Genomic DNA, 68,090 nt, shown 5'->3' with positions numbered 1-68,090 from the left:
ATAGTTTTATTGTTCCAAAATTCATCTCTAAGTATAAAAAATGATAAATAATATTATTTTATGTATATACACTTTTATATACATAAATAAATACACATATAATACATCATTATATAATTAAATTATATTTTATCATCAATTTAAAATTATTTAATTACATTATGATATTATATATATATATATATTTCAAAATAAATACATATAATTTTATTAAAAAAAAGTAATTACAATATTACTAATCAAATGCTTAATTACAAGAGTAAATAAAAAAAAATTAAGGCAAACGACTATTTATTTTCCACCTTAGCTCACATGAAATATGTCTAAACAACAAATGCTCACCTTTAAAATTAAAAAATAATATTTTTTTATCTTATATAAAAAAGTTAAATGTAAAAGATATTTTCACCGTACTATAAAATATTTAAAAATTATTAAAATAATATAACTTACATCATTATTTAAAAAAAAAATATTTTCCCTCATTAATAGAAAAATTTATTATTGATCATACTTCAATTGCATGCCGTTTAAAATGAAATAGTAGATGACCAACTTAAATTAGAGTATCAACCCCTTTTTTAATAAGTTTAAATAATAAATTTATCAATAATATTATATATATAAAATTTTGTATCTGAATATAATTAAATATTATTTTATTTTTAAATTTTAATTACTTAATTATATAATTACATATTATTTATATGTTCTAATCCTATACACTTGAGTAAAATTTGGATTTAAATTTAAGCGCGCTTGACCGTAGGTTTTGTAGATGGAGCCAGATCCGTCATCGGTCTTCAATTGGCCCACAACTGCCACGTGGCACTCCTATATAAAGTCCGGTTTACTCTTTTCCCTGAAAACAGAACAGTTGATTTCAGTTTGTGTCTTCCACGCTTGCTTGCTTGGAACTTCAATTCGACATCTCAGTGTTTCGAAACCCTAAATTAAATTATGAAAAGTACAGAGCTCGTAAACTGCAGAGTAATAATCCATGGGTGGTAACGAGTTCCGGTTCTTCTTGTCGTGTGACATCAATCTCCCTGTGACATTTCGAGTCGAGAGATTAGAAGGAAATCTCCCTTCTTTCAATTCTTCCAATTCGGGTATCTTTCCACATCCTTAACTAAATTTAAATTATGATTTAATTTGACGAGGTATTCTTTTCCGACATTCGTTTGCGAAATTTCCCAATTGATTGTTAGTATTTTTTTTTTATTTTGAGCAATTATTCAGGAATTGATTCCACTGCTGAAGAGAGAAGACCAGAGTTGTATGTAGAGTGTGCGTTGTACATTGATGGTGCTTCCTTTGGCCTTCCAACAAGAACAAGGTTTCACCACTTCATTCAATTCAAGTTTTTGAAGAATTTGCTGATGCCAAATCAAAACCCAAGTTGGATTTAATCTGCCGTGCCATATTTACATACTCATTTGCTTTTCTATTCCTTATCATGTTTTTGGTTTCCTATACCAGGGATACTTCAGTGATTCTTTTTTATGACAGGTTGGAATCTATGGAACCTTTCTATTGCTGGAATGAACTTATTACCTTGAGTACTAAATATCGGGACTTAACTGAACACTCCCAACTTGCTTTAACAGTGAGTTAGAAATTTATGCCCATCTCTTTTCAATTGATTTTATTTGTAAGAGTTAAATTATGGGTTTTGGAGAGGAGCGCATTGTGTTAGGCTGTGGTCTGGTTGGATTTAGTGGGAATTTTTTGACATTTGTAGGAGCTGATATTACATTCATTGTTGATCTCCTTGGAAATTCAGGTTTGGGATGTTTCATGTGAGAAAGAAGAGGGATTGGTTGGTGGGGCTACCATACTTCTCTTTAACAACAAAAAGCAACTTAAAACGGGGAAGCAAAAGCTTAGGCTTTGGCAAGGAAAAGAGGCAGATGGATCATTGCCAACAGCTACACCTGGAAAGGTTCCTGATCATCAATTAATAAAAATTATGGAACTAATAGTTTAAACTTTCATTATTACTTTATATGACATAGCTAATCTTGATACTAAACTGCATTTTATCCTTCCATAGGTCCCCAGGAATGAGCGTGGAGAGTTGGAGCGCTTGGAAAAGCTTGTAAATAAGTATGAACATGGGCAAATTCAACATGTTGATTGGCTGGACCGTCTCACATTCAGAGCTATGGAGAGAATCAAGGAGCGTGAAAGCTGTAGAAATGGAAATTCTTACTTATATTTGGTTGTTGATTTCTGTGGTTTCGAACACCGAGTTGTTTTCCAGGTAGTTCGATTGATTTTATTTTCTCTTTGTCACTCTCTTTTTCTTCTTCTTCTATTTTTAGTTCCTTTTCATTCCCTTAATCATGTATATCCTTTTATCTTATCAACCATTATTTTTTCATATGCACATGTTAAGAGTATTAAAAATTGATTGACATATATATTGAAGTGGCGGTACTTCTTATTGTTTGAATGTAGGAATCAGGAGCAAATTTCTTACTGCCACCTTCCATAACTTCAACGAATGAACTTGTTACAGTTTGGGACCCAGAAGTCGGAAAGATGAATCCCTCTGAGCACAAACAACTAAAGCTGGCTCGGAGTTTAACACGTGGTATCATTGATAGGGACCTTAAACCAAGTTCTACTGAACGGAAGTAAGCCTAAAATCCTATTATTGGATATAAAATTCTCATTTCTTAGCTTTAGTGAGAGAAGTTAGTTTATATTATGTTTTCCTTCCACAATTTCCTCCTTCATCAAGCTGATGCATTTCACTTGCATATAAAATTAGAATTTGGTTGCCATGGCTCATAAATTTTTGAGCTTCTATGCTGAAGTTGAATTTGCATTAAACTTACTTGCTTTATACCAGAACGTTCTCATTTTTATTATTAAGTTTAAGAAAATGCCAATTAATGGGGTTTACCCTTCTGCATTGGAAATATATGAGATCCACCAAGAAGTCTCATGTCTTCTTCCAAGTGGATTTAGCTTTCTTTATAGTGACATAACTTTTTGTTCTTTTGGTCTTGACTGCTTATTAGTTCTATGGTTTGATTTGTGTACTTGTGTTCAATATTTTAGCAATGCTTCCCTCCTATGCCTTTATTGCTCAGTTGTTTTGGATCAGGAAGCATATCATTTTTCCTATTTATCTATTGCAGGTCAATACAACGAATTCTAAAATACCCACCTACAAGGACTTTGAGTGGAGATGAAAAACAGCTTCTTTGGAAATTCCGTTTTTCATTAATGTCTGAGAAGAGGGCCCTCACAAAGTTTCTCCGAAGTGTTGAATGGAGTGATGTTCAGGTCAGCATTTTCTGGTTATTGTAACTATTAATGCATCAGCCTCTTAAGTGGAACATTGCTCCTATCTTGCTTTTCTTATTTCGCTTCCCAAATTTCATTGTGTTATGTTAATTCATGAATATTTCAGTATTCTAAACTTAACAAGAATTTCAGTAATTTATATTTTTTTATTTCTATTTTTGGTGAGTTTGGATATTTTAACTTAAATTGTTGACATAAATTTTCAACTGTTGATCCATGCTAAACCAACAGTTTAAAAGCTGATGAGGTGACAATGAAAATAACCACCTCCATCTTCCATCTAATAGCCATTAGATTGCAATAAACCAATGGTTATGAATTTGTATTTCAATCTAAGTCATAAATTTAAATTAATAGATCCCATGCCATTTTTGATATACTGTAATTTTAGGATGCATTAGCTCACCTTTCTCTATTTTTGCTGATGCAACCCACAGGAAGCGAAGCAGGCATTGGAACTGATGAGTAAGTGGGAAATGATTGATGTCTGTGATGCACTGGAGCTTCTGTCACCTGTTTTTGAAAGTGAAGAGGTAAGTGAATTTCTATTAAAAGTCTTTCATTTTTTTTCAAAAAAAATATAAATATTTCTACCTAACTGTGGGTACTTGTGTGGGGATTGCTACCACAAAACTATATTTCTGTGTTTTGACCTTGAAGCTTCATGGTCTCAATGGATTTTTGCTTTTGTGATAGATAATTGTTATCTTTAAATTCATCTCATATTTTTTTAATCTTTCATTATAACTCAATTAGAAGAAAAGAAAGATAGTAGTCTAACCTTTTAACCAAAAATTTATAGAGAACCACATGAAGAATAAGATAGATAAAAGAGAAATAGGGAGAAAATAGAAGAATAGATTTGGGAGCACAGCCAAGCAAGTGTGGAAATTCGGAAGAATTAGAGACTTAAAATGAAACCAATTATCCATGGGGTAGAAACTATTGTCCATATATCATAATCAATCAACCACGTCCACGGTAACATTGGAAGCCTTTATTTGTAGGCTTAAGAAATAGAGTCCTAGGCCTAATCAAAGCACAAAACAAAACCTAAAAGAACTCATTGATGAAATAGAACTCTAAAAAAACTTTGACAATTAAATCCTTAATATTATTAAATAAAGATAAACATAACCGTAGTCTAATCCTACTCGTACATCAAAAAGTCTTGCTATCTAAGTGCAGGCTGCCCTCTGGTTTAACCAGGGCTGCAGTTGGAGGTGCCTAGACCAGGTAGACCTGTTATATGGAAGTGTGGAAACCAGCAAATCCAGATGCTGAGAGCAATTCTAATCCCAACTTTTTAACAATTTATAATCAGGGAATAAAATCTGTACTCTGTTCATTTGTGTTGAAGCGTTTGCTTTGCAGAAACATGCAAGTTTAGGTTATTTTGTGGATGTTGTTCACTTTGAGTGAGTCATCTGTAAGATTTCATCCAAAATTTTAATTTTGTACAGCACTATTGTGCCTGGCTATGCATCTTGCCAGTAAACCTCACTGGGTAGTTTTTACCCATGGTTGGGCATGTGGAGATGAAACTTCAAAACTTGTAATTTGAACTCACATATTTATTTTGGCAGAATATACTAGAAAACCTTCAAAGTTCAGATTGCTTTGGCTCCCTATAAACCTGCTGCTATATATTATTGAGTTTAGACTAATAAATGCTATGCAGTGGGAATTTAGATGTATTATTCATCAAAATAGACAAATTGCACATCCTATAACAGACTGAATAATGAAGGATTGGAATCCCTTTTTAACAGGTCCGTGCTTATGCTGTCAGTATTCTTGAAAGAGCTGACGATGAAGAGCTCCAGTGTTACTTACTGCAACTAGTTCAAGCTCTTCGATTTGAACGTTCGGATAAATCTCGCCTTTCTCAATTTCTTGTACAACGCTGTAGGCACTTTTCAAGTTCAAATTATATTGTGTGTGTATGTGTGCATGTGTGCATGTGCACATATAAGTGCATATGCAGTATTGCTTGTTTAAGGGCTACGTTTTATTTTATGGTTAAGTTGATTTGGTGGCTTCTGATAATATTCCTGAACTTTACAGCATCAAGCAACATTGAGTTGGCTAGCTTTCTTCGCTGGTATGTTTTTGTTGAATTTCATGACCCCGTCCATGCCAAACGTTTTTATTCCACACATGAGATCCTGGCAGAAAGTATGACTAAGGTATAAGTTATCATTCTTGTTTGTCTTATATATAATATGCATTTATTTTGTGAATTTAAATGAGAAAATTCAAATTTTCAGAAAACTTTTGGCTGTTTTGAGTGTCCCAATCCCCTCCCTTACCAACCAAGAATAAAATTATGATAATTTTTCTAAAAGTACAGTGTTCTCCTGGGGTACCCATTTGCATTGAATTTCACCAAGTATGGTTCTGAAGTATAGCAAGAGTGGATAGACAATTGTACAACTTCAGTGTATTACTTTGAGTGCATGAAGCATGCATCCCTTTTATTTAAGAGAATTGCTTTCTCGAAATACAGTGCAATCTAAATGATTCCTCCACAATTTGGATAAAGCATCATACAAATTGCTTCTAAATGATAAGTTGTTTGATACTGAACTTCCTGCTGTTCAATAATTAAATCCACTGTCCAGCAATTGGCGCCTGGTTTGAATGGAGAAGACGGATCTAAATTGTGGCACAGTTTGGTCCGCCAGACAGAATTGACGGCTCAATTGGGTTCTATATCAAGAGATGTTGGAAATGTACGAGGCAAATACCAGAAGAAAATTGAAAAGCTTAGACAGCTTCTTTCTGGTCTTCTTAGTGAACTTACTTATTTTGAAGAGGTAGTTCTTTAATATGAATTTTCTTGTCAATTGAGCTCTTTATGATCTTCTATGGGTTATTTGATGTTTCACATCTATTCAGTTCTTTGGTCAACTTTCACCAATTGTTTTCTATTGTTCTGTTGGTCTGTTATATTTCCAGCCAATTCGATCTCCACTGGCTCCACATGTCCTTATTACTGGAATTGTGCAATCGGAGTCATCGATATTTAAAAGTGCATTGCATCCTTTGCGTTTGACTTTCAGAACAGAAAATGGTGGAGTTTGCAAGATTATTTTTAAGAAGGGTGATGATATTCGGCAGGATCAATTAGTAAATTTCTAAACTGCTGCAATTCCTTAGAACAAAATCTTAGTTTTTTCTTTCCATCTAATTTTTCTCTCCCAATTTTCCTTATTCTATTCCTAACTGGTAATCTGGGTGAGGAAGAAGGTGGATGGAAATCCTATGAAGTTGTTCAAATTTTGATGTTTGGTTATTCTAGGTTGTCCAAATGGTGTCACTCATGGATCGATTGCTTAAGTTGGAAAATCTTGATCTGCACTTAACTCCATATAAGGTGCTTGCAACCGGACAAGATGAGGGCATGCTGGAATTCATACCATCTCGCTCTTTAGCTTTGGTATTATATCTTTTTCTTTGACTGGTCACTTGAAAAGTGAAGTTCATGCATTCAGTTTTTAATCATCATGTTGTTTACCGAGATGTTTGAGTTAAAAATCATTTAGTTAAAGGTGCTTATAAACTTACCCATATTCAATATTCCACCTTTTTTGCTCTCCTACAAGAAACCATAAGTTGCCGTATTAGTTTTCTTTGGAATCTTTTGATTCATTTGTTTTTCTGGTGTGATTTAATTTTCACAATGGCTTCACAAATGTACTTGATAATCTATCTTTTTTTTTTTTTCCTAACATATAATTATGCAGTGAGTAAGCATTTTGTTTCCATATTCAGATTCTCTCAGAGCATCGAAGCATTATAAGCTATCTACAAAAGTTTCATCCTAATGAACATGGACCATTTGGAATTACAGCCTTCTGTCTCGAAACATTTATAAAAAGCTGTGCTGGCTATTCTGTTATCACATACATACTGGGTATTGGAGACAGGTAATTCTTTTTCTTGTGTTGCGAACTTATGGCCTTTGGTTAGTAATTGAAATTTTATTGTTTACTGTATATACAAATTGTGCTTCTGAATGAATTAACATGTTTTTGTCTGCAGGCATCTAGATAATCTTCTACTTAGGGATGATGGACGTCTTTTCCATGTTGATTTTGGTTATATTCTTGGTCGAGATCCCAAGCCATTCCCGCCGCCTATGAAGCTCTGTAAAGAAATGGTTGAGGCTATGGGTGGAGCAGAAAGGTTATTTTCAAACTTTGTTTCACTTTTCATGTTTCTCCTGATTTGCTGGACTATATCAGCACTTGGGAGTTGGGGGAGATATCTTAACTTAGATTCCATAAATGATTACTTTGTCCTTGCAGCCAATATTACACAAGGTTCAAATCCTATTGTTGCGAAGCATACAACATCCTGCGGAAATCTAGTAATCTTATCTTAAATCTGTTTCATCTGTTGGCGGGTTCTAACATTCCTGACATAGCTTCTGATCCTGAGAAAGGCATTCTTAAGGTACCAACCATAATGTTTATAATCTGTAGACATGTTTGTGTTTCTTTATATGACTGACGTTGTGTTGTTTTTGTAGCTTCAAGAGAAGTTTCGGTTGGACTTGGATGATGAGGCCTGTGTGCATTTCTTCCAGGATCTCATAAATGAGAGTGTCAGTGCTCTGTTCCCTCAAATGGTTGAAACTATTCATCGGTGGGCTCAATACTGGCGCTGATTAAAGAAATACATTAAGTATATCGTATCGTAACATATGCCATTTTACAGGACCTGGTAAATATTTCTACTATTCTGATTCTGTCGAGGCTCTTGTTTAAATTTGTATTCTGAAATTTAAAATGAGATACAAACCAGGATCATCATTTCTGAAAACTTTCTTGGAAATTTAATTTCCTTGTTATTTTCACTTCTTGTTTCAGTGTGACACTTTCTGAAGAAGTGCGGTGGGCTGAGGGGAAGAAGTATGAAATTTGTAAATTCTGTATATAGTTAATTATTTTTAAGCTGTTTGGTGCTTCATTGTGGATTTGGATTAAACATTATGTCAGATTAAGTGTAAATATATGTAAATTTTAGTTTCAGCTTCAATGTATGCCTCTGAAGTTAAACAAATTGTTTCCCTAGGAGTTGGACTGGATTGAACCAGATTGGATTGGGCAATTCAGGTTGTTGGACCGGATAAAATCCGGGTTTATTCATTAGTGATGTCATTATAATGACATCTGAAGAAAAAATCAGTGTAAAAAAAATATTATAGACATTTGACATTAATTAATTTTACACGTGTGTTTTATCTAACTAAATTTATATTTATATTAAAATAATTTATATTATATATTTTAATAATTACTTATAGCAAGTGTATCTGTCATCATTAGGGATGATAATTTAAACTCGGCTTTATGTATCTCGACCCTTTCTGACCCTAACGGAAAGGGAATTTCTCGATAAAAATGAAGAAAGGGACGGGGATGAGGATGAAAAAAATCTTCGTAATCGGGGACGGGTCGGGGACGGGGATACATGTGTCCCCATTTTGCCCTGCCCCGCCCCTCCCCTCCCCATCCCACCTCACCCCCTAAACCTAATATATTAATATAATAATTTTTAAACTATTAAGTTTTAGAAATTTTTACATTATGATTTATTAAAACTATAACTTTAATTTTACTAATTTTTCAATTATTAATTATTAGTTTTTATTAATTTCTAAACTATTAATCTAATATATTAAAAAAACCCTAGAATCTCATTATCATAAAATACAAATGTACTAAATTAATTTTATTTCAACTTCAAAACTTAGTTAATCAATCCACCAGGTTTTACACAAAAAAAAATAATAAATTATAAACTTGATAAAATCAATTGAAGTGAATGAAAAATGTTAAATTTAATGTTATTATAAAATTACCCTAAATCATATACATGAAGAGCTACTAATAAAGAGATTAATTATTGCATATTGTTAGATTTTATGAAAACTTTATATTTGAACTAAAATAAGAAAAAATATTTTATAGTGCTTGTAGCAAGTGATATTTTGAGAAAATATGATTTATTTTATTTATCGAAATATATAAAAGAATTAAAATTTATATTTATAGGTATGGAGAGGGGATTTTTTCCCGCGGGAACAGGAAGGAAATGGGAAGGAGATTTTCCTTCACGGGGAGGGGATGGGGATTATTTTTTATCCCCGCAACGGGGACGGGACGGGAACGAGGATTGATATCCCCTACGAGAACGGGTATTGATATCCCCTCCCCACCCCTCTCCATTGTCATCCCTAATCAAGATTACTCATTTTCCATAATAATACAATTCTACATTAATATAGACCCTAAAAAAATAATAATAATAAAACAAATAGATATTAATCTTCCATGTATGATATTAATGATTTTTCTGGTTGGATACTGTGTTTTTCAATATGAATTATACAAATAAAAATGCAAGATAATAAAAAAAAAAGTTACAATTAACTCGAGATGAAGAATCTTGGAGTTAGAAAAAAAAAAAAAAAGCATAAATTTATATTTATTGGAATTATTTACTGCCGTGATGTCCTCAACTATAATTACTTTAATTAATTAGTCTATTTCGTAACCTCTCACATCACAATAACATTATTGAATGGCTCACACACCACCTCGTGTTTTTTAATTTAAGAGGCCAAAGGACTATTTCCCCGATAAAATATGCTGATTTTTAAAAAAATTTTCATTTAATTTTAAAAATTTTATTTATTTACTTATGATCAATTAAAATTAATAAAACCTTAATATCTGAAAAGTTAATCTTATTTTCCTTTTAAAAGTTTAAAACTAATAGTTTCTCTCCCAAATTAAATTTTAAAAAATCACTTTCCCCTTTAGGATTTAGTTTCAAAACCCTATCACTTTTTTCGACGTCATCGTCGGTCATCTCTCATTTCTGACGGTTTCCCTTCTTCTGACAGTCTACTTCAACTCTATCTCAAGCCCTTCAGTGTCAAGAGAAATCGTCTTTCTATACAAAAATGAGATAACTCGTATTTCTCTAGGAAAACGACTTGTCTTCATTTGGAAAGACGATTTTTTTTCTCAGATAACTTCTCTCGACACCAAAAGGCTTCAAGTGGAGTTGAGGTAAGTATCAGAGGAAAGGAAACTGTTGAAAGGGAGAGATAACCGATGATGACACTGGAGAAAGTGACAAGATTTTGAAACTAAACCTTAGAGAGGCAATGTAATTTTTTCAAACTTAGTTTAAGAGAGAAAAATTAATTTTTTAAATTTAGAAGGAAAAATAAAATTATATTTAAGTTTATTTTAAATATTAAATATAAAATAATAATTTTATCTTTAAAATTAACAGATTTAAATGGTTATGGATTGGTAAATAAAATTTTTAAAATTAACCCAAAAAACCTTAAAAAAATAAGCATTTTTTGGGTGGAAAATAACCCTTTCGCCTTTTTAAAATTTCAATTACTCTTTCTCATTAAAATTTACCGCTGACTTTGAATTTGAACCATCAACGACTCCTTTCGTCACATGCTTGCAAGTTTCACCACGTGGTAATAATCTATTGGTTGAACAGAACAAGTCCAGTACCTCATATGTCAATATTGAATAAGCACCAGCAGTCACTGGTAGCGTAGATCACAATCTAACATTTACACTGAGGCCAGGGGTATTTTCGTTATTCTATACAATTCTCGTTATTCTATACGATTCCACTGCCCCTCCTCTACCCCTTTAAAAATCTCCCTGCTTCACGTTTCTCATCCCAATCCCATTTGTCTCGTTGTTGTTAAGCTTCATTCTCCTCTCTCTTCCTCTCTAGGTAAATTCAAATCTGCGATTTCAAATTCTTAAATCCTAATCTATATTCTATTCTTCAATATTGAAACTATACGATTCAATCTAAAAATTCATTTGTTTTGCTGAATTAGTTTATTTTATTTTATTTTGATTTTGGACTGAAGATTTTGGTTTGCATGCTGTTTATTCTTTCTTTTTGACGGTGTAAGGTGATTCGATAATTTTACACAAAATTTCTGTGAATTTTAAAGTTTATTTTGATTTAATTTTGTTATTTTCCATTTGTTTAATGGATCAATTTCAGAAGTACTGTTAGGTTTCCTTCTTGATCTGATGATCGTGCGATTTGACTTTTAGATCTGTTGTATTTCTCTTTGTGTTATAGCTTGGCGATTTGAATTTCTTGGATTAAGAGTTGATCTCACTGAATATTATTCGAAGCTTTTCATTTTGCTGCCAGATCTATCTGATCTCATATATCATGTTCGCAGCAAATCTTTATCTCAGATGTCGTTTTTTATTTAATCAGAAATTTATTATTTTTTAAAGCTGCCGCGAATCTGTGCGACTTTCTTGTGTGTCATTGACTTGAAACACAAATTATTTGTGTTGTAAGGTTTGATTTCTTTCTTTTGACATGTAAGTTTAATCGGTTTATTGTGATGTTGGTGTGGTGATTTTTGGTGTTCACAGACAGGAAAAATGGGGCTGACGTTCACAAAGCTGTTCAGCCGGCTTTTTGCCAAGAGAGAAATGCGTATTCTTATGGTTGGTCTTGATGCTGCTGGTAAGACCACCATCTTGTACAAGCTCAAGCTGGGAGAGATTGTGACCACAATTCCTACTATTGGTAAGTACTCTAAGTCTTGTTTAGTTGGTTTGTGAGTTTGATTATGTATGTCTGTTGAGATGGAGGGGTGATCATGCCAGGGTCAGTTTATTGATTGCTTTGAAATTATCAATCAGTTTTTTTTTTTAATTTAAATTGGATTTGCCTTGCTGCTTTCAAACTCTCTTAATATAACCTGAATTTATGCTAAACTCTTTCTCTCTTGTCCTTTGTGGGTGCTTGGTTTCCAATCACTGTTCATTTGTTATCTCGTTTACTTTATCATTTAACTGAATGTACTGTAATGCATCCTGCATTTGATAAATTATTAATGATATTATCAGATTGTGTCTCGTTTTGCTAAATAGTAAATGCCAGATTTGTCTAGAGGAAGTGGCATATTCACAAGGAAGGTCATAGACCATAATTGTTTTGTCTTGGCTCAAGATTCAGCTTGACGATCTTTTCAAAACCTTGCTTTAACTCCATGCAATTGATTTATATTTTTGTTCATATGATTTAGTACTGGTAAATTTGAAGCAGCCAACTTTCTTTCGAAGTGTGATTTTCTACACCAAAAAAAGAGTTCATGTATTGAAGATGATGGTTTTGAGTTCCTATTATCCAAAATTTTGGCAGCCTAAACAATTCAGCACCAAATGAACAATTTTTAGATACATATGAATACTCATACTTTCATTTTTATTATTTTTTATTTATTTGTTTCTGTTGGCTTTTCAAAGTTGCTTTTCCTAGCTTTGTGCAATAGTGTGTGCAATGGAAGTCATACCTACATGTCTTATTTGCAGGGTTTAATGTGGAGACTGTTGAATATAAGAACATTAGCTTCACAGTGTGGGATGTTGGTGGTCAGGACAAGGTATGAACTTCTAAAATTTCTTGGCATCTCATGCGTGTCTATTGATTATTCTTGCACCTGTCTTTTCAGCAAAACTTAAGTTTACTAATTGGACTATTGATTCTCTAAATTCCATCTTAAAGAGTTTGTTAGTAGAGTTATTAATTCTTGTAATGCTTTAACAATGATGTCTACTTTCACACAGATTCGTCCCTTGTGGAGGCACTATTTCCAGAATACTCAGGGCCTGATATTCGTGGTGGATAGCAATGATAGAGATCGTATCGGTGAGGCAAAAGATGAATTGCATAGGATGTTGAATGAGGTATTTTGGTATTTTAGCCTAGTAGACTTAAATTTGTTTATGTCCAGTGCTGTTACTGTTATAATCATTTAGTGAAATAAGCCAACTGTAGTTGCATTGAAATTAATAGTGATGAACAGCTGGATTGTGTGCCATCGAAATTTGCAATAAGTTGTGGTCATCCAAACCATAACACATTAATCAAATGAAAAATGATAATGCATAATTCAAATGTAAAATGATATGCAATCTTTTTTGTTTCAGATTCATGAAATGCTTGACAATTAAATGGTAATCTGATCTGCTGATGCTAGTCATTATTTTTATATTAATTTCTAGCATGGTCTGATAGCAAATGTTGTATTGTTCTGGATTATGTCTTCATCAATTCAAAATCCACTCTACAAAGCCTATACTACAAAATCTCCTATCTGTATGAAACAGCAATATTTATTTGCCAACTATTCTAGCTGGCATCCCCTTTTAATTAATGCACTTTGACGGTTTGTTAATATTAAGCTCATTGGTTTCAGGATGAGCTGCGAGATGCTGTCTTGCTTGTATTTGCTAACAAACAGGATCTTCCAAATGCAATGAATGCTGCTGAGATTACTGATAAACTCGGCCTCCACTCGCTCAGGCAGCGTCACTGGTAAAATTGACCACTTTTTGCTGTTATTTTGTCAGTGTCATGTTTTGGATGGGTTCTAATATGCTTCCGTTTTTCAGGTACATTCAAAGCACCTGTGCAACCTCTGGTGAGGGTCTTTATGAAGGTCTGGAATGGCTCTCCAACAACATTGCTAACAAGGTGAGAAAGCATCCCCTTGTACAAAATTTCTAAAAAAATTATGTGAATGAAACTGCGCTCAGTAAAATTTCTGATTTCAAAATATGTTGAGCTGCACTGTGGAATTTTGCTGCTACGTTTTTCTCTGTTCTGAATTCCTCTATTTTTCTTGAATTGTAGGCATGAAGCCATTAAAGATCTTTTGCGGACTGGCAATTCTGGATGCAGGGGTGAATATTATCTATTTTTTTTTATAGTTTCTTTTTGCTTGAGACAGTTGGGTTGTTTTGTTTTTTTTGTTTTTTGTTTTTAGGACCTTATGACTATACTGTAATAGAAGAATGGTTGGTTAAATACTTGTACTTTTGAGCCTTCAGCTGGGTTTAGATGTGGTGCTTCTATCTGTAATTGAAACTAATTTGGTGCAACATCCCCATATAATTTTGTTTTCTTTCAATGCGTTTATGTTGTTGCTGGCGTACAGGGAGGTGATATTTATGGTAAGAATAAGACGGTGTAATTGGTTATTGAACATAGCAGTTGGTCAAACTACCTCATCTAATAATTCCCTGGCTTTGTTATGAAGTGAAAGTTGACTGTTCTGACAAATAAGATGTTTTAGTTTTGCATCTCGCAGTCTCCGTGATTTATTTTCTGGGCCTGTCACGCTGCTTAATGTGGCACAAGACCAAAAAAGTGGCAGATCTCCGGATTACGGCTTACCTGAACTCAGCTCACTAATTGTATATGGTAAAATTGAAGATAAATTCACCAGATTATTTCTCATCAATTTGTGGAGGCTCAGAAGCGGTTTTACTTTTACCGAATCATGTATGTAAGATCTTACTGAAGCTTCATGCTCATAAAATTGGTTATTGATTATAGTCAGTCACTTGTAAACCCGGCATGGAGTCGCTCTACATGATATAAACAGAAACTCACATAAAAATGAAAATCTTCTATTTTTCTAACCCTTAAGTATGCACCCCATCTCACCCTTTAATCCTCCATCAAGATTGGCATGTGAGTGAAGTGAAGGGTTTTAATAGTACCTTTTACTTTCATTGCAATAGATCAAATCAACTAGGTTATCAATAACAATTTTAATCTCACTCTTAAGATGATAGCTCACTCACTGTCATATACAGTTCTTATCCTCCTAACTAAAAATAAATAAGATCAAATTTGTTGAGCCCATAGTAACAAATATTGAATTAAAAACGCAAAAGCTATTTGATATCTGAATTAGTTGCTTGCATTTTCACTTTATCTTTTAAGATTTGTGTTTGATTCATCATTCATGCCCTTTGCGTTTATCCTTCGAAACTAAAAAATGTGTAACTATGCATACTTTTCATACAATAATATTATTTATATATATATATATATATATATATATATATGATTTAAATATATAAATAATATATCAATATATAATTAAATATTATTTTATCTTTAATTTAAAAATATATACAAATAATTTTACTTTTTTGGATTATGTAATTGTATTACTATCTAAGGAAGAGTATTTTACTCGGTAAAAGTCAGTTTCAGCTTTTCTTTATTCCGCAATTTAATATACATTTGAGGGACCTTTTGCTTTGGTCACATGTGAAGAAAGACTGGATAATGACATAGTTTAATTAATACTTGATTAAATTTAATTAATATAATGTAATCATGATTTTTAAGCAAGTTGCTTTCTTAATTGGAATATATATTTTTTTTATTCTGTAAAAAATCTATTGACGTCAAACCTGATGCCTCGTAACCAGGAAAAAATTATATTTTAATTGGAATATATATATATATATATATATATATATTTATATATATATATTTATATTTTTATATATATATATATTTATAAGTACCCATTACATTAATCTCGTTTTCAATTTTTAATCTAATCCAAGAATCAGCGATGTGATTATCGCTGAAGCTTATGATGTCGCTTTATTTAAGATTAATTATTGTTGTGACCAAAAATTAAATAAACCTAAAATTTTTATCAATATTTAGAATTTGAAAACGAATTCACAATCCTCCTACAGATTTGAATGAATTTTCCTTTTTCTGGGGAACATCTTTAATTTTGCATGTCATAAACTCTTATATATCTGTGGCTCCGAGAATATTATTTCTTTGGCTCTAAGCTTTACAAAAGTTTAAAGGAAAATAATGAAAGGAAATCCCAAGACCAACAGAATTAACGGATTTTGTGGAGCGCAAAACATCCATTTAGTTAAAGGTATAGGGATGCTAAGAATTCTGCAGTGAAAGCTGAAAAGGAAAAGGAGGAAGCAGTAGCAGAAGAGCACAATGAAACATAATAAAGCTACAAAGCTAACAGTGAATCTCTCCCAATTACCATTCAAAACCAGTACGTCTTCTTCACAAAACAGGTTGAGATCTGAGAATCTTTGTTATCGTTGTTGTGAACACTACGGCATGTTGTGCTGTCACATCTCCTTGCTCTTCACTGCATTTTCATCCATGTAGTATTATTCCTTCTCCTTTCTCTTCTTTTTCTCTTTTTATATATGCTTTTCTTAATCCTCAAGGCCGAATATTATAAGTTGGCTATGAATAGCATGTTCTTGACTCACTCAAACGTTGTTCATTTGATTGTATAAATAAGTTTCTATAGTTTATTTGAATCCGATTGTTCGTCTCTCGTAATTAAATTTGGCAGCTTCTCTTAATATTATTTCCAGGGGCCCATGTAGGCCAACAATTTCATTTCTTTTCTTTTCCAATCCACAGATGCATGCTATATCTTTTCTTTTCTTGTTTATATTTTACAGAAAAAGAGGAAAATGACTCCCACTATCGATTTATGCATGCCTTTACGTCTCCTCCTGGTTTTTAAGTATATTTATGAATATACTATCACCACCACCTATCAAATCTCATCCGTCCATTTTGATGATAAGGCCAGAGTGGTGGGTTGTAGAGGAAGTGATATTCATTAATTTTTTGTTTTTTACTTTAATTTATACCGACCTGGATTTGAACAAGGAATATTACTAAAAACATCCAAGAGAAAATATATAAAAAGGCTGAAATATCTCAGTTTCATTTAGAGTTCATTTGACATGCATTTAGACCTCATTTGGTGAGGTCTATTTAAGGAGGCCAAGTTTGCCAATGCAGCTCAGTTAGGTAGCTTCCAGAAAACACCAATCTTCTTAAATCACTCAACATTTTCAAGTGATCTCCAGCATTCAAACCAAAGTGATGGCCCCAGAAGTTCCTGTAGATGTCTTCTCGGGCAGTGGCAAGATTTCTACGTTGAACAAGGGCTATTCAAAAAGAGCCTACGTGACATTTTTAGCCGGCAATGGCGATTATGTTAAAGGAGTGGTTGGGTTGGCTAAGGGTTTGCGCAAGGTGAAAAGTGCATACCCTCTAGTTGTTGCAATTTTGCCCGATGTCCCCGATGAGCACCGTCAGATCCTAAGGTCTCAGGGCTGCATCGTTCAAGAAATCGAGCCTATTTACCCCCCAGAAAATCAGATTCAATTTGCCATGGCCTACTATGTCATCAACTATTCCAAGCTCCGCATATGGAATGTAAGTAATTATAACACATAAATATTCTCACTTTTTTTTTTCTTTGGGTGAACCTTAACACCATACAGATAAGTATATACTGTGCATAAAGAATTACAAAGATACACTTTAGGTCTCTATCAAAACCATATCTCATCTTCGTGCATTTAATATGAAAATCAAGCATATATACTTAATACTTCTCTTTTTCAGCACAAGTTCGTATATATATAGTTGGGTTAATGTATGTTTACAGTTCGAGGAGTACAGCAAGATGATATACTTGGATGCTGATATTCAAGTGTTCGAGAATATTGACAATCTTTTCGACACGGCAGACGGGTATTTCTACGCTGTAATGGACTGCTTCTGTGAGAAGACATGGAGCAACTCACCCCAATACTCCATTGGCTACTGCCAGCAGTGCCCAGATAAAGTCAAATGGCCTGCCGAGATGGGATCTCCTCCTCCTCTGTACTTCAATGCTGGAATGTTTGTGTTCGAGCCTAGCCGTTTAACCTATGAAAGTCTTTTTGAGACTCTCCAAATCATTCCACCAACACCATTTGCTGAGCAAGTGAGTTCATTTTTAAGAAGTTACTCCAGGCGATTCTGATTTTATTGTATTAATTTTTTTGCCGTATGGATTTGACAGGATTTCTTGAACATGTTCTTCCAAAAGATTTACAAACCAATTCCCTTGGCCTACAACTTGGTTCTCGCGATGATTTGGCGCCACCCAGAGAATGTGGAGCTTGAGAAAGTAAAGGTGGTGCATTATTGCGCTGCTGTGAGTACTCTCGAATAATTCAAATTTGTTTTTCAGAATCTTCCTATTTCAGAAGCTTAATTAAACTCCTTTTAATTTCCTTCTTTCGTAAACTAAAATAGGGTTCAAAGCCCTGGAGGTACACTGGAAAGGAAGTTAATATGGACAGAGAAGACATAAAGATGTTAGTGGAAAAATGGTGGGATATTTATAACGATGAGTCCCTTGATTTCAAGGCAGAAGATCATGCTCCAGAAGAAGAGACATTTTCGAGAACATCCATCATGTCTACTATGCCAAAATCTGCCATTTCTTACATTCCGGCTCCCTCCGCCGCTTGAAAAGTCGTTTATGTATTACTAGCAGATATATTATACACTTTATTAGGCCGGTCGGCCTTTCTTTGCTGTGACTTGCGAGAGTTCATAAAGTACCTTATGATATGACTCTTAGTAATGAGTCTGATCTAATTTTCTTGGATGCATGTCTTCCAGACTGTATGAATTTTGTCTAATATATTATGTACTTACAAATATATATAATGATCTTATCTTTGCTTGCTATTAAATATACAGGACAATTCTTAGGTCTGAAAGAGATTCTAATTCTTGCCATTTCAATCTTCAACCTTCAAGGCCCTTTGACTGGAAATTTAAATAAACTATCAATTTCTTACATAGACATTCGATAGAAGACTAATTATGAGACCAATTGAAAAGTCATATTTTTTTACGACATAAATGTCGTCAGCCGAAGGTTTAAAACGAAGAGAAGAGATCATTGATATAAAAAAAAAAAAAAAGGTAAAAAGAAATTTTTGAAAGAGAGAAAATATAATTTTTTAAAGTTACGAAAATTTTAAGTAGAGAGTGAAGTAATTAATTTTTAAAATTTAGGAAGAAAAATATAATAAATTTTATTTATTTTTAATATTATTAGTAAAATGTTAATTTTATCCTTATCTCTAAAAAAAAATTCTATTGGCAATTGCATCATCGGTGAGATTTTAAAATTTTCAAATCTTACGGATATAATTTTGAGAACATAACTAAACTTGGATGGAAAGTAAGTAGTCCTTTGACCCTTAATTATAATACTAAATGAAGAGAAATTAACTAAAATAATTTTTTTTATAAATCATACCATGGATTATACAGTCATAATTAACATATCAATTTAATATCTATTTTTAATTTTAAAAATTAATTAATAAAAGTTAACTATATCTTATAATTTCATCTGCAGTTAATTTTATATTTTAGAATGTTTTATTTATTTTAAATCTATATTATTATATAAGACTGATTTAATTTTGAGTTATAATTGGTAAGAAAATCGAATATAAATGTATTTTAATACAGTAGACATGATGGGTTAAAAGTTAACTACATTGATTTTCTGCCTTCATACTTGTGATCTTATAATGGTGACAGATTGGTCTTTTATCAACAGCCATTGCTTCTAGCTTTGGTAAGCCAATTTCTGATAATAAAGAACTGGAAGATTACAAACCTGAAGATGTAGCACGGTCCCTTTTGAGATTGATTTCAAATAATGTTAGGCAGGTCAGTTTCAGTGACACAGTTTGCTTTCTTAATCACTCAGCAATATACTTGTGAAGCACTGATTTTGTGTGCATGAATACTTAAGAGACCCTTCAGCCCCAGTTATATACTGCAATTGGTCACACTCCTAAGTAACTTTGTGCTTATGAATCATTGCCACAAGCATGGTCAACAAAGTACAAGTGACAACCATCCAAGTGAACTTACATTTATATAAACTTTCATTGTGAAGGATCATAGACATTTACTTAAATAGATATAGAAATATGCAATTTGTTTCACCCTCATTCTCAGAAAATGAGAAGAGGACCCAGGACACAGAAGTTAATTAAGAATGCTAATGCATATGGTAAAATTTCAATGTCTTGGACAACAAAAGTTTCATGAAACCTTTTACTCTGGGTAACATTTTTTAATGATACTGTGAGGCTTCATTTCTTAGTCTGTCTACCTCATTTATGTTCCATGGGCAATTCCTTGTTTTTTATGTGCTTCTTCTGAAAAAAATGAAAGCATGTTATCTTTCGCTTTAAAGATTTAGAAGCTATAACTGCATATTAAACTTTGTTTCTATAGCATACTAGTTGTTATCACTTGCTTGATGAGGACAGATTTATTGAGATTCATTGGGATGTAATTTGTTACAATTCTTCTCTCCATAGCAAAATTGAGAATGTGTTTTCTTATACTTGCTTTAATTGTTGGTCTAGGTCCAAGATTTGCTATTGTGCATATCATTATCTTATCTAATTCCATCTGAAAATGACGTTTAGCTTCTCTGTTCCCACATTACTTACTTGAAGACTCTACAATTTGGGCTCAAGGTGATACTTTTTGCTGGATTTTTTATTCGATGTCCTTGCTTATACCATGGACACAATCTATGTCGGTGTTCATTTCTGGTCATTATTTGGACTTGGTACTGCCTATTGGTTTTCCCATCCTGCAAATTTTCGACGGAGTGTTCTAAAACTACTCAACCTGTTGCTTCAATTCAAGGTAATGAACAAATTTTATTTTAAATCTGATAATATTTAAGGCACGAGTTCTTCATTGAGAATGTTGCAAACACCAGAAGCAGAGAAAAGGCCACTTATTCAAGAACTAGTTCCAATTGCGCGCGCACACACGTTTTATTGATGGTGAAATAGACATGACTCCATAATAAAAAGACAGACACAACAAAGACACTTGATAGCACAAACGGTTCCTTCTTGTCAGCACCAAAAGGCCAATATCTCAAGCCTTGTAACAGACATCCCCTTCACAGATCCGTCCTTCTTGGCTGGGTTTATCTTCCTTGGCATCATCATCTTTGGTTTCTTTATGCTCTTCCAAAGCACATTTGGGATGTAGATCGAAGTCACATTTTCCACAGTAGAATGACCACATGTGTCCTTCTTCATCACATCCATCACAGGCATACACCATGCGGCGAGTAAGAACAAGCTCATGCTCATGACGTGCATGCTTCACCTTCTCAGGCCACCCCTTTGCCATTTCCTCAATTTTCGCTTCAATATTCTTCACATGTTCTTCGGTAAAAGGATAAGCAGCATCTCCATGGACTGAAATCAGATTCCTTGCTTCTGTTGAGATGGTTCGGCCAGTTGGTCCAAGAGCCACTAGCATAGGAATGCCACGGACCTTGAATTTCCGACTCAAAGATGCCTTCCTCCTATCACCAAAGGGAAGCGCCAGCCATGGCATTCCTGAAAAAAAATCATCAAAGGAAGCTTGGTCCCTGTCACTAGAAATAAAAATCACTTCAAATGGTTCATTTTTTGCCTTGATTTTGTGGTATGCTTCTGTAAGTTTTGGCAAAAATGCCCGGCAGGGAGGGCACCAATGCGCTGAAAAGTACAGGACAATGGTCTTCCCAACTAATTCGGACACCGGAATCTGAAACAGGAGATAGAAGTCATCATGAGTAAAGAGGTCGATTGAAACAAAGTCTAACATGGCTAATAGGCTATTCAAGTAGTAGCAGCATTAAATATCTCAGAAGTATCATACCTTGCTTCCATCTTTCCCAATGACAAAATCCAGATCCTCAGAAACCAGAACTGATTCCAGGGTTTGAGTTGCCTCTTTCGCTTTCTCTATTTCAGCAAGTTGTGCAAACTTTTCAGGGGTGAATGGGAATGCCTCAACTCCATGTTCTTGGACAGCTTCAGCAACATTGGAATTGAGAGTTTTCCCATCTGGCCCAATAATCACCAGAGTGGGAAGGGTGGAGAGCTCAAAGTACCGAGCCAGCTTCTCACAGCTCTTATCCTTGAAGGGCAATGCTAGCCAAGGCACGCTACATAAGCTCTCCTTGAAAGATTCCTCCTCCTCATCAAGGGATATTGACACAATCTCAAAGCTCTCCCCCTTTTCTTTCAGCTTCTCATAGACCTTGATTAGCTCTGGAGTAAAGCCAGCAGAGGCCTTGAATGAATGCAACGAAAAGTACAGACCAACAGTCTTCCCTTCAAGTTCCGCGACAGGTATCTTGTATGCAAATTTATAATAAATTCAGATCAGATGAGGAAACAATTCATTTCAAGAAGATGGTGCGAGCTTGAAATTTTTCAAAAGAAAGCATCATCGCCCTAAAAATGTACCTTTTTTCCATCGGATGAAACCAAGTAGTCCCGTGATTTGGTGACCAAGATAGATTTTAAGGACTGTTCCCTTTTGGCTCTTTCTTCTTCCTCTTTCATCTCCTTGATCTTTTCTTCAGTAAAAGGGTACCCTTCCACTCCATACTCTCGAATGATCTCCACTCCACTATCAGTCAAAACTTTCCCATTTTCATCAAGAATCACCAGGTAAGGGACACCACTCACCTCGAACAACTTATCCAATCTATCACGTGTCTCTGAATCAGAGAATGGGATCGCAAGCCAAGGCATCTTTGAGAAGTAGCCCTTGAATGCCTCTTCATCCTCATCACCCGAAACAAAAACAACCTCAAAATCACCTTTTGAAGAGAGTTCATCGTAAGACTCCGCCAAAGCCGGCGTGAATCGCTTACACGGAACACACCATGATGCTGAGAAATACAACCCAACCTTCTTTCCCTTCAAGCTCTCAATTTTAACCTGTAAAATAAAAATTCCCGAGCAAAAAAAAAAAGAAACTATTCATTCCCTTTTCAATCACACAACAAATCACAACCTAAATTGTAAAAAAAAAAAAAACACACTTAAATCCCCTTATCTACTAGTAGAAGAAAAACAAAAAGAATCGACGATATCATTACCTGGTTACCGTCGTTGCGAACAAGAAAGTCTCTCTCAGAAGAAGAGAGGATGGTGTAAACATCATGAAAAACTGCTTGGGTATCAGTAGATGGAGTGTCGGCCATGGGTATTTTCTGTTGATTTGAACTAGTGAGATGACTGTTGAAGTATTGGACAATGGGATTAACTGCACGGGTACACTTATAGAAGGAGGTCCAGCAAGAAAATTTTCTAGATATTTCTTGCTTAAGTAGTAAGTAAGACGCGAATCAAGACTCAACACTAGTTGGAGACGGTTCACTTCAAAAAAAAAAAAACAGTCTAAGTCTGTAGAAAGAGATAAGACTTGAAACGTGTCCGTTGTTTCTTAGTTATTTTAGCCATTCTTTTATAATTAAATTACAGTCACACCCATGCTGTTACCCCATTTCGGTTTGCTGTTAAAATTTTTTATAACTCAGTCCTGGGTTTTTTTTTTATGGGCTTTTGGTTTCCAGCGGTGTTTAGATCAAAATTATTTTAATAATTTATTTATTTTTTTGTTATTATCTTAACTTTATCATTAAAAAAATATATTAATATTATTTTATTACAGTGATATGATAATAATATATAATTAAATTATTTTTATTTTTATTTTTATTTTTATTATATTTTTATTTAGTAATTAAATGTTATTATTTTTAATTTAACATAAATAATTTTAAAATAATTATATTTAAAAATATTGATATAAAATAATATCTTAATTTATAACCAGATAAATATAATATTTATTTGTATTTATTATTTTTATTAAATATAACAATAAATCTAATAATTTTTGAAATAATCTTTTTTAAAATAATAATTATTTTTTATAATAAAAAATTACATAAATCAAACTCATCTGAAATATTAAAGTTTAGATTTTGATTGCTGTTTTTAGATTTTAATTATTTTTAAATACAAACGCTATGATACTTCTAACGTTTAAATGAGAAACCAAGAGGGTAAAGAACATAAACCATATACAATGAGGATTTCAGTGTAATTTACTATTCAAGTGGGCGGAGAAAAAATCTTTCTCAGTCTCAGTGTTGAGACTTTTGACACAACTGCACGTGGACGTTAGCTGAACAAGGAATGTTTCTGATATTTATTTACTATAATTGTATTATCAAATCACTCCCCTCATTTCTCAACTCACCCCACTCCTTCCCATGTTGTTGCCAAAATGGACTAATACAAGACTAAGACCAAAAGAAATCCAAAAACGGTGAACATCTTGGGCAATGTAACTTTTGAATGTATCAATCTTCAAATTCCTAGAAGCCAAACAAAGCACAAAAAGAGTGTACAAGCTAATGTAAATTATCTCTTAACTTGATCCTAAGCCTCTCGACATAACTTTCCTCTTCAATGCTTGATAATTTTGAAAGAATTATCATCATATCTCAAATGAAAATATATGATTGTGAAATAGGATAGTGAATTAATTTAATAGAAAGATGAAAACATTGAGTTATAAAGTCTGAATACGAGTGAAAATCCTATCAAGAATCTCGATATGATGGGAGATATTTGGTTTTGTCATTGCATGAGAGATGACTCTCTCTTTTCCTTATCGAGTGTAAGGCTTAGATGGCAATAGTATTTTTATTTGAGTAATAATTTTAAAAACGATAACATTTTTTAATAAAGGTGATGAAAATGATTGTGTTTAAGTGATGTATTTTAAAATAATAATGTCTTCAAACATAAATAATGTTTTGTACCAAAAAAATGATATTCAATATAATAGCATTTCAAATGAGAAAGAGTTGTTGACAATGGTAGAAAATGATAGAGTAGAAAACAAAATTTGTAATTACTATAAGCAAAAGTGAGAGTAAAAATGGAGAGCAGGTAGATATTGTATTTAAGAAGAAGAAATTGAGATGAAAAGGAAAAATGACTTTCCTACTTTTTTATGTGATGGTTTTCATTTATGGAAATGGATAGGGGGTCAAAGTACATTGTTTAAACGGAAATCATTCATCAAAGTTATGGTGGCACATAGTCATTCGTCAATATTTAATTTCAAGGGAGTTTCCTGGAAGCGTGACCAGGGCCACACACCCCCTGGAAATGGATAGGGGGTCAAAAATGCATGAACTTCGTCAATATTTAATTTCAATCGACTGCTTCTGTGAGAAGACATGGAGCCACTCACCCCAATACTCCATTGGCTACTGCCAGCAGTGCCCAGATAAAGTTAAATGGCCTGCCGAGATGGGATCTCCTCCTCCTCTGTACTTCAATGCTGGAATGTTTGTGTTCGAGCCTAGCCGTTTAACCTATGAAAGTCTTTTTGAGACTCTCCAAATCATTCCACCAACACCATTTGCTGAGCAAGTGAGTTCATTTTTAATAAGTTACTCCAGGCGATTCTGATTTTATTGTATTAATTTTTTTGCCGTATGGATTTGACAGGATTTCTTGAACATGTTCTTCCAAAAGATTTACAAACCAATTCCCTTGGCCTACAACTTGGTTCTCGCGATGATATGGCGCCACCCAGAGAATGTGGAGCTTGAGAAAGTAAAGGTGGTGCAATATTGCGCTGCTGTAAGTACTCTCGAATAATTCAAATTTGCTTTTCAGAATCTTCCTATTTCAGAAGCTTAATTAAACTCCTTTTAATTTCCTTCTTTCGTAAACTAAAATAGGGTTCAAAGCCCTGGAGGTACACTGGCAAGGAAGTTAACATGGACAGAGAGGACATAAAGATGTTAGTGGAAAAATGGTGGGATATTTATAACGATGAGTCCCTTGATTTCAAGGCAGAAGATCATGCTCCAGAAAAAGAGACATTTTCGAGAACATCCATCATGTCTATTATGCCAAAATCTGCCATTTCTTACATTCCGGCTCCCTCCGCCGCTTGAAAAGTCGTTTATGTATTACTAGCAGATATATTATACACTTTATCAGGACAGTCGGCCTTTCTTTGTTGTGACTTGCGAGAGTTCATTAGGTACCTTATGATACGACTCTTAGTAATGAGTCTGATCTAATTTTCTTGGATGCATGTCTTCCAGATTGTATGAATTTTGTCTAATATATTATGTACTTACAAATATATATATATAATGATTTTATCTTTGCTTGCTATTAAATATACAGGACAATTCTTAAGTCTGAAAGAGATTCTAATTCTTGCCACTTCAATCTTCAACCTTCAAGGCCCTTTAACTGGAAATTTAAATAAACTATCAATTTCTTACATAGACATTCGATAAAAGACTAATTATGAGCCCTATTGGAAAGTCATTTTTTTTCACGAGATAAATGTCGTCAACCAACAGTTTAGAGCGAAAAGAAGAGATCATTGACATCAAAAAAGGTAAAAAAACATTTTCAAAGAAAGAAAATATAACTTTTCAAAGTTCAAAATTTTAAATAAAGAATGAAGTCATTAATTTGTAAAATTTAAGAAGAAAAATATAATAAATTTTACATTTTTTTAAATATTATTAGTAAAATGTTAATTTTATCTTTATCTCTAATAGAAAATTCTAACGACAATTGCATCATTGGTGGGATTTTGAACAGGATATGATTTTGAGAACACAACTAAACTTGGATGGAAAGTAGTCCTTTGACCCTTAATTATAATACTAAATGAAGAGAAATTAACTAAAATAATTTTTTTTATTAATCATACCATGGATTATACAGTCATAATTAACATATCAATTTAACATCTATTTTACTCTATTTTTAATTTTAAAAATTCATTAATAAAAGTTAACTATATTTTATAAATTATCTGCAGTTAATTTTATATTTTAAAATGTTTTATTTATTTTAAATCTATATTATTACATAAGACTGATTTAATTTTGAGTTATAATTGGTAAGAAAATCGAATATAAATGTATTTTAATACAGTAGACATGATGGGTTAAAAGTTAACTACATTGATTTTCTGCCTTCATACTTGTGATCTTATAATGGTGACAGATTGGTCTTTTATCAACAGCCATTGCTTCTAGCTTTGGTAAGCCAATTTCTGATAATAAAGAACTGGAAGATTACAAACCTGAAGATGTAGCACGGTCCCTTTTGAGATTGATTTCAAATAATGTTAGACAGGTCAGTTTCAGTGACACAGTTTGCTTTCTTAATCACACAGCAATGTACTTGTGAAGCACTGATTTTGCGTGCATGAATACTTAAGAGACCCTTCAGCCCCAGTTATATACTGCAATTGGTCACACTCCTGAGTAACTTTGTGCTTATGAATCATTGCCACAAGCATGGTCAACAAAGTACCAGTGACAACCATCCAAGTAAACTTACATTTATATAAACTTTCATTGTGAAGGATCATAGACATTTACTTAAATAGATATAGAAATATGCAATTTGTTTCACCCTCATTCTCAGAAAATGAGAAGAGGACCCAGGACACAGAAGTTAATTAAGAATGCTAATGCATATGGTAAAATTTCAATGTCTTGGACAACAAAAGTTTCATGAAACCTTTTACTCTGGGTAACATTTTTTAATGATACTGTGAGGCTTCATTTCTTAGTCTGTCTACCTCATTTATGTTCCATGGGCAATTCCTTTTTTTTTATGTGTTTCTTCTGAAAAAAATGAAAGCATGTTATCTTTTGCTTTAAAGATTTAGAAGCTATAACGGCATATTAAACTTTGTTTCTATAGCATACTAGTTGTTATCACTTGCTTAATGAGGACAGATTTATTGAGATTCATTGGGAACAACAGCATTGGGTGCATTCATGAGCTATGGTAACCTCAGTCTTGATGACTTATCAACCCATCAATTAGTGCAAAGATATCCAGTCAGCGGAACCAATGCAGGAAGTAAGATTTGTTGCCCACTGATGGGGGACTTGTATGACACCAATTGTATAGAATGTGGTTTCGACGCAGCTTAGCATCTGAAGCCTTTCCCTTTTGGACTCTGCATACAGATATGGCATGCCAAACCTGGTAAAGTGCTAACCTGCAACTTCGAAAGCTTAGAATACGTGTAAAATGGAGCTTTGTTGAAAACGTAGGGGACCAATAATTTCAGTGCTTAAAAAAGTGTGGGAAATAGTTCAAAGAAGAAAATTGTTGATTATATGTACAAGGTTATGTAATATCACCATTTTGATCTTTTAGTTTTTAAAACCCTAATGTCTTTTAATTGGTTTATGATGTTAATGACTACTAATTTGATACGCTCATATTGAATTGATCGACTCCGTCCACTCATGTTTATCCATATTTTCAACTGAACATCCTTCACTTGTTTATCACTACAGTTACTAGTTGAATAAAAAGAAATCTTTTGCGAGCACTTAGTTGATATTGATGAAGCGCATAGAGTACCAGTGAAAATACGTCAACCTTTAATACAAGCTGATACCCATCCACCCTCTCTCTCTCTCTCTCTCTCTCTCTCTCTCTCTCTCTCTCTCTCTCTATATATATATATATATATATATGGATAGATAGATAGGGCAAAGGTGTACTTATGATCAAGTTTATTGATGGTGAAATAGACATGACTCCTTAAAAAAAAGACATACACAACAAAGACACTTCATAGCACAAACGGTTCATTCTTGTCAGCACCAAAAGGCCGATATCTCAAGCCTTGTGACAGGCATCCCCATCACAGATCCATCCTTCTTGGCTGGGTTTATCTTCCTTGGCATCATCATCTTTGGTTTCTTTATGCTCTTCCAAAGCACATTTGGGATGTAGATCGAAGTCACATTTTTCACAGTAGAATGACCACATGTGTCCTCTTTCATCACATCCATCACAGATATACACCATGTGGCGAGTAAGAACAAGCTCATGCTCATGAAGTGCATGCTTCACCTTCTCAGGCCACCCCTTTGCCATTTCCTCAATTTTCGCTTCAATATTCTTCACATGTTCGTCGGTAAAAGGATAAGCAGCATCTCCATGGACTGAAATCAGATTCCTTGCTTCTGTTGTGATGGTTCGGCCAGTTGGTCCAAGAGCCACTAGCTTAGGAATGCCATAGACCTTGAATTTCCTACTCAAAGATGCCTTCCTCCTATCACCAAAGGGAAGCGCCAGCCATGGCATTCCTGAAAAAAAATCATCAAAGGAAGCTTGGTCCCTGTCACTAGAAATAAAAATCACTTCAAATGGTTCATTTTTTGCCTTGATTTTGTGGTATGCTTCTGTAAGTTTTGGCAAAAATGCCCGGCAGGGAGGGCACCAATGCGCTGAAAAGTACAGGACAATGGTCTTCCCAACTAATTCGGACACCGGAATCTGAAACAGGAGATAGAAGTCATCATGAGTAAAGAGGTCGATTGGAACAAAAGTCTAACATGGCTAATAGGCTATTAAAGTAGTAGCAGCATTAAATATCTCTAAAGTATCATACCTTGCTTCCATCTTTCCCAATGACAAAATCCAGATCCTCAGAAACCAGAACTGATTCCAGGGTTTGAGTTGCCTCTTTCGCTTTCTCCATTTCAGCAAGTTGTGCAAACTTTTCAGGGGTGAATGGGAATGCCTCAACTCCATGTTCTTTGACAACTTCAGCAACATTGGAATTGAGAGTTTTCCCATCTGGCCCAATAATCACCAGAGTGGGAAGGGTGGAGAGCTCAAAGAACCGAGCCAGCTTCTCACAGCTCTTATCCTTGAAGGGCAATGCTAGCCAAGGCACGCTACATAAGCTCTCCTTGAAAGATTCCTCCTCCACATCAAGTGATATTGACACAATCTCAAAGCTCTCCCCCTTTTCTTTCAGCTTCTCATAGACCTTGATTAGCTCTGGAGTAAAGTCAGCAGAGGCCTTGAATGAATGCGACGAAAAGTACAGACCAACAGTCTTCCCTTCAAGTTCCGAGACAGGTACCTTGTATACAAATTTATAATAAATTCAGATCAGATGAGGAAACAATTCATTTCAAGAAGATGGTGCGAGCTTTAAATTTTTCAAAAGAAAGCATCATTGCCTTGAAAAGTACCTTTTTTCCATCCGATGAAACCACGTAGTCCCGTGATTTGGTGACCAAGATAGATTTTAAGGACTGTTCCCTTTGGGCTCTTTCTTCTTCCTCTTTCATCTCCTTGATCTTTTCTTCAGTAAAAGGGTACCCTTCCACTCCATACTCTCGAATGATCTCCACTCCACTATCAGTCAAAACTTTCCCATTTTCATCAAGAATCACCAGGTAAGGGACACCACTCACCTCGAACAACTCATCCAATCTATCACGTGTCTCTGAATCAGAGAATGGGATCGCAAGCCAAGGCATCTTTGAGAAGTAGCCCTTGAATGCCTCTTCATCCTCATCACCCGAAACAAAAACAACCTCAAAATCACCCTTTGAAGAGAGTTCATCGTAAAACTCCACTAAAGCCGGCGTGAATCGCTTACACGGACCACACCATGATGCTGAGAAATACAACCCAACCTTCTTTCCCTTCAAGCTCTCAATTTTAACCTGTAAAATAAAAAATCCCGAGCAAAAAAAAAAGAAGAAACTATTCATTCCTTTTTCAATCACACAACAAATCACAGCCTAAATTTAAAAAAAAAAAAAACCGAATCCCCTAATCTACTAGTAGAAGAAAAACAAAAAGAATCGACGATATCATTACCTGATTACCGTCGTTGCGAACAAGAAAGTCTCTCTCAGAAGAAGAGAGGATGGTGGAAACATTGTGAAAAACTGCATGGTTATCAGTAGATTGAGTGTCAGCCATGAGCATTTTCTGTTGATTTGAACTAGTGAGATGATTATTGAGTACTGGACAAAGGGAACAACTGGGCGTGGACACTTATAGAAGGAGCCAAGTCAGGGCCCCAGCAAAATGATTTTCTAGATATTTCTTGCTTAAGTAGTAAGTAAGACGCGAATCAAGAATCAAGACTAGTTTGAGTCAGCTCACTTCAAACTGGAGAGGGACACTTATAGAAGGAGCCAAGTCAGGGCCCAGCAAAATAATTTTCTAGATACTTCTTGCTTAAGTACTAAGTAAAACGCGAATCAAGAGTCAAGACTAGTTTGAGTCGGCTCACTACAAAAAAAAAGTTTGAGTCCGTAGCAAGAGAGACGACTTGAAACGTGTCCGTTGTTTTTTTGGTTTTTTTAGCCATTATTTTATAACTAAAGTACATTCACACCCCTGCTGTTTCCCCATTTTGAGTTTGGTGTTACTTTTTTATAACTCAGTCCTGGTTTTTTTTATGGGCTTTTGGTTTCGAGCGGTGCTTAGATTAAAATTATTAAAAATTATTTTAATAATTTATTTTTTTGTTACTATCTTAACTTTATCATATAAAAAATATATTAATATTATTTAATTATAGTGATACAATAATTAATATGTAATTAAATTAAATTAATTTTTATTATAATTATATTTTATTTATTAATTAAAATGTTATTATTTTTAATTTAAAATAAATAATATTAAAATTATTTAAAAATAATTATATTTAAAAATATTTGAATAAAATAATATCTTAATTTATAATAAATAAATATAATAATTATTTTTATTTATTATTTTTATTAAATCTAATAATAAATCTAATAATTTTTTAAATAATCCTTTTTTATAATAATTATTATTTTTTATAATAAAAAATTACATAAATCAAACGCATCTGAAATATTAAATTTTAGATTTTGATTACTGTTTTTAGATTTTAATAATTTTTAAATGCAAACGCTATGATACTTCTAACGTTTGAATGAGAAACCAAGAGGGTAAAGTATGTATAAACCATATACAAAGAGGATTTAAACGTAATTTACTATTCAAGCGGCCGGAGAAAGAATCTTTCTCAGTGTCAGTGTTGAGACTTTTGACGCAACTGCACGTGGACGTTAGCTGGACGAGGAATCTTTCTGATGTTGACTTACCACAATTGTAAGATCAAATCACTCCCCTCATTTCTCAACTTACTCAACTCCTTCCCATGTTGTTGCCAAAATGGACTAATACAAGACTAAGACCAAAAGAATTCCAAAAACGGTGAACATCTTGGGCAATGTAACTTTTGAATGTATCAATCTTCAAATTCCTAGAAGCCAAACAAAGCACAAAAAGAGTGTACATAGCAAATATAGATTCCCGCTTAACTTGATCTTATACCTCTCGATAAAACTTTCCTCTTCAATGTTTGATAATTTTGAAAGAATTATCATCATATGTCAAGTGAAAATATCTGGTTGTGAAATAGGATAGTAAATTAATTTAATGGAAAGATGAAAGCATTGAGTTACAAAGTTTGAGTGCAAGTGAAAATTCCATTAAAGATCTCAATGTGATGGGAGATGTTTGGTTTTGTCATCGCATGAAAGATGACTTTCTCTTTTCCTTATCAGGTGTAAGGTTTAGATATCGGTAGTGCTTCTGTTTGAGTAATAACTTTGAAAACGATAACATCTTTTAACGAAGATTATAAGAGTGATTGTGTTTAAGTGATGGGCTTTAAAATAATGACGTTTTCAAATATAAATAATGTTTTGTGTCGAAAAGATGATATTCAATATAATAATATTTCAAATGAGAAAGAGTTGTTGACAATAGTAGGAAATGATAGAGTTGAAAACAAAATTTGTAATTACTATAAGCAAAAGTGAGAGTAAAAATGGAGAGCAGGTAGATATTGTATATAAGAAGAAGAAATTAAGATGAAAAGGAAAAATGACTTTCCTACGTTTTTTATGTGATGGTTTTCATTTATGGAAATGGATAGGGGGTCAAAATTTTTTTTTTAAATTTAAAGAGCGGAAATCATTCATGAAAGTTATGGTGGGAAATAGTTATTCGTCAATATTTAATTTCAAGGGAGTTTCCTGGAACTGTGACCAAGGCCCCTTTGTATATGATGTAGGAATGTGACGTTCCAATTTTGACGTTAATTTTCTAATTTATTTATTAATAATCTTAATAATGAAATGCACCATAGTGCTCCTCGTAAAAACCATCAAACAAGAAGTTAACTTCAACTCCCTCGCCAGCCCTCTTCTCCCCTCCGTTGGACGCCCGTCCTGTCTCCATCACCGCCATGGGAACTCCCCCAAACCCGGCATTAAAATTATCATGATAAATTAAGTGCCAAAGGACTATTTTCCACCTAAGTTTAGGGGCAATCTGAAAATTATATCTATTAGATTTGAAAAACTCGAAATCTTATCCATTGTTTAATTACGGTTAAAGTTTTCTGTTAGAAGTAAGGGTAAAATTATTATTTTATTAATAATATTTAAAAAATATAAAATTTATTACATTTTTTTCTCTTAAGTTTTAAAAATAACTTTTCAGCCTTCCTAAAATTTTTTAATTTTAAAAAATCACATTTTTCTCCCAAAATCTTAAAATTTTTTTCCCTCCAACTCTCTGGAAAAGACAACGACAAAGTCTCTTCGTTGACGAAGAGATTTGGATCTCTTCCTTGACAAATAGATCTGGATCTCTTTCTCGACAAATAGATTTGAACTCTAGATCTCTTCGTTGATAAAAGATCTAAAATGACAAAGAGATCCGTTTCAGACTTTTTTATGTGCGTCAACCAATGGCCTAGGGGAGAGGGGAGATTATTGGCACTGGAGATGGTGGCCGGAGAGATGAAGAAAAAAATTCTGAGATTTTGGGAGGAAAAATGTGACTTTTTAAAGTTAAAAAACTTTTGAAGGGGTGAAATGTTAGTTTTTAAAACTTATAAGAGAAGAATGTAATAAATTTTATATTTTTTTAATATTATTAATAAAATGATGATTTTACCTCTACCTCTAACAAAAAATTTTAACGGCAACTACGTCATAAGTGGGACTTCAAATTTTTTAAACCTCATGAGTGTAATTTTAGGATCACATCTAAACTTGGGTGGGAAATAGTTCTTTGGCCTAAATTAAGCCATTATCTTCAAAAATTTTGTTGTTTGTGATTAAATCTAAAAAATTTTAAACTCATTTGATTTTACATTCCTAAATTTTGATTGATGTTAATATAATATTACAGCAGCATATAAAAAAAATACTCTAATAAACCACCTGTAAAGAGTATGTGGTCTAATATAAAAAATAATCTAATATTAAAGGCCTTGACATGAGACATATAAAAAAAGAAATATAAAATATGCAAAGAAGCAAAGAATATATTTTTTACATAAAATATTGCAAAGAATATATTCTTAATAATATTTCTGCATACTTGTTTGCCTCCAATAATATTTTTGCATGCTTGTTTGCTTCCATGTGTTTTCTACATGTTTGTTTGTTTCCATGTGTTTATTTATGTGAATGTACATATATGCATGTTTTTGCATATATTTTATGTAAAAGCATACATATTTGCTTGTTTTCCTATGAAGATTATATAATATAGCATAAGAGCTCATCGAAGTGTTTTCTCGTGCATGAAAAAACTTTTTGGATTGACAGCGACAACGCAATGGCGGATGACAAATGAGGTTTTCCGTTATAAAATAGAAACATAATTATATCGTACAAAATTTGATTCGATGCAATGGATTGGCGTTATAAGGCTTGGGCGTTATAAGGCGTGCAATGGATTAACGTTAGTGTTAAATAGCTACGTTAAAATATCTATGTATAGACATGTGGGACTACGCCAACCCTTGATGTTTCGCCAACTTGTTTTTCGTCTGGTTTTTTTTTCAGAACTGAATTTTCTTATTTGTTAACCATCACTACAACATTAATCAATACAATAATATGAAATCACAATATTAAACAATCTAACAACATGAAATCACAACAAAATTATATTTCACATGAAATCTTAAACGTGAATATATTTTACATTATTTGATTTTCAATTATTAAACAAGAAAATATATAGCATAAGAGGTTTGAATCAAGATTGTCCTAAATATAGATAATTTTGTTATAAAATTTTCGTAACAAATATGAATTTTCTAAAAAGACTTGATAATTTTTGTCTCTCCCTCTTTTGTATCTAAGTTGAATATTTTATGATAATTTTTTTTATGTGTTTTATTATTCAATTAAAAGTGTTTTCTCTATTAAATTTTTTTTTCTTATATTGCAGAAATTTCTCTCTTTACTGACAGATTGAAAAAAAAAAAAAGAGGGATTACTATTTTTTTTTTTTCTATGTAGATTTTTTTAGTAGAGATATTTGGAAAAAAATTAATTATTATTATAGTATTTTTATTTAAGTTTTGTTATATATATATATATAGACAGAGAAAGAGAGATTAAAAAAAAGGTAGAAAATTTATTATCACTTCTAGAATTTTCTCTTTAGGTCAATTATGACGGCCAAATGCCCCACCACCAATTAGTTGCCGGTTGATATTTTTAACTAAATCCTTGAATTTTTTGTAATCTTTTAATTACTATTATACCCTTCATGGAATAAAGTGAACCGTAGAATTTTGGATGGAAAATGGTAATTTGATATTTTTTTGGCTTAAAGATAATGGTTGCCGTTATCCCAATTTCAGCAGGTGGAAAATAGTGGTCATTCTTATCCCAATTTCAACATTAATTAAAAGGCTAAAGGTGCTGATTTCCCAAATTTCCTCTAACTAATTTTAAAAATCTTATTTGCTCACTTATAAATAGTTAAAATTAATAATTTTAAAAATAAAATCATCATTTTATTTATAATATTAAAAATAAACTTAAATTTAATTTAATTTTTCTCTCTCAACCCTAAAAATTAACAATTTTCTTTCAATCCAAATTTTTAAAAACAACATTTTCCCCTCTAAGATTTCCAAACTTTTAGATTGAATTTTCTGATAATGACCGATGATCTTCAGACAATGTCTCTTCCTCTCTGACATCTTCTCCTTCCACCCGTACTCTTTCTTATCCTCCTCGGTGTCGTTGTCAACGAAAACAACTCGTCTTCATCCAAGACGACACCGAGGAGGACAGGAAGGAGCACGACCGAAAGGAGGAGATGTCTAAGAGAAAGAAATGTCACCTGGAGATCATTGGTCATCATCGAAAAATTTAATCTAAAAGTTTGGAAACCCTAGGGGAAAATGCTGTTTTTGAAAACTTTAGTTGGAAAAAATTATTAGTTTTTAAGGTTTAAGAGGAAAAAATAATATAACTAACGAACTCAATTAATTTTAATAACTAATCGGTGGGTAAATGAAATTTACAAAGTTAACAAAAAAAAGCTTAAGAAATCAGCATATTTTTGTGGGAATAAGTCCTTTGGCCTTAATTAAAAGCATTACGAAGAAAACAAATCTTTTTGAATTTAGACGGAAATATAACTTGACAAAAACTTAGGTGAAGACTCTTTGTTGATAAAGAGTCTTTGTCGTCTACGAAGACGTCGTCTTTATTTTTAGACAAAGATGATTTGTCTTCATCAGAGATAACTTATAGGAGAAATGATGTTTTTGAAAACTTGAAAAAAAATTATTAGTTTTTAAAGTTTAAAGGGGGAAATAATATACCTAATAGACTTAGTTAATTTTAACCGTTCATAAGTGAATAAATAAAATTTTTAAAATTAACAGAAAAAAATTTGAGAAACGTATTACGAAGAAAACAAATCTTTTTGAATTTAGATGGAATTACAACTTGACAAAAACTTAGGCTTGCCTTGACCTTTACAATTTAATACGCAGACTGAGGTTGCATCTTTTTCAAGAAGTTTCAGAGAAATTTGGGCCAAATTTCAAATGGATTTGTGATCATATTCTTGCTGAGAGTTGTGTATAATCCTTCTTAAAACCTCTGTTAGTCTATTTCTTTCATACCCTCTTAATTTATGACCCTAAGGGGGCGTTTGATTGGGGATTTTTAAAATTATTTCGGTAATTTATCTTTTATTATTGACAAATCAAAAAAAGGAATAAAGATTACAGTAATCTTCTATTATTAATGCTGACGTGACAAGTAATATAGGTGGTAATCTGATTACCACCTTCACCTTAGGTATTTAAAGATTACTGAGGTAATCTTGAGTTTATTATAATTATATTATTATTTATTATTTTTTTGAGATAAAAATAAATCTATTTTTAATTAATATGACAAATAATATAAAAAATATTTAAAAATAATTATATTCAATGACATTTAAGTAAAATAATTTACTAGTAATCTTTTATTACTTTTAACCAAACACAATAATTATTTATACCTATCAAATTTTATCAAACATAGTAATCATTTATACCCAGTAATCTATCTTCAAGGTAATCTTTCTATTTTAGTAATCAAACATTATTCAAACCAAACGCCCCATAAGGTTTATATGTTGTCTGCTCTTGAAAAGGAGATTAGTCAATCTTAACTTTTTTTTTCTGGTAAGTAATTAATTAAAAACATTTCGCAAATGTGACAAAAATTTGAACTAAAAATTTTTTTCTAAACATTTTAATACTTCACAAATTTTACTAACTCATTTTTTTTATTGAATTTTCTTTGCAAATGTCAATCTTAACATTATTCCCAATTTCCTACTAGGAAAAGCCATATTATTAGTATAAAAGAATATTACGTATAAACAAAATAGAATTACATCTTACATAACCTTTGGCCCAATTATGTTGTAATGTTGTGACAACATCCTCTACCTTGCTTACCTGGTGTTAAAGCGTGCTTGAAATTTGCTAATCAAGCTACAAAAAGGTTTGCTTAACTTGCCAACATTTGTTAAACACAATCCAAAATGTTGTTCGTATCTAAGGTTAGATTCGAGCCGAGTTGAGCTCGGCTTACAGCCAGCTCGAGCTCAGCTCGGTTCATATATGAGTGACTCGAGTTCAGTTCGAGCTCGACTAAGGCTGACTCTTTTTAGGCTCGTGTTCGACTCGACTTAGCTCTGTTCGGTTCATTTTTCGTTATCAAAACGATATCATTTTTAATATATATTAATCAAAACGACGTCGTTTTGTATTAAAAAAAATCTATTGAGCCAGCTCGAGCTCGGCTAAGCCGAGCTCGTTTTGGGCTCGAGCTCGAGTCGAGCCAAGCTCGGCTCGGATCCAGCCCTATTCGCATCAAATTTGACAACATTTAGGTCATTGGGTTTGACTACTTCTAATACAAGGGATGATCTAGCTACATGAATCTATTTAGGAACAAGGGTAGATGGTTGAATTCAACTCTTTGTCATGGTTAGTATCATTAAACACTAGAGAGCTGGCACATCAAGCGTTTGTTCAAGTTCCTTCAAGAATTCCAATTGATAAACATACCAATTTGCCTTCTTTTTAGAAGCATTCGTAACTAGTGTAACATTTACTTTGGCCTGGTAATGGATGTTAATGAGAAGTTAAACTTTTACACTTGAAATATTGTTAAGTTACATACATTTCAATCAATATCCTGTTTGCATCTTCTCATGTAAAGGTGTTTCTATTCCTTTATTTGACTATCTAAGGGAATTTTGATCTTTTCTTAAACTCCACCAAACTCCTTAGATTATCCAAGGTCTTATATATCTAGATCTACAGAACCATAATCATGGTCATAAATTTGATAATATAGGATAAATAAAATAATATATACAATCCAAAAACCTAAAATGTCAGTGAAAAACCCATTAAATTATACCTAATCATTGGAGGGAGGTTGCTTTCTTATTTAATACGCTGATTAAGATTATATCTTCTTCAATGAAGTTTCAAAGAAATTTGGTTCATGAAGCAAAGGCCCATGTGCAAATGTTATCATTTATAATATTCTTTAATGAAGTTTCAAAGAAATTTGATTCATGAAGCAAGGGCCCATGTTCAAATGTTGTCATCTATAATCTGAAACACGAGTGACCTTCAACTTATGACCTCAATTTTCTAATTTCTTCATGTAAATCAATGCATTCCAATATTCCATAGTAACACATTACATGTATAATATGTTTTCTAATCCACCATAGGTTACATGCCAGAAACTCCAATAGAAAATCTTAATTATTTCATGATAATAAAACTAATTAAGTTTGATATCATAAACTCGTGATCCATCAAGTTCGAAAATCCCAAAGGGCTTCTCATAATCCTCCTCACTCTTCCCATTCTCATCAAAAAGATCAAATAAGTGAACCTCAACTCTCTGGCCAGGCCTCTTCTGCATCCCAACACAGCGCACAACACTTCTCACCACATTTTCATTACACACCAATGCATTCTCTACACTCATTGCCACACCACTGCTCACCAGTGACCTCGTCTCTATCACCACAATTGCAACTCCCCCGAACCCTTCTCTCTCCATATCATAAGCAAACCCATTGACGCTTGTGTTAAAAAGATTACGATAGGTTAAACCTCTATCTTCAAATGCTTCTTTGCTTCTGAAAAATGTGTAATCTAAACATACTTACTTTAATCTACCACTAAATTGGAGAAGGTCAATAACAGTAGGTGGTGGTAGAAGGTTGTTCTCTAGCTGCGCATAACATATTCCAATTGGTGCAGCGGTTGTTTGAAACTATGGAAGAAGCATACTTATGGACTAAAATTGAGCTAGCCTTTTATGGGTTGATGAGTGAATTAATGTAGAACTCGTATATATGGTTATTGTGTTAAAAAGATGTTATCTTGTAGGTGTAAATAGGTTCAAAGTTGTGTTTTGATGTTGGTTTGTTTCGATTCCAAAGCTCTTTCTTTGTTTTGGTGTAACCTATTATAGGCCTGCAATCTCATCAACAAAATGGTTCCATTATGGATCTGGAATGGTTTGCGTTCAGAAGGTAACTTCATATTGAACAAGTTTTCTCTTTGACGTCTTTTTTCTTTTAGATCACTTTTCAAACAACATTCAAATTTTTTAAACTTTCTTAAAACATTATTATCAGTATCCTACGATATACTATATATATTATATAATATAATATGATATAATAAAAAACAATATGTATCAAAAAATAATCACAATTAATGCAATACAATAAATATATCATATAATACGATACATATTCTATGATGCGATATATATATCCTACTATACAAAATAATACACTTTGTAAAAAAATAATGATGTAATAAATATATATGTGAAAAATTTTAAATTTTTAAAAATTCTTATAATATTTTCTAAAATAATGACGTATTAATTATATTTTTATTAATTTATTCTTTAAATATTACATCATATAATATGATATAATACACATCACATAAAATAAGAGTTTTGATACACATAGTACATAATTCAACATCCATAGCGTAGATGCCCAATTTTCTTGAGTCCCACAAATAAATCTTGGGCAAAATTCGTAGAATCGCGTCTAGTCAGCTAGTTATACCTTCCTATCGTAGTCGACATCCTTGAAGAGACCCCATAACACTATCTTACATTGCCATTTCCTCAATTTTTGCTTCAATATTAGTAGTAGCAGCATTAAATATGTCAAAAGTATCATACCTTGCTTACACCTTTCCCAACGACAAAATCCAGATCCCCAGAAACCAGAATTGATTCCAGGGTTTAAGTTGCCTCTTTCGCTTTCCCTATTTCAGCAAGTTGTGCAATCTTTTCAGGGGTGAATGGGTACCCTTCCACTCCATGCTCTCGAATGATCCCCACTCCACTATTAGTCAAAACTTTCCCATTTTCATCAAGAATCACCAGGTAAGGGATCACCCTCAACTTGAACAACTCCTTCAAGCTATCACGCGCCTCTGAATCAGAGAATGGGATCGCGAGCCAAGGCATCTTTGAGAAGTAGCCCTTGAATGCCTCTTCATCCTTATCACGCGAAACAAAAACAACCTCAAAATCACCCTTTGAAGAGAGTTCATCGTAAACCTCCACTAAAGCCGGCGTGAATTGCCTACACGGACCACACCATGATGCTGAGAAATACAACCCAACCTTCTTTCCCTTCAAGCTCTCAATTTTAACCTGTAAAATAAAAATTCCCGAGGAAAAAAAAAAGAAACTATTCATTCCCTTTTCAATCACACAACAAATCACAACCTAAATAAACAAAAAACTAAAATCCCCTAATCTACTTGCAGAAGAAAAACAAAAAGAATTGAAGAAATCATTACCTGGTTACCGTCGTTGCGAACAAGAAAGTCTCTCTCAGAAGATGAGAGGATGGCATGAACATCGTGAAAAACTGCTTGGGTATCAGTAGATTGAGTGTCAGCCATAGCTACTTTCTGTTGGTTTGAACTAGTGAGATGATTGTTTTGAGTAATTGGAGAATCGGATTAACTGGAGGGGTATACTTATAGAAGGAGCCAAGTCAAGGTCTCCGCATACGTATCCCTCGTATTATTAAGTTATCTGTATTTTTACACCCATGTACCATGTATTATTAAAGTTTATAGCATTGCGTCTGTGCTATTCACATGCGTCTGACCCACTCCTGCTTTTACAAGTCTTTATGAACTATCAAGAGTCAAGACTAGTTTGAGCCGGTTTACTTTAAAAAAACAAAAATAGTTTGAGTCCGTCGAAAGAGATAGGACTTGAAACGTGTCGGTAGTTTCTTGGGGTTTTTTTTTTTTTTTGCCGTTCTTTTATAAGTAAATTACGTGCACACCCCTGCTCTTACCCCATTTTGAGTTTGGTGTAATTTGTTTTAACTCAATCCTGGTTTTTTTATGGGCTTTTGGTTTCAAGCAGCGTTTGGATAAGATTATCAAAAATTATTTTAATAATTTATTTTTTTATCACTACCTTAATTTTGTCATATAAAAAAATATGTTAATAATTTTTTATTATAGTGATATGATAATTAATATGAAATTAAGTTAATTTTGATTTTATTATAATTATTTTTTATTTATTAATAAAAATATTATTATTTTAATTTAAAATAAAATAATATAAAAATTATTTTAAAATAATTATATTTGAATATATTTAAGTAAAATAATATCTTAACTTATAATCAAACAAATAGAATAATTATTTTTATTAAATCTAATAATTTTTAAAATAATCTATTTTTGTAATAATTATTATTTTTTATAATAAAAAATTACATAAATCAAACGCATCTGAAATATTAAATTTTAGATTTTGAATACTGTTTTTAGATTTTAATTATTTTTAAATATAAACACTACGGTACTTCTAACATATGAATGGCAAACCAAAAGGGTAAAATACACATAAACCGTATACAAAGAGGATTTAAAGGCAATTTACTATTCAAGTGGGCAAAGAATCTTGCTCACCGTTTTCTGATATTTATTTACTATAATTGTATTATCAAATCACTCCCCTCATTTCTCAACTGACTCAACGCCTTCCCATGTTGTTGCCAAAATGGACTAATACAAGACTAAGACCAAAAGAATTCCAAAAACGGTGAACATCTTGGGCAATGTAACTTTTGAAGGTGTCAATCTTCAAATTCGTAGAAGCCAAACAAAACACTAAAAGAGTGCACATAGCAAATATAGCTTCTCTTTTAATTTGATCCTAGACCTCTTGACAAAATCTTTTTCTTTAATGTTTAATGATTTTGAAAGAATCATCGTCATATCTCAAATGAAAATATATAAGTTGTGAAATAGGATAATAAATTAACTCAATAGAAAGATGAAAGTATTGAGTTACAAAATTTGAGTGTGAGTGAAAATCTTATCAAACATCTCAATGTGACTGGAGATGCTTGGTTTTGCCATTGCATGAGAGATGACATTATCATAAAATCAGGATTTATTTTTAATTTCTAGTTCAAACTTTCCGGGTCATTATCTTCCCCTACCCCGGCTATACAGCCGTAGAAAGGTAGAAAAATTGGATGGGGAAATATTTTTTTATAATTTTATTTTGTAATTTTCTCTTTAGGTCAATTATGACGGCCAAATGCCCCCACCACTGATTGATTAATTGCCGGTTAGCATATTTAATTACTATTATACCCGTAACAGAATAAAGTTAACTGGAAAATTTTGGGTGGAAAATGGTAATTTGATATTTGTTGACTTAAAGATAGTCGTCATCCTTATCCCAATCTCTCAACATTAATTAAAAGCATTACGAAGAAAACGAATCTTTTTGAATTTGGACAGAAATGCAACTTGACAAAAAACTTAGGCTTGCCTTGACCTCTACAATTTAATACAAAGATTGAGATTGCGTCATTTTCAAGGAAGTTTCAGAGAAATTTGGGCCAAATTTCATATGGATTTGTGGTCATATAGTCTTGTTGAGAGTTGAATATGGCCCCACGGTGTGCTTGTTGTCTACTCTTGAAAATGTGGTTACTCAATTTTAACATTTTTTTTTGGGTAAGCAATTAATTAAAAAAAAATTATAAACGTAACAAAAATCCGAATTAAGGATTTCTTTCTAAATATTTTAATTTTCCACAAATTTTATTATCTCATTTTTTAATTAAAATTTCTTTTTAAATATTAGTGTTAAAAGATATAATATTAGTATAAAATGAATATAAATTGAAAGAATATTAGGTATAGACAAAATGGAATTACAACTTACATAACCTTTGGCCCAATTATGTTGTAATGTTGTGACAACATCCTCTAACTTGCTTATCTGAGTGTTAAAAGTGTGTTTGAAATTTGCTAATCAAGTTACGAAAAAGTATACTTTACTTGCCAACATTTGTTGAACACAATACAAAATGTTGTTCACATCAAATATGACAACATTTAGTTCATTGGATTTTGCTACTTCTAATACAAGGGATGATCTAGCTACATGAATCTATTTAGGAACAAAGGTTGATGGTTGAATTCATCTCTTTGTCATGATCAATATCATTAAACACTAGAGAGCTGGCACATCAATTGTTTGTTCAAGTGCCTTTAAGAATTCCAATGGATAAACATACCAATTTGCCTTCCTTTCAAAGGTATTCATAACCAGTATGACATTTACTTTGGCCTGGTAATAGATGTTAATAAAAAGTTAAACTTTTACACTTGAAATGTTCTTAAGTTATATACATACATTTCAATCAATATCTTGTTTGCATCTTCCCACGTAGAGGTGTTTCTATTCCTTTATTTGACCATCTAAGGGAATTTTGATCTTTTCTTGAACTCCACCAAAGTTCTTAGATTATCCAAGGTCTTGTATATCTAGATCTATAAAACCATAGTCAAAGTCATAAATTTGATAATATAGGACAAATACAATAATATATACAATCTAGAAACCTAAAATGTTAATGAAAAACCTATTAAATTATACCTAATCATTGGAGGGAGAGAGGTTGTCTTCTTATTTAATACGCTGATTGAGATTACATCTTCTTCAATGAAGTTTCAAAGAAATTTGGTTCATGAAGCAAGGGCCCATGTGCAAATGTTGTCATCTATAATCTTCTTTAATGAAGTTTTAGAGAAATTTGGTTCATGAAGTAAGAGCCCATGTTCAAATGTTGTCATCTATAATCTAAAACACGAGTGGCCTTCAACTTATGACCTCAATTTTCTAATTTCTTCTTGTAAATCAATGCATTTCAATAATCTAGGCTAATGTATTACATGCATAATATGTTTTCTAGTCCACTGCAATTACATGCCAAGCACTGCAATAGAAAATCCTAATTATTTCATGATAATAAAACTAATTATATTTGATGTCATAAACTCGTGATCCATCAAGTTGGAAAATCCCAAAGTGCTTCTCATAATCCTCCCTGCTCTTCCCATTCTCATCAAAAATATCAAACAAGAGAGCTTTAACTCTCTGGTCAGGCCTCTTCTGCATCCCAACACAACCCACAACACTTCTCACCACATTTTCATTACACACCAATGCATTCTCTACACTCACCTCCACACCACTACTCACCAGCCACCCCGTCTTTGTCACCAGTATCACAACTCCTCTGAACCCTTCTCTCTCCATTGTATACATGAACTCGTCAACACTTGCGTCAAAAAGATTATGATAGGTTAAACCTCTATCTTCAAATGCTTCTTTGCTTTTGAAAAATGCATAATCTAAACCTACCCCATTGAATTGGAGAAGGTTGATGACGGTAGGTGGTGGTGGAAGGTTGTTCTCCAACCTCCCATAACATATTCCAATTGGTGATAAAAAGGAGTGATAGCTGAGATAACATTGAACCCCATATTTTAGCTTATGAACTAAAATTGAGCTAGCTTTTTACGATTTGATGAGTGAATTAATGTAGGACTCGTTTATATAGTTATTGTGTTGAAATGATATTATTTTATAGGTATAAATGAGTTCAAAGTTGTGTTTTAATATTAGTTTAATTTGAGTCCAAATCTCTCTTTTTGTTTTGATATAACCTATAATAGGGTTCACAATCTCATCAACAAAATAGTTTTATTATAAATTTGACATGACTTATGATAAAAAAATAATTTTTAATTAAACGAATATTCTCTTTGATATTTCTTTTCTTTTAAGTCACTTTTTAAACTTGCCTAGATACGCAATTTTCTTGAGTCCCACAAATAAATCTTGGGCAATATTCGTAGAATTGCATCCTAGAGTCAGCTAGTTATACCTTCCTATCGTAGACGACGTAACATTGTCTTACATTGACAAAGATAATATTCTGAAACCGCTTGCTTCCCTAAACGTCTTGTTTTCTCTATTATTAACATTAATTATAAAAAGGTCCAATATAGGAGAATCTTCTTTGTGCAAGAAAGCAATAAAGAAGGTGGCAATTAAGCAGACAATGGCCCAATTAAACTGATAAGCTTCGGCCAACATAGGAAACTGCAGAGTAAGATATTTACTACACAGATCCCTAAGTTGAACCATATCTTGTCTTCTTAAAATTGCTGCCAGCCATATTACTTTGACCAGTTAATGTTCCCAAAGTTCCTCGCATTAAGAGCCAACACATAGTCGCAGAAACATCTCACTTTCTGGGAAAGCAAAGGCTTTCCATTGTTTAATCAACCATACTGTGCAGACCCCTGTGGACAAAATTATTAGCCAGTGATTAGTTTTGAATAATTAACCAGATGCTTTCGAATTGGTGACAGATTTATATGATTGGATGGGAGTGCCTTGTAATTTGTAGTTGTACCAAAAACTAGAACTCTGCCTTTTTTTTTAGGGCCAAGAAATAATGCTATCCAAGGGCTCCAAAATCTTACTTTCTCTCCATACAAAGCAAATGCAAGTGCCCCTTCTGCCTCAGAAAATCACCCAAGGAATAATCTTTAATTGTCTCTTTAATAAAGAAACTTCTTTCAATTTTTGAATTGAACCAAAAAGGAAAATTAAGCACAGTTAAAACTTAAACCCATTATACATAACTTCTCCTTGGAGGCAACTCTTACTTGTTTCATGAGTTTTTCCCAAACCATCTCTTTCTCTGCACTCAAAGAACAACACTCTTAGTAAAACCCTGCTTCAACCGCCACCATCCCCACTCTCTCAAACAATCTAAAACATGTCAATGTCCTCTCAACCCCAACAACCTGCAGTTGGCGGCGTCGTTTACCCAAACACAGTCACAAGACCGCCGCCCAATTCCCCTGCATCTCCCTCGTCGGATGGATCGTTTGGGACGGTGTTCATCATCCTGGCTGTTATTGTTGTTATATCAGCTGTAGCTTGTTGTCTTGGGCGTCTCTGCAACCGACGCCATCCCAAACATAAACCCCACAAACAAAGCCACAACTCTTACCCACAAGAAGGCCAAGTGGGGAACATGGAGTTCCATAAGCAGCAAAGCCACGGCTTTCGTCCCAGAGAAAGGGAAAGAGACATAGAGTTTGGGTTCGATAAAAATATTGCAGCTTCGAAACCTGCTGGGAATGGACAAACCAGAGGTTTCAAACAGTTTGGAAATGGAGACATCAAGTTTGAACCCAAGCTTGGAGGTGTATAATGGAGTCATGAGGAGCTAGCTTGGGTAACTGTGATGGTGTCAAGTTCCATTTAAACTCCTCAGATCAAACGTAGTTATTGTATAACTATTTCTCTTTGTATTATGCAATTATTTATTAATTATGAATTGATTACTGCGTATTTCCAACCCTCCTCTGCCAGGTTTTTGGCTGCGTAACCAGGCAAACTATTTTCTCTCTTGTGCAAAATATATATATTTGGATAACCAATAATCATTTTTACCCATATAATCAAATAACAAAATTAGATTAAATATTGCTTTTATCTATCATTCCAATAAAATCATAAATGAACTATAACTTATCAAATATAGAGCTTCATCGGTAATATTTTTCACATAAAATCTGAAATCAAGTAACAAAGATCATCACATCAAGAAATTGAGATGACTCTTAACTTTAAATTTCGTAATTCATTAGTTGATTGATTGTGCTTGTAATTATTAGGTTGATATACTATTTTCTTAATTGGCTAATCTCATAGTTAATTAAATAGATCAAATAAGCCTGTTATCCAATACGGGTATTGGGTAAATGTTTAACCGAGGTTAAATGTAATTTTACTATACATTATGGGGGTTATTGAAGTTTCATCAGGCTTAAGAGGGTTATTAAAATTTCACTGTGCAAATTTCTCTCCAAGGATATGCAACAGTCTTTTCCGCTACATTGGTATGAAAAGCCAATTGGTTCAACAAAAAGGGCTTGTTCATCCATCCATCCATCCATCCATCATCTCGTCCATATTCTCAGGTTGTTTGGCTTTCTCATGCAACATCTTCTCAGTACCTTGGTCTATATTGTCATCAACCTATTGTTGGTACCTTCCTTAAGTCTATAAAACAAACACATACAACTTCATGGTACTTACCAAATTACAAAATTAGTTGTAACATCAAACTTCTTAATTTCAACCTTAATTGATGATGTTGAAATCAAGGTTTTAAAAATCAAATCGGATCATAAACCGTTTTAAAGTTTGATTTTGATTGAATCGGATGAATCGTTTTAACCAACCAGTTCAACTAGATTTTCAGTTTTGTATAAGAGTAAAAAAAATTTAGTCCGATTATATATTTTTTATACACCAATTTAAATCTATACATCATTTTTTATTTAAACCCTGCAAAACACATAGTAAAATACTATTATAAATTAATTATAATCGTTACAACACAAACAAATTATACTTAAACTAGAATATGCTTAAAACTGGAGCAAACATAACAAATTACTCACATGATATAACAAGTGCATAAAATTAAACTTGGGTGGGAAATAGTTTTTGGCCATTAATAAATTATAATAAATTTATTATTAATAATATAATAAAAATTATAAATATAATAAATTAATAATACAGGATGTTCGTGAACTGCGAATGAAATTACATTGGGTAATGGAATGAGCATTGAAAAGTAAAATGTTAAAAAACAAATTCAGATATACCGAACGTCAATCCGCCTTGAAGAACAGAAAAAGAAACAACAGACGTCTGTTGTCGATTGGGGAAGAATTGTCGAACTTGAAACAGTCGTCTATCGAAGAAACAATTGAACTTGAAGAAGAAGCTATCCTCTGTCGTCGACTTGCCTTCGTGTGTGGTGAGAGAGAACAGTCAAACCTCGTCGAAGTTGAAGCTTTTAGTCGTTAGCAACTCGTCTGGTTTCGGTTACTTTAGGCCACAGCAGCAACAACGACGACGTGATGCAACTACAATTCTAGAAAAAGAAATCAAATGTGTTTTATGTTTTCATGTCTTCTAATTTTTTTTTTCACTTTAATTAATACTTATTTTATAAACCTGATCTGTTTGAACTGTAATAAATTGTGAACCAGTGATAAACCGTCAATAGTCACGGTTCAATTCGAATATAAATTTAAAATAGTTTTTTAATTATAATATCCGTTTTATAAACTGGTTCACGGTCCGGCCGAATGAGTCAGCGGGTCCGATCCGATTTTGTTAACCATAGTTGAAATAGACATCATTAAAACATATGTTATGATACCAATTTTTATGTGAAAACCCAGAAAACAAGTAAACAAACCACAAATAAAATAAGAGAGAGAATACAAAGAAATTTACATGAAAATCCAAAAAAAAAAAAAACTATAGTTAAAGAGTAGAGAAATTTACTATATTAAAATTTAATTACAAGATGAATGTTGAACATTGATAACGCTTTTAAATATTAAGTGTGAAACTATAAAACTCTAACTACTCACTTAAGTCTCTCTCGTAAAAACTAAAATTTGTAAACAGTAAATATTTATATCCACGACAGAATAATCATTTCATTTGATGGAATGTCCATTTAAGACGGAATAGTTATTTCATTCAATGGAATTGTTCATTTTAAGACCCTATGTTATAATCGTTCAAACTAGAAATAAAATTATTCATCAAATCATTACTTAATTTATGTAAAACTGATGTTTTAGGTGAAATGTTTATTCATTTCACTAAAACACTTAGTTTTGATATTAGAACACTTATTAGATATTTAGAATATACGTTTTAAAATACGAGTTACCATATTTAACACTCCCACAACTTTGATGTAACACAGCTTAAATTTTATTTGTTGAAACAATGGGTCGATGAACTTTGGTAGATTTTAATTCCTCTTGTAGGTTTCTTGAGGAGCAATGTTTCGTTATCTGGGTCTGGTATGCAACGTTTCTTATTATCTTTTCATTTATTCAGAAGTTCAGGGCATACTCAATCTGACCTGAAATAACAATTTCATACTCTTCTTTGGCTTTTTAGGGATGGGACACTTAACCAATTCCAATATTAATCAGAGTAATATTGAGATTTCCCTTCTTGTTTTTTACCATAATTTGAGAATGCAAACCCTTGAAGATGCCAGGTTGATAAAAGAGTTGTGTGGGCAAAGATTTTCCACTGCTGTATGCTTGAAGGAAATGGCCTAAAGAAAAAGATAAATAAATGGAGTAATATGAATAGTCTCATGTTGCTGCCAAATCAAACTTTACATCACAGTCCGAAGTTTCCCAAGAAGTCGTTCAAACTGAAAGACCTGTCTAACGCCTATAGATTTAATCACCCAAAAAACCAGATTTAGACTCATACTTTACAAGATTCTCGATACTGTGCTAAATTCTTTTAAGGAACTAAAGAATGCAACACTATTTCACATGAAAGTAGATTAATTCGGATCAAGTCAGTCAAAGGCAGCTCAAATTGATGCGGCCTTTCCCAGTATATGTACCAGAAAATTAGTGAAGTTAGAAGTGGAATTTATCTGGTGACACATCAGGAAATCCCTTGGAATTAAAGCCGGCCACCATATTGCCCCTGAGGCCCACTATTTTTAAACTCTCCAGTATTGTTCATGCCTGAATTTGCTATTCCTGACATTTCCCCGGAAGAGTAATCTCCACTGAATTCAGAACTGTCTCCAAGTGCCAGTTTCCTGAACATCATCATGTCTTGATTGTATTGACCAGAATCATAAATAGTGCTTTGACCAAATTTCGCCCCGTTGCTTAGATCAGACATTTCTCCTTCACTGTCCAATGCTCTCACAACCTACAAGAGAATCGACAAAACAAGAATGCCTTCAGCATAACATAATAAAAATAGCGGAGACAAAGATAAGACTCACCTGAACCATGCGAGGCCTCTTTTGAGAAGAATGACGGACACAGGCTGCAGCTGTCCGGATCATTCTGAACACTTCAGCCTCCACATAATGTTTTTCAAGCCTTGGATCAACTAATTCACTAATATCACCGGTTTCAAGGGCCTGAGCAAGTACAGGACGAGCCTGCCAAAAACATCACAATACAATTTCATAAATAAACATAACTAAAATATAACCATCATTCTACATGCTAAATAAATAAAAGTCCTGAGGAAAACCAAAAATAATCAAGAGAGATGATGAAAGAACCAAATAATTCGTACCCATTCAACTAAACTCTCCTCCCCCAGAGGCTGAGTCGGATCAACTGGTCTACGCCCAGTTATAAGTTCTAGGAGCACGACTCCAAATGAGAATACATCTGATCTATCTGTCAATTTTCCACTTGCTGCATACTCTGGTGCTAAATACCTGAAACCCAGATAAAATTATAATTACCATTAATTATTGCCATTGCTGGCACTAGTTATTAGCAGTTGCAAAAAGCTCCAAGTGCCCTAAAACAGAGGGAAGAGGACATCAAATAAACAGAATATGTATAATCTACAATTTAAACCTACCCAAATGTCCCCATCACTCTAGTTGAGACATGGGTCTGAGTAGTGTCGTTTAGTTTAGCAAGTCCAAAGTCTGCAACCTATATATTTGAAGCAATTCTCGCATTATAACATAGAATTTTTTATACAGGAAGAACCTAAAAGGAAGCATCATTAGAAGCATAGAAAGTGAAAATAATTTGACAAAGAAACGATTAAGTACTAACCTTTGCTTCAAACTCATTATCCAACAGAATGTTCGCTGACTTAATGTCCCTATGAATGATTTTCGGATGACCTGCAAATCAATTGAACATATTTTGCTGGTTTAGATTTTGAAGTTATGTTAACTCGAAGCTTTAAAAATAAACCTTAGTCATGTCATTGTAGCTAAATTTAGGGAATTAAATTAAAGGTAACAGTTATGCGCACAATTGAACTGTCTTCATCGATTGACCCACCACCAAACGGATTAACAGATCCAAGCATAGAAAGAAAGATACTAGTTTCATTACTATATGATTTATGGAGTGGGAAATGATTTCGTAAGTCTGGAAGAATGATTAACATGGCAGGTATAGTTAGACATTTGCTATGAAATAGAAAACAGAGAATCAAAGGAAACTTAGAGACATACAATCTTCATGTAAATATGCCAAACCCTTTGCAGCCCCTATAGCAATCTTGAGTCTTTTGCTCCAATCCAACACAGTTTGAGCTGATAACACAAATCAACATCTAATTTAGCCAGTTATATGAGAACGTCAAATTTGACAAGTTGAAAAAACTGTGTTACCAAGCAAATGATGCTCTAAAGTATTATTCGGAACAAACTCATAGATAAGCAATCTATTACGATCAGCAATGGAATATCCCACCAAAGACACCAAATGTCGATGATGAACACGACTGATAATCTCAACTTCAGCCCTGAATTCTCTCTCCCCCTGTCCACTACCTGCCTTGAGCTGTTTGACGGCCACCTCTTTCCCATCTGGCAGTTTTCCTTTATAAACACATCCAAAACCTCCCTCGCCGATAACATTTTGACGAGCAAATCCATCTGTTATTTCCATCACTTCTTCATAGGTGAAAAAGCTCTTCGATCCGCTGAAAACACCAGAGTCCAATCCCACTCCAGGGTAACCAGTTCCTATTTGACCTTCGTAGCTTCCCATTGGAGATGGATGGGTTTTATTGCCATAGTAGGGATCCATTGGTCCAGAATGTGGCGTCATGTATGGCTGAGGATAGTAATATCCGTCTATATGAGAAATATTGAAAGGAAGAAAATCGATTAAACCATATCATACTGCAATGAAAACATGCAAAACAAGCAGATATTTTACCTGGTTTCTGGGGAAAGTTACTGGGAGGGGGCATGTAATGGCCGGCATAAATGTCTTGTCTCCTTTTCTTCCGCCTCGCCACAAAAAATATCGCAATAAATGCGACCATAAACGCACCAGCTACTGTTACATCAACAATGGTGCTATGACCAACTGAACTTGTTGATGATGAGCTGGATGTCTCGGAACTGGAAGAAGAATGCCCGTCTGAGGGTGATGCTGGCGTCGTTTTGGTGTTAGGAGAGCCGGATGATGTTGGATGACTATGCGCAGTTGGTGATGAATCAGTGAGCGGCTGAGTGATTCCAGGAGTAGTTGATGAAGATGGAGAGGGACGAGAAGTTTGTGCTGATGGCGGACTCCATTTGGTCCCTCCCGGTTCAGCGTTTCCATTCGATGGGGCCGCATTTGATGGTGAATTTTTTTCCTGACGAGGAGGAGAATTTTGTGGTGAAGATGAAGGCTTGTTACGAGATCGTGACTGATTGCTCTCTTTTTGAGGAGATGGCGGAGAATTGTTGTTACCGCTATTATTATTGTTGTTGCTATTGTTAGAACTACTAGTATTATTATTCCTATTATTACCCGGCGGAGGTGCTTTTGAATATGCCGGCGGCGAGTTATCTCCCTTACCCGGCGCTTCCGCCGAGTTTGACATTATTCTTCTTCTTCTCTGTAACTTCTATCTTTTGTTTTTCAAGCTGTTGTTCCTCCTGGTAGAGAAAATGTCTCTGTGTTTCTTCAAAATGGCCGTAAAAACAAACAGTAAATAAATCTGGAATGAGTTGAATGAGAGAATGGAACCTGGATGTTGACAAATCGGAGAAATTTTGGGTGGAGGGAGAGAGACCGTAGAAATAGACAACAATAAACAACCACCCTGCAATTTGAGGTAGCATCACCTGCTTCCGTTAATTAACTACCTCTCCCTCCTTGACTTCCGGGTTACGTGGATCAATTTCGGGTTAATAAAAAGCCCATTACCCGCCACATCAAACTGGGCTCTAAGTAAACTATCTCTTCTTTTTCTCTATTAACACTTCATTTTATTTTCCCTCCTTTGACATTATTCTCCTCTTATTCAAAAAACCATTCATATAAACAATTTTATAACTAGGATACATTTTTGATAACCCACGTGGATCATTGATTCACAATAAGCAACCAGTCTCCCACCACATCCAATTAGGATTTTAAATTTCAAATAGAAATTATTCAAGTTTGATTTGAATAAGCTTGAAATGAGTAGTTTGAGAGTTTAATGTTTTTAAACTCGAATTTGAGCTTTAAAAATTTTTGTTTATCAAATTTGTAAGCGTATAAAATTTAATACGAATGAATTAAAATAAATTTATTTTAATTAATATGTGTCGAAATAATATTATTTTAACACCAAATTAAGTTTAAAATTCAATTCGAAATCAAATTCAACCTGAACATGAGTTTAACTCCTCTCAAACTATTCAAAGCCAGTTCGACGAGCTTGAATCAAACTCTAAATACAATACAATATTTTGAGGGAGGTGTATGAAAATAATCAAGAAATATGTGATTGTCCCAGTCCAGTAGCCATGACAAGCGGCGGCAAATTCCAAAACAGTCACCACCACCGGCCCCAACCATCTCTCCCTCTCTCACTTCCCAACTTTCGACTTTTATTTCACGTCGTATTTGCCTTTCAACTTCTGCATGTTTTTCTCTCAACCATCGCACCATTGTGTCACGCACCACAAGCGCCGCTCCCCACTACGTCACGCACCATCAGTGTCGCTCACTACCGTCGCCTCAGTCCACCAACATTCTCATGTTTTCACCTACTGTTAGTGCCACACCTGCAACAATCACACATCTCATGTTGTGGTTTGGTTTTTGGATGAAATGAAATTTATCAGTACTATAGCATGACTACTGACACAGCGTCTTTAATGGCCCAAAAGCCTGGTTGGGCTTGAGAGCCCAATCAAACTGTGCCCCGTGCATCACTATTAACCCAACAACAAACAATTTTTTCATACAATAAAATTATATATACATATTTTTCATAAATTTTAGCCAAATAAACTCTTTTTTATAAGCTCTCGTATGGAATGGAAGTTAATACTATAGTGTTAATGTATTATTTTTCCATTACTGCAATTTTGTCATATTAAAAAAAGGTTGATAATAATTTTTCAAGCATATTTAAAAAATGTATTAATCTATCTGAAAATGAATTATCGGCCATGTCTCTAATCTAATGGTTATTGTGGGGATAATGTTTGGAAAGGGCTTACTTTGAATGAAGTCAGCCTTTTTCTTTAAAATAATAATAATAATAATCATGGTAAATTTCCAGTTATTTTGCTTCGATCTGACTTGAAAGTTTCTTGTTTTACTTTTCGTTGTGAAAAATTTAGATGATTTTCCAAGAAAAGAAAATAAAGCAATTGGCCGAGGAACTGAGTTTGTTGCAATTCCATTGGTTTAGTGATTTGGTAATAAACCATATGTTAGTTTTGACCGTCAAAGATTAAGGAAGGTCTGGGATGAATTTCAGCCACCTACCAAAGACAAAACGACAAAACTCCCTTTCAAACACACAATTAATTATCATTATTATTAAATTAGTTAATATCTAATTAATAATAAAATATCATCTTAACACATTTTTATATATTTAATTATATATTAAAAATTATGTATATATAATATTATTTTATTTTTATCTTTATTTATAGTATTAGATTCAAATCAAATTAATTTAACTCAGTTTAAATTTATTTAATTTAAATTTAAATTAAATTCAAATTAAAAAGTTTTGTTTGTTTTAAAATCAAAAAAATTTGAATTAAAAAGAATTTAGTTTAATTTCACTTACAAATTAAATAGATAATTTAATTTAATTTGATTTTAACTTATAATTTAATTTAAATTATATTAAGTAATTATTAAATGATATTATTTTATTAATAAATTATAAATTTAAATTATATTTTTAAATTAATTTGGAATTTATTTTTTATTTAAATTAAAATCGAAAAAAAAAAAAAAAGATGTTTCAGATATCGTTAGGTGCCTACCTACCCATATTTATTTCCATACCAAATTAGAAAGAACGTGGGATCCACCAACGGTCTTTCACATTAAACTCTGATTCGACGTTAACTCTTGCATTGCAATTGCATCACACGTGACTCAGTCCCGTCGTCATTCTAGATTAGCCTTTGCTTGACTGGACTCCAATTATTTTAGTTAGGCACTGGCTCTTCTTTTGCACTCAAAACACAATAAAGACCGGATCAATCATTTCCTTGTTAATGGCTTACCCAACTGATTGCCCACGTTTTTCTTCTTCTTCCTACTTAAATTATTTTCTCTTCAAAGTCTTCCCTCCCGAGTAACATATCACCACCTCCACCTCCACCTCCATCCATTTGAAGCTGGGCGTTTACCACTCTTTTTTATTAAGTTTCAACAAGATAACAATCTAATATAATCCTATTAGCACGTTTATTAAATAAAATAAAATAACCACTTATTAAAAAGTCAATAAAAAAAATAATCGATAACCTGATTATCATACCTATAAAATCAATCGATAACTAAAAAATTAATATCTATTGGGTATAAGATAAATTAAATATAAAAATAATAAAAAGAGATTAAAACTTTTTAACGTAATTTGACATGATGATTGAAATCCCCAAAATGATGTAACTTTGAATAAGAATTTGAAACAATATATCTTCTATTTTTTTTTTTTTGCTAGTTTTTTGTATTTATAGGATAATAAGGGTAAGTTATATTTAAATAATAGAATTCAGATATTTCTAATTTAAATATAATTTCGATTGATATCAAGAAAATGTTTCTTCTGGTGAGATTTCTATTGCTATTTTGAAGTGAAAGGTCTATTCACTTTTGTAGGTGAATCAATGAATAAAGCTATTAAAAGTAATGACTTTATAAGTGAACTAAACTATGTAAGATAAACCTAAAGTATTTCTAATAAAGGAACATTATCAACATTTTATTAGGACTTTGCCAACGAACTATTGCCAGTCATATTAATTTTGGTGGCCCACCGTCCAACGCAGTACCCCATCAACATGATTCAATCTCATTCATTTGATTCTACTGAAGCCATATAATTGTACTGTTTTTCAGTCAGGCCAAATGACCGTCTTACTCAAGATTTGGTGCAAACCTTCTATTAATTATTAAAAATTTATTTATTTATTAAATTTTATTATTATTATTAAAAATAAAATTATTATTTAAAAATTTTTTATTTTAATTTTAAAAATTAATAATTTTTTTCTTAATCTCAAATTTTCTAAGTTTAAAAATTGATTCCCTCCCCCCTCCCCCCAAAGTTTAAGGTTTACACAACTTTCATATTTTTTTATTAACAATTGCCCTTAGCTTTATAAAAAATTTAAGTTTCACCACCTTAAATTTTCATATCGCCATCAACAACCTTCTCCCTCCACCACCGAATATGAGTCATCGACGTTCACCTCTTTACTATATCTTTATCATTCGAAGTAAAATCGAGAGAGAGATCTTGCTTGATTTTTATCAATTTTTGCTTTAAATGTCAGAGATATAATAGGGAGATGGACACCGATAATTTATACTCGATGATAGAGATGTTAGAAACAAAGGGAGAAAGTTGCCAACAACATTTTGAAGGTGAAGTGGGGGTGAAACTCAAATTTTTAAAAGATTGGGGATAGTTAAATGAGATAAAATAGAGGGTGTACAAATAAAACTTAGGAGAAGAAGTCCTTTTTTAAACTTAAAAAATTTAAAATTAGAAAAAAATTATTATAAAAATTTTTTAAAAATAAAATCTTTAAATAATAATTTTATCTTTTATAATAAAAATAAAATTTAATCAACAAATAATTATTTAAATTTTTTATATTTAACAGATGAAAAATTTAGTTTGCACCGACCCAGGGGTGAGAAATTATAACGTGGCCTTTCAGTTATCGGAAAACTACTGTTTGTATCATGTCGTTCTTACCATATATATATATAATTTAATAAATTACCATATTGACTTGCTTGTACCCCAAAACAGCCATTATTACATCAGCCATGATGTCTCTCTCCCTCTCAATTCCCAATTATTCTATTAATAAACAAGGACCGTCAACTCTCTAGACGTTAAGATTAAGATAAGAGACCTTCTAGAAATGAAAACTAATACGCACACGTGTACAGCTTATAGGGGATTTCATGAGCAAGGATTGACGCGTCCCTGTTGGTGTTCCTTGTTCTTCAAGTACCACAGCTTTGAAAGCTCCAAATAAAATATTATCATTTGACTCGGAGCCTATAAATAGCGGTTAAATTGAAGAGGGCTGATTAACACTTCAGATTCCTATGAGTCTTTTCTCTCTCCCAAACCGAAACAAGATGCAAGTTCGCCTTTCCACTCAAGAAAACACCAATCTTTCCGATCAATTTGCAGAAGATTTCGCCGAAAAGTTAAAAATGAACCCTACTGAACAGAGAGAAGAACACCCTGAACCAGACGAAGATGAAGATGAAGATGAAGATGAAGAGGAGTTTTCTTTCATTTGTGTGAATCCTGATTCTCCAATTGCAGCGGATGAAGCCTTCTCTAACGGCCAGATCCGGACGATGTTTCCGATATTTGATCAAAGTCTGCTCTATGATTACGTTAATGATGACGGTGAAGTAAAAACCAGCTCATCCACGTCTCTACGACGTCCGTTGAAGAAACTTTTCGTGGAAGAGCAGTCTGATCCGGAGGCCGAACCGGCCGGTCCGTTCTGTGAATGGAGGTCTAGTAAAACGGTGAAGGAAGCTTCACCGGATTCTTGCAAGAAGAGCAACTCCACAGGATTCTCTAAACTTTGGAGGTTCCGAGATCTCGTTGTTCGAAGTAGCAGTGATGGTAAAGACGCGTTTGTCTTTTTGGATAGCGGTAAGAATTCAAGTGAAAAGGCGGAGAAAGAGAAATCTTCAGTGAGCACAACCAAGGATCAGAAAACGAGTGGAAAGAATAAAAACGAAAAAGTGAAGAAGGTGAAGGCGGAACCGTTGTCGTCAATGTACGAGAAGCATTACTTGAAAAGAGAAGGTGATAGACGGAAATCGTCTTCGCCGTATCGACAAGATCTGGTTGGCTTTTTCACCACCGTTAATGGCTTGAGCAAGAACGTTCATCCATATTAAGCATTCTGGAATTTTGTTTTTTGGGGGATATTATTATTATTTGATTTTTACATGTAAATTTGTTAATACATATAAGTTAGATCTGTACTTTTTATGGGTCAGCTGGAGATTTTGCACTTAAATGTATTTATTTATTTTTATGCAATTACTCAAATTAATTCTATGAATTTTGGGGTTTTTGGTAAAAGTGAATGTATGACGTGTTAGACATAAAATAAAAAATAAAGAAATCCCTCAATTTTCATGATGCAACCTTCTATTATCTAATTTTTCTTCCACCAATTTAAAGAAATGTATTCAAACTTTGTTCGAGTTTTGCTGAGACATTTGTAGCAGCCCAGGTGCCGAGGTCAGGTGTCGGCAAGCGCTTTTGGTAGAGCAGGTTCCATGGACGTATGAAAAGCATGAAGCGCGGCGGCTTCAGTGTAAACTTAAGAATGTCAAGTCAAATCATGAAAGATAGATGAAACTTCGTTTCTTCTTCCTCCTTTTCGAAAACAAATAAGGAGTTGTCAAACGCAACAAATAGATAAAAGAGAAGAGTTACCTCTTCTAAAAGGCTAAAGGACTATTTCCCACTCCGGTTTATGAAGTGATAAATTTTCATTTGTTAATTTTAAAAATTTTAAAAATTTATTAAATTTTTGTATTAAAATTAAGAATAAAAATATTATTTAATTAAAATAAAAAAAATTAAAAATTTATCACAATTCTATTATAAGTTTAAAAATTAATAATTTTTTTTTAACTAAAGTTTAAAAAGTGATCAAATCTCCCTCCAGGGGTTTATTTTTCCTTTTTCGATGACTATCTTCGATGATTGACTTTTCTAAACTCTTTTTCTTCAATTGAAGCATGCCAATCTTTGGCCAAAACAAAAATGCATATTTTCTTCTAATCTCTGGTGGGAGAGGATGATACAATGAAAGATTGGTTGTTGGTCAAGATCAAGGTGGTTGTCGGAGAAGGGAAAAGAAAATTGTAAGGGGGATTCAGTCACTTTTTAAACCTTGGGTTAGAAAAATTTGTGAGATTTTTAAATATAAAGGAAATATGATAGATTTTTAGTTTTTTTAAGTAGTTTTACTAAATAATATTTTTATCTCTAACTATAATAGTAAATTTTAATATATGAGTAAGTATTTTAATTTTTTAAAGTTAATATACAGGAATTTGTTTAATTTCACTAAACCCTGGGTGGGATATAGTGATTTGGCCTTTTTAAAAAACACTTAATGCGGAGTTTGTGGAAATGGGCCACCACCGGCTATATGGACCAGCAGTTTATGAGACAGCTCAAGCAAATGAGTAAAAAAAATTAATTAAGAGTTAAGAAGGAAAAGAGAATAAAAAGAGTGAATTAACAAGGGGAACATTACAGCTAAGAATTTTCTAAGGGAGGCTTTTGTCTGTCAAGAGAGAGCTGGCTGTCAGATTCTTGAACTTGGTCAAAATATAAACTGGTTCTTGTATTTTTGTCACTAAACTCACAATTAACATATATTACAGTTTCCACCTTCATTTCCATTGTTAATTTTCTGGTTTGCTTGGGATGGAAATATGTTCTTCATTAGGATTGTAAAATCTTTCTGCTTTTCGTGAACTTTCATAAATTCTGCAGAGATGTATCCAACGTCGATTCCAGTCAGCTAAATAATATTCAATCTCCGTTTACATATTAGCTGTGGGTGTTTATGTTACCTCTCAATGATTTGGCGGTCTTACATGCACAAGCACAAGACCCAACTTTAACCATCAAGTACTCGAATGCTCTCATGATAAGGTAATTATAATGCAATCAGGCATAACAACTTGATTCTTGAACAACAGATGTGAAGCCTCTTTATTATCATGATGATCACCTGTATTTACAGTCTCCCCAAATACTTCTAGAGAGCATTATTCCTCTCAAGACTTGTGTATCAGAAATATAGTACACCGAGCCCCAGTGACTCTGTTTTCAGGTGAAGTTACAAAGCAAATAAGGCACAACACAGAGTGTCGTCATAGTTATTCGTTTTCCAGTTATATACATCACCATTAAGATATTACCAATACCCCACCAAACTTTGGTCAGAAGTAACTTATGGCAAATCCCTGTTCACTTGTATTGATTAATCTTCTATGGTATATATTACAAGCACACCTGCATTTGTTGACATGTTAATGAATCAGCGCAAGTCAAAGATCTCAAACCTCAGATTTGAATTTGTGTAGACATTTGAGCAGTTCTCATAAATGGGGCACCCATCAGCTGGTTCTTTGTGAGGATGAAATCCATCCTCTTGGCAGTTTTTCAGTACACTCATACCACAAGGATCAGTAAGCCGAAATATTCCGGAGCTTCTGAGGGACATGCAGATTAAACTTTTAGTAAAAGGAAAATTAGAAACCATGTACTAGGAACAAAGATTTGAATGCATTTGAGCAGTCAATAGAATCTTGAATTTGGTATCGCATGAATGGGTGATCACTGGAACATAATATTTTGACAGAGAAAGCAAAACTGAAGGGGATTTCAAATATGACACTTCAGAGCGGTGAAAACAAAAACAACAAAACTAACATGCTTGATCTTCAATCCATAGCTATGGCCTCATTAGGGATTTAAGCAGATAAAAGATGAATGATACAGTTGATAGCTACTGAACTACAGTGTAACAGTTGCGCACCTTGAGGAATCAGTTGGAGCCACAACAATAGCAAAAGCCTCAGGTACCATTGCCTGAAAGGACCAAAAGGGAAAAATATATTATCACAGGAAAAAAAATGTAAATTTAGCTCATTAGCTTAAAAGGAAAAGCTATTCTGAAACTGAATCTTTATAATTAGTCCATTGCAAGACCTTAAAATTGTGTACGTCTTAAGTTTACTGTTTCAATTTACCTTGCACTGGCAGTAGTTTATTATTTCAGACAAAATGCAAAGTACTGATAAATTTTCTAAATAAAGATTCAATATTAAAACAAAAAATGAGTTGACTAATCGACAAATTAACTGATATGTAAACAACCAAGGTGACTCTGGAATTCCCAGATGTATATATTAATAAATCTCCCACACACTTTGCATGTCCACCCACAATTTAGACTAAACATTAAAAGTTACCTATTATGCTATCATCTTCCAATAAACAGGAAGAGGTCTATTCCAAGGCGCTGCTTCCAACACCACGGTCATTTCCCACAAAGTTAAAATTAGAGGAAATGAAAAAAGTCACTTCAGGAAGTAATGTTCATAAAACAGTTACCTTGCTGTGAAATTAACACATGATCTTACACTCAATATAAGTAGAGAAGTCATTTAGAAAACTACTGGTGTCATGTCATAACTACTAGATCATCTGCATTTTAAATGTTACTTGCATTCAGAAAATAGAGGATTAATAGTTTTTTGTCCTACAAATTGATATTCTATATGTTGATATATGGGAACCTTTCACAAGATGAGATACTCAAAAAGGGAAAAGATGAGATAAATGAGCAATATGAAATTCCTTAATCAATGATAAGGATCATTTGTGATGATGTTGGTTACCTGATATGAGTACTGAGTGTGCAGATCTACTGATGACATAAAACAACTTTGAGAAGGATGTGTCTGAAAAACAGAAATGAAAAAGACAGAAGAGTTCATCTCTGTTGAGGCAGTTTTCTGAATCTTGCATTTGAAAGAAGACAGTAAAGTTCAAAATGGGAAGGATCAGATGTAAAAATGGGGGAAAAAAAATATAGAAAGAGAGGCATACATGAATCCATCCCACGGGAAAAAGAGACCGTTCATTTTGTATGGCAAAAACTTCCTCCTCATTAACAGCTTGACACTGCCATTTAGCACAGTTAAATTAGCAGCCAGCAGAATAGAGATTAAGGTCATCTAAAAGCACTGACAGTGAAATTTTCTCAATATAAATAAGGAAAAAGCTCTGAAGTACTCACAGAACTGGAAGTTGAATCCTGTTTTGGTATTATCAGAGTGGTCACATAGAAAGTCCTGTTTTCCTGGTTACATGAAGTAGTAGTTTCATGTAAATAATCCATACCATCAAATTAATTGAACTAGAGTAATTGGAAGCCAAAAAACATAGAAGTTGCTCTCTCGTGGCCACAACTAGTCTTATTTTGTTTGGTGGACAAACTCATTTGCATAGGGCAAGAAATTTAAGAACCCTGATAATGAGTAGGCACCGTATATAATTAACAGAGCCACCTAGATGTTATGCTGGTCATAGGAAAACTGGAATTATTTTATAAATCAGGTACTTAAGATCAGTGATTAATACAATACAGGTCATGGAAATTTTACTCAGGTAAAGGCTCATCAATGATAACATCAATCAGAGTTGAAAGCTGAGCTGAAGATTAGAGTGTATGCATAACATCAGTGCCAATCCAGGTCCATGTTACATATTACAAAGTTCTACACAGACATGATTCAAGGCTTGATGTGAAACTTCTTTTTCCTCTTATGTTTGGGTTGGAGTAAATCATTTGAGCTTTTAGTTAACAAAAATGCATCCAATGAGAAACAGCTAACACTAGTTTACTTACTTGACTCATTATCCTTATACATTCCTTTATTTTTGAAAGCCTTTGTCAAATTTTTAACCGTTCTAAAACTGTAAGTAAAATCTACAAAATTAATATCATGATTAAAGAGACCAAAGAGCAGACTTATTACCTAAGCCTAGCCAAGAAAAGCATCCATTTCTTTTATAAATAAATTTTTTTATTGAATGAATGAGCCAATATTTAAGCTTTCTTTGAGAATATACTGCATGCAACACTGATGAGATAAAATAATGAACTTCAGTTCAAATTTGCATGAGAGGAAGTGTGTCTCTTACAAGAAAAGCACCGAGAACCCCACAGGTTTCCAGATCCTTATCTGTGTTGTCTTTTGCAAGTTCAAGAAAATCTTCCATCAACTGTCCAGACTGATAAAAAAACATAATATTGGCTAATCAGCCATCAGTTTTTGAAGTAAAATATACAGAACTCCAGATGCTCCTTTTCTAGGAAGAAACATATGGAGCTGGAAAATAAAAAAAGTAAAATTGTAGATAAGTTAAAATGTTTAGAATAAAACCTACCATCGTGAAGAACAAGTTAAAATGCCAAACCAGTGATGTTAAAAAAAGTCGAGTAAAAAGTAAAGTTCCTGAGTTCTTACTATATGTACATCTTGCAGGACTTTAGATGACGATGGCTCATTGTGCGCCCTTTTATCCGAATTGTCTACTTTAATATGTGTAATGTGTGCACCTTGAGGTACACTCTCTACAAGGGAAAGTACAGGAGAAGGATGTGACTGAGTAACAGCATGAACAGTGATTCTCTGCCTTGTGCTCCCAGATTTATCATTATTTATAATCTTCAAGCTGAGAGGAAGACAAGGACAGCAGAACATTTGGTTTACTAGATGAAGAAGCTTCTACACAGCAATCAACTTAGGAAATCATTAAATTTCTGCAAGTTGACATACAAATCTAGAACAATAGACATGCAATACCTTTGACATGTGGTTTCAGCTGTATCACAACTTTCAACCTGTGTGATAAATCACAGAAAATGAAAAATCTGAGATCCACAAGCTCACAACTTTCAACCTGTCTGATAAACCAAACTTTGAAAAACAGTCCTACAAATCATAGCGAGGAGTAGTCTGTTTACATCTAAAAAGAATGAGAGATGAAGAAATATTACCCCTAAGAAACTCTCAACATTCCAAAATTGACTAAGATTAAGTATTAGGTTAGGTTGTTCAGACCTCTAGAATGGGTAGAGATGACAGCAAAAAGGAATTTTGAACAAGTACAAAAGAATCATAATTAGCACAACAATTTTGAAAATGCTTTCGTAAAATTTAAACCATTTGACATTGGAAATAAATAACTTTATCCAATCAAATTCAAGAAAAAATTAATGACAAAAGAAAGATGAGGTTGTTCATACCTACTAGGATTATAGAGAAAAAGACATTGGAAAATTGATGAAATAATATGGAACTCAAAAGATTAAAATAAATTGGAAGAATTTAAGCCATTGATCGATGGTTTTCTTTGATTGATTATATCATAAAACATTGAAGTTATTCATTTTTTTATTACTTCTAAAAGTAATTAATATTCAGTTAAAACTAATCTACAGCAACAGGTGTACTTTTACCTTCCTCTTAGTTACACCCAAATGATTATGAACTTTCTGAGATCCTGCATCATTGCCAGCAGATGGTTCCTTTTCTTTAACCAACTGGTACATCTGAACAAAAATATAAAATTACAACTATTCAAATAACCCATCCGCACAAAAATAAGAAAAAAAGAGCCAATACTCTACTAAAGAAAGATTGATAAAAATCATCAGTGATCATGTGGCAAGATATTCTAGTTTTAGCAATTTTAAACTCTAATTTGAAAATTGTGTTTCCTTTGCAGTTTTCTTTTTCTGTCCAATGAAAACTTAGGTGATTATAAGATAGAGTAAAGTCTCCAGCATACTAATGAACTCCAAATTTGTCCTTTATATTCTTTCATGACGTTTAACATTAAAACGTACTACCAGGATATGGAGTATTATACCTTGTAACAATAACACTGTTTTGTAGAATTGGTTGAGTTACTGAGCCCTGACCTGGAGAAGAAGAACAATTCAGTTAATGGCATGTAAAAGCCAGAGTTGAAATCAGAAATCATTTATAGGTTCATTTTCTTTCAGAAAAAGAAAAATTAATAATAAAAGAAGTTAATTTGCCGATTCAATTCACAGACTCAACTGCTACGAAAAACAGACACGTTACATTAGGACAAGACAACGATATCTGGTTACAAAAAACAAGAGGGAAAAGGATAAACGAAGAGTGAGAACATCATCAGAGACTCATGAGAAGAAAAAGAAACTCATACCTGAAACAGTGATGAGTCGATAGATATTTGATTGTGGTGGAAGATGAGTGGGATGGGGTGTAAGCATCTGCCCCGTACACACTGCTGCAACTAACTTCGCTTTGTTGGGTGTATGATCCCACCTCAAGTACAGTGTAAGGCGGGTATTTCCAAACTAACAATCCCTCTGGGCCGAACAAGGGCTCTTGAAATCGGGCAGATTATGTTTTGTATTAGAAAAAAAAAAAAGAGAGAGAGAGAGAGAGAAGACCATCTTAGTCTAAGGAGAATACCATGCTTTCTCTAAGAATTTTTTGCTGTTCTCTCTAATTTTAAGTTTCTTCATTGCTTTCTCTTTCCAGGATAAAAAATTAATTGGCAATTTAATTTTACTTGGAACATGAAACAAAGTACTTGATGACATGTTGGAAATGATGAAGTCTTTCCAACTTTGGACGACGAAGAGAAAGATTAATATCAGTTGTTGATTGAACTTATGTTCCATAAATAATGCACTACTTGGCCTATTCTTGATCGGGCATCTGACTAACCGAAAGATCTTCATTTAGTATATAAATAATTTTTATATTTAACCTATAATAATAAAATAACATTGAAATATAAATAAACATAAGGATCGAATAAGAGTCCACAATAACTAAATAAAAATGATTAGTAAATCTGAATCTCAGACATATGATAGTAAGATTAGATGAAGAAAGGTAAATTTAAAATGAAAATGGTGGTCTGATGAAAAACGAAAAGGTTGAATAACAAAAAAAAAATCATACAAAACCAAATTGACAATGGTTATGATGGCTTTTTTGAGGTTTTTTTGTCATTGTTTGCCATGACCGTTGATAGGTGGTGGCAAATGGTGGTCTGTAGGGTGTTGTGGGCTATAATTTTGGCTAGTGGTGGCAATTGGTGATAGTGTTGACCAGTGGGTGGTGATGGAAATGGTGAAAGAATAATTTTAATTTAAAATAAGGGGGTGTTTGGTTTGGGTAATATTTTATTACCAAAATATAAAGATTGTCTTGAAGATAGATTATTTAGAAGATTACTGAGTATAAATGCCCTTGAATATAATTATTTTTAAATATTTTTATATTATTTGTCATATTAATTAAAAATAAATTTATTTTTATCTTAAAAAATTAATAAATAATAATATAATTATAATAAACTCATGTTACCTTAGTAATCTTTAAATACCTAAGGTGAAAGTGGTAATCAGATTATCACATATATTATCTGTCACGTCAGTATTGGTAATAAAAGATTACTGTAATCTTTTATTACTGACAAACTAAACAAAGGAATAAAAGATATATTACCAAGGTAATTTTAAAATCCCTCGACCAAACGCCTCCTAAATGTATTTTCAATTTAATAATTAGTTAAGAAAAGGTAAAATAATCATAATTTAATTGAAAAAGATAACTCTTTTGTTCTTAAAAAAAATTGTAATATTAATATTACTTAAATAATTTTTTAGGATACATTTGGTTCAGAATAATCTTTATTTTTCAATTATCCCAAAAATCTTAACTTACCAAAAAAAATATATCTTTTAGTAATAAAAGTTCTAACAATTTTTTATTACCAAATTGATATTAAAAAATCAGTTTAATAATTTTAATTTTGTTATAAGTTAATCTTTATTTATTAAATTTTTATAACAAAAATTTTATTGTTTTTAATTAACATAATAAGTAATATAAAAAATTTTAATATATTATTAACATAGAAAATATTTTAAAATATACATAAAATAAATTTTAAAAATATTTAAATAAAATAATATTTTGGTATTATTTTATTACTATCAATTAAATGTAATAATTATTTATGTATCTTAATTTAAATAAATATAATAATGATAATAATTTTATAATTAATATATAATAATATTCTAATTAATTTATTATGATTTTTTTTATAATAATAACTATGCAAACTAAATGTGTTTTACTACCCCTATTATTTGACGTGTCAATTTAATAATACATAAAAGATAAATTAGCAAAATAATTAAAGATTTTTCCAAAATTCTCAAATTATAAATTGTTAAAATTGTAAGTAAGAAGTTTATTTTGGGTGAGGGTGACGACGAAGAAGATGAAGTAATCTTCAACCTGCAGCAAGAGATTCCCATCTACAAGTTAAAAGCCCTTGTTAACACACCTTTCGCTTTCTTTATCCTCGACGTGCTGTTCGCATTCACCCTCTCAATTCTTCGGTTAAATTCTTATCCAATATGACGGCTGTGACCAATTTAATTCATTTGCTCTGTCATTTTGAGTCCTTTCCTGGTTAGTCCCATCCATCAAAAGCCAGCCATTTGTGGCTTCCACTTCGGTACACTTTTTTCCTCTCCTCTTTCTCTATTCCCACAGAATATATAATATTTATATATATTTCGCAAGCTCCAACTCTCATTAGTGAAGATTATTACTGAGTTGAATTTCTGGTGTGTTGAACAGGTGAAAAGAAAGGATATAGAAGAGAAAGATGGCCTCAAAATTCAGCAAGTGTATGATGCTATGCTGCGTAGGAAAGCCCTCGCCCCCGGTAACATCTCTAACTGCTACCTTGATTAATGGATTTTAATTGCATTTGATTTGAAGATAATGGGTTGTGGTCAACTCATCCGGTCCCAGAATAA

At 32.9% G+C, this 68,090-nt stretch overlaps 12 protein-coding genes across 16 annotated transcripts in view; 7 read left to right on the top strand and 5 right to left on the bottom strand.

The window, feature by feature from the left end:
- Positions 1 to 860: 860 nt before the first annotated feature.
- On the top strand, positions 861 to 8,577 carry LOC123207385 (phosphatidylinositol 3-kinase, root isoform-like). Its single transcript, XM_044624772.1, has 18 exons — positions 861 to 1,112; positions 1,243 to 1,339; positions 1,513 to 1,609; positions 1,787 to 1,945; positions 2,057 to 2,266; positions 2,464 to 2,642; positions 3,153 to 3,300; positions 3,759 to 3,854; positions 5,094 to 5,229; positions 5,389 to 5,510; positions 5,946 to 6,140; positions 6,283 to 6,453; positions 6,626 to 6,763; positions 7,099 to 7,253; positions 7,369 to 7,512; positions 7,635 to 7,782; positions 7,859 to 8,052; positions 8,199 to 8,577. The coding sequence occupies exons 1-17, from the start codon at positions 1,001 to 1,003 to the stop codon at positions 7,994 to 7,996; spliced, it is 2,445 nt and encodes an 814-aa protein (XP_044480707.1). The 5' UTR covers positions 861 to 1,000; the 3' UTR covers positions 7,997 to 8,052; positions 8,199 to 8,577.
- A 2,380-nt stretch (positions 8,578 to 10,957) lies between these two features.
- On the top strand, positions 10,958 to 14,326 carry LOC123207382 (ADP-ribosylation factor-like). 2 transcript variants are annotated; one of them, XM_044624769.1, is made up of 7 exons: positions 10,958 to 11,109; positions 11,781 to 11,937; positions 12,726 to 12,796; positions 12,981 to 13,100; positions 13,613 to 13,731; positions 13,809 to 13,890; positions 14,050 to 14,326. In XM_044624769.1, exons 2-7 carry the CDS (start codon positions 11,790 to 11,792, stop codon positions 14,053 to 14,055), a joined length of 546 nt encoding a protein of 181 aa, XP_044480704.1. In that variant the 5' UTR covers positions 10,958 to 11,109; positions 11,781 to 11,789; the 3' UTR covers positions 14,056 to 14,326. The 2 variants fall into 2 exon arrangements, with proteins under 2 accessions (XP_044480704.1, XP_044480705.1); XM_044624770.1 differs by lacking the exon at positions 10,958 to 11,109 and adding an exon at positions 11,637 to 11,703.
- A 2,697-nt stretch (positions 14,327 to 17,023) lies between these two features.
- Positions 17,024 to 18,761, top strand: LOC123207367 (galactinol synthase 1-like). Its single transcript, XM_044624752.1, has 4 exons — positions 17,024 to 17,445; positions 17,681 to 18,001; positions 18,080 to 18,214; positions 18,316 to 18,761. Exons 1-4 carry the CDS (start codon positions 17,110 to 17,112, stop codon positions 18,532 to 18,534), a joined length of 1,011 nt encoding a protein of 336 aa, XP_044480687.1. The 5' UTR covers positions 17,024 to 17,109; the 3' UTR covers positions 18,535 to 18,761.
- Positions 18,762 to 20,863: 2,102 nt separating this feature from the next.
- On the bottom strand, positions 20,864 to 23,240 carry LOC123207378 (probable nucleoredoxin 1). The gene is made up of 4 exons (XM_044624764.1): positions 23,009 to 23,240; positions 22,368 to 22,847; positions 21,775 to 22,254; positions 20,864 to 21,660 (listed from the first exon to the last, which is right to left on the bottom strand). Exons 1-4 carry the CDS (start codon positions 23,111 to 23,113, stop codon positions 20,998 to 21,000), a joined length of 1,728 nt encoding a protein of 575 aa, XP_044480699.1. The 5' UTR covers positions 23,114 to 23,240; the 3' UTR covers positions 20,864 to 20,997.
- A 1,857-nt stretch (positions 23,241 to 25,097) lies between these two features.
- LOC123207373 (galactinol synthase 1-like) lies at positions 25,098 to 26,093 on the top strand. Its single transcript, XM_044624759.1, has 3 exons — positions 25,098 to 25,364; positions 25,443 to 25,577; positions 25,679 to 26,093. The coding sequence occupies exons 1-3, from the start codon at positions 25,098 to 25,100 to the stop codon at positions 25,895 to 25,897; spliced, it is 621 nt and encodes a 206-aa protein (XP_044480694.1). The 3' UTR covers positions 25,898 to 26,093.
- A 2,392-nt stretch (positions 26,094 to 28,485) lies between these two features.
- Positions 28,486 to 30,958, bottom strand: LOC123207376 (probable nucleoredoxin 1). Its single transcript, XM_044624763.1, has 4 exons — positions 30,627 to 30,958; positions 29,990 to 30,469; positions 29,398 to 29,877; positions 28,486 to 29,282 (listed from the first exon to the last, which is right to left on the bottom strand). The coding sequence occupies exons 1-4, from the start codon at positions 30,735 to 30,737 to the stop codon at positions 28,620 to 28,622; spliced, it is 1,734 nt and encodes a 577-aa protein (XP_044480698.1). The 5' UTR covers positions 30,738 to 30,958; the 3' UTR covers positions 28,486 to 28,619.
- Positions 30,959 to 40,047: 9,089 nt separating this feature from the next.
- On the bottom strand, positions 40,048 to 41,186 carry LOC123207380 (probable nucleoredoxin 1). Its single transcript, XM_044624766.1, has 2 exons — positions 40,999 to 41,186; positions 40,048 to 40,849 (listed from the first exon to the last, which is right to left on the bottom strand). Exons 1-2 carry the CDS (start codon positions 41,101 to 41,103, stop codon positions 40,433 to 40,435), a joined length of 522 nt encoding a protein of 173 aa, XP_044480701.1. The 5' UTR covers positions 41,104 to 41,186; the 3' UTR covers positions 40,048 to 40,432.
- A 4,913-nt stretch (positions 41,187 to 46,099) lies between these two features.
- LOC123207381 lies at positions 46,100 to 46,913 on the top strand. The gene has a single exon (XM_044624768.1). The coding sequence runs from the start codon at positions 46,326 to 46,328 to the stop codon at positions 46,764 to 46,766; it is 441 nt and encodes a 146-aa protein (XP_044480703.1). The 5' UTR covers positions 46,100 to 46,325; the 3' UTR covers positions 46,767 to 46,913.
- Positions 46,914 to 49,837: 2,924 nt separating this feature from the next.
- Positions 49,838 to 53,002, bottom strand: LOC123207362 (proline-rich receptor-like protein kinase PERK12). The gene is made up of 8 exons (XM_044624746.1): positions 52,345 to 53,002; positions 51,771 to 52,259; positions 51,633 to 51,713; positions 51,223 to 51,293; positions 51,020 to 51,096; positions 50,723 to 50,870; positions 50,421 to 50,582; positions 49,838 to 50,344 (listed from the first exon to the last, which is right to left on the bottom strand). The coding sequence occupies exons 1-8, from the start codon at positions 53,000 to 53,002 to the stop codon at positions 50,087 to 50,089; spliced, it is 1,944 nt and encodes a 647-aa protein (XP_044480681.1). The 3' UTR covers positions 49,838 to 50,086.
- A 4,665-nt stretch (positions 53,003 to 57,667) lies between these two features.
- LOC123207379 lies at positions 57,668 to 58,783 on the top strand. The gene has a single exon (XM_044624765.1). It carries the CDS (start codon positions 57,718 to 57,720, stop codon positions 58,534 to 58,536), a length of 819 nt encoding a protein of 272 aa, XP_044480700.1. The 5' UTR covers positions 57,668 to 57,717; the 3' UTR covers positions 58,537 to 58,783.
- Positions 58,784 to 60,352: 1,569 nt separating this feature from the next.
- On the bottom strand, positions 60,353 to 65,875 carry LOC123207386 (AMSH-like ubiquitin thioesterase 2). 4 transcript variants are annotated; one of them, XM_044624773.1, is made up of 11 exons: positions 65,441 to 65,875; positions 65,117 to 65,168; positions 64,704 to 64,796; positions 64,048 to 64,085; positions 63,709 to 63,916; positions 63,383 to 63,472; positions 62,475 to 62,537; positions 62,285 to 62,359; positions 62,074 to 62,196; positions 61,209 to 61,261; positions 60,353 to 60,882 (listed from the first exon to the last, which is right to left on the bottom strand). In XM_044624773.1, exons 3-11 carry the CDS (start codon positions 64,794 to 64,796, stop codon positions 60,708 to 60,710), a joined length of 918 nt encoding a protein of 305 aa, XP_044480708.1. In that variant the 5' UTR covers positions 65,117 to 65,168; positions 65,441 to 65,875; the 3' UTR covers positions 60,353 to 60,707. The 4 variants fall into 4 exon arrangements, with proteins under 4 accessions (XP_044480708.1, XP_044480711.1, XP_044480712.1 ...); XM_044624776.1 differs by having other exon boundaries at positions 62,074 to 62,190; positions 65,441 to 65,874; XM_044624777.1 differs by having other exon boundaries at positions 62,074 to 62,136; positions 65,441 to 65,871.
- Positions 65,876 to 67,667: 1,792 nt separating this feature from the next.
- LOC123207375 (carbonic anhydrase 2-like) overlaps positions 67,668 to 68,090 on the top strand; it is a 5,836-nt gene continuing 5,413 nt past the window's right edge. The window contains exons 1-2 of the mRNA XM_044624760.1: positions 67,668 to 67,783; positions 67,909 to 67,996. Of these exons, the coding sequence (XP_044480695.1) occupies positions 67,937 to 67,996 (60 nt within the window). The 5' untranslated portion in view covers positions 67,668 to 67,783; positions 67,909 to 67,936. The remainder of the gene's footprint in view (positions 67,784 to 67,908; positions 67,997 to 68,090) is intronic.

The sequence above is a fragment of the Mangifera indica genome, unplaced genomic scaffold (assembly GCF_011075055.1).
Source record: "Mangifera indica cultivar Alphonso unplaced genomic scaffold, CATAS_Mindica_2.1 Un_0074, whole genome shotgun sequence".
NCBI lineage: Eukaryota > Viridiplantae > Streptophyta > Magnoliopsida > Sapindales > Anacardiaceae > Mangifera > Mangifera indica.
Note: the sequence above shows the minus strand (reverse complement) of the source record. Positions and strands in the feature narration are given on the sequence as shown.

Bases quoted from the DNA above. Each gene is read 5' to 3' on its own strand.
- LOC123207385 (XM_044624772.1), top strand. From the start codon at position 1,001: ATGGGTGGTAACGAGTTCCGGTTCTTCTTGTCGTGTGACATCAATCTC. The intron at 5,511-5,945 runs GTATAAGTTATC...TCCACTGTCCAG, and splicing joins TGGCAGAAAGTATGACTAAG to CAATTGGCGCCTGGTTTGAA. The intron at 6,141-6,282 runs GTAGTTCTTTAA...TTATATTTCCAG, and splicing joins AACTTACTTATTTTGAAGAG to CCAATTCGATCTCCACTGGC.
- LOC123207382 (XM_044624769.1), top strand. From the start codon at position 11,790: ATGGGGCTGACGTTCACAAAGCTGTTCAGCCGGCTTTTTGCCAAGAGA. The intron at 11,938-12,725 runs GTAAGTACTCTA...TCTTATTTGCAG, and splicing joins GACCACAATTCCTACTATTG to GGTTTAATGTGGAGACTGTT. The intron at 13,732-13,808 runs GTAAAATTGACC...TCCGTTTTTCAG, and splicing joins TCGCTCAGGCAGCGTCACTG to GTACATTCAAAGCACCTGTG.
- LOC123207367 (XM_044624752.1), top strand. From the start codon at position 17,110: ATGGCCCCAGAAGTTCCTGTAGATGTCTTCTCGGGCAGTGGCAAGATT. The intron at 17,446-17,680 runs GTAAGTAATTAT...GTATGTTTACAG, and splicing joins CCAAGCTCCGCATATGGAAT to TTCGAGGAGTACAGCAAGAT. The intron at 18,002-18,079 runs GTGAGTTCATTT...TGGATTTGACAG, and splicing joins CAACACCATTTGCTGAGCAA to GATTTCTTGAACATGTTCTT.
- LOC123207378 (XM_044624764.1), bottom strand. From the start codon at position 23,113: ATGGCCGACACTCCATCTACTGATACCCAAGCAGTTTTTCATGATGTT. The intron at 22,848-23,008 runs GTAATGATATCG...TTTATTTTACAG, and splicing joins TTCGCAACGACGGTAACCAG to GTTAAAATTGAGAGCTTGAA. The intron at 22,255-22,367 runs GTACATTTTTAG...TTTGCATACAAG, and splicing joins TTTCATCCGATGGAAAAAAG to ATACCTGTCGCGGAACTTGA.
- LOC123207373 (XM_044624759.1), top strand. From the start codon at position 25,098: ATGGATAGGGGGTCAAAAATGCATGAACTTCGTCAATATTTAATTTCA. The intron at 25,365-25,442 runs GTGAGTTCATTT...TGGATTTGACAG, and splicing joins CAACACCATTTGCTGAGCAA to GATTTCTTGAACATGTTCTT. The intron at 25,578-25,678 runs GTAAGTACTCTC...AAACTAAAATAG, and splicing joins TGGTGCAATATTGCGCTGCT to GGTTCAAAGCCCTGGAGGTA.
- LOC123207376 (XM_044624763.1), bottom strand. From the start codon at position 30,737: ATGCTCATGGCTGACACTCAATCTACTGATAACCATGCAGTTTTTCAC. The intron at 29,878-29,989 runs GTACTTTTCAAG...TTTGTATACAAG, and splicing joins TTTCATCGGATGGAAAAAAG to GTACCTGTCTCGGAACTTGA. The intron at 29,283-29,397 runs GTATGATACTTT...CTCCTGTTTCAG, and splicing joins TTGGGAAAGATGGAAGCAAG to ATTCCGGTGTCCGAATTAGT.
- LOC123207380 (XM_044624766.1), bottom strand. From the start codon at position 41,103: ATGGCTGACACTCAATCTACTGATACCCAAGCAGTTTTTCACGATGTT. The intron at 40,850-40,998 runs GTAATGATTTCT...TTTATTTTACAG, and splicing joins TTCGCAACGACGGTAACCAG to GTTAAAATTGAGAGCTTGAA.
- LOC123207381 (XM_044624768.1), top strand. From the start codon at position 46,326: ATGTCAATGTCCTCTCAACCCCAACAACCTGCAGTTGGCGGCGTCGTT.
- LOC123207362 (XM_044624746.1), bottom strand. From the start codon at position 53,002: ATGTCAAACTCGGCGGAAGCGCCGGGTAAGGGAGATAACTCGCCGCCG. The intron at 51,714-51,770 runs GTCAAATTTGAC...TTGTGTTATCAG, and splicing joins TAACACAGTTTTTTCAACTT to CTCAAACTGTGTTGGATTGG. The intron at 50,345-50,420 runs GTGAGTCTTATC...ATTCTCTTGTAG, and splicing joins AGAGGCCTCGCATGGTTCAG to GTTGTGAGAGCATTGGACAG.
- LOC123207379 (XM_044624765.1), top strand. From the start codon at position 57,718: ATGAGTCTTTTCTCTCTCCCAAACCGAAACAAGATGCAAGTTCGCCTT.
- LOC123207386 (XM_044624773.1), bottom strand. From the start codon at position 64,796: ATGTACCAGTTGGTTAAAGAAAAGGAACCATCTGCTGGCAATGATGCA. The intron at 62,538-63,382 runs GTAAGAGACACA...TCATGTAACCAG, and splicing joins GGGTTCTCGGTGCTTTTCTT to GAAAACAGGACTTTCTATGT. The intron at 62,197-62,284 runs GTATGCCTCTCT...TTCAAATGCAAG, and splicing joins TTCCCGTGGGATGGATTCAT to ATTCAGAAAACTGCCTCAAC.